Genomic DNA, 60,948 nt, shown 5'->3' on the forward strand with positions numbered 1-60,948 from the left:
CTGACCCGCCATCGTTCTCTCGTCACTTCCACGACCTTGCCAAAGGCCGCCAGCGCTGCCTTTATATCTTCGTCAGCCACCCAATACAGCAGCCAATGAAGGCGGAGGCGTACCTGTTGGTCTTGAGGGTCGACGATAACGCAGCGACGCCCCTTCACGTTGAACTCTTTCAACGCCAGCATCCTTTTCGTTGCCTCGTCACTCGAGAAGGTGCCCATACATGATTGAACTGGTAGGCTCCAAGGGGCCATGACCTCCTGCAGCAATCCAGTCGGGACGAGCGCATCTCGAAAGTCTTCGACCCTATAGCGCCTCGCTCGCACGTCGCCATACAAAAACACGATGGTTTTCACGACAGATCCTTTGGGCAGTGGAGGCAAAATAAACTGGTAGCTCGCTTCCTCGTTATCGTCGATAAGCCTGTTACCGCGGCCACTGGCCGCAAAAGCCGCTCCTTCGGAGCCCATGATTCACACGTCCGTACAGCTCGGCTGCCGGAAGCTGAATCCTCTGGCGCCTTAGACCACTCGGCCATCCTGACACTTATTTATTTATTGCCTGCTAACGATACAATACGAAAAACATGGAACGGCTCAATTCACAATTTTGAGTTCTGAAGAAAACCACAGCCATCAGCTCTGTATCAACAGAGCTGATGATACAAGCATCATTGATACACTGTCATTTCAACTATCGTCATTCAAACAACTTGCACATGATGGAAACACAAATATAGAAATTTTATGGCACGAATTTAGGTCCGTTGTGTCATACTGCATCAGTAACTACGTCCCTTTGAAAACTAAGAAAACTCATAAACATAACCCCTGGATAACTCGGACCGTTATTCATGCAAAAAGGAAAGTTCGCCGAATCAGAATACATAAAAAATCTCATCCCTCACAACGAACTGCTCAACAATTAACTTACGCCATGGACGATTTGAAAACAAAAATTAAGAAGGCCAAATCACACTATTTTACAAACACGCTTCATAACTTTATAAAGAATTCTCCCGAAAAATTCTGGCGTTATTTAAACCCTAAAAAATGAGACGAAAGAACGACATCTCCTGCGGATAACAAAAACGCTGCGACTTCTTTGAATAATTATTTCTGCTCTATTTTTACATCTGATAACGGAGAACTACCAGGAATAACCTCCGGCACTGGTGTGAAGATGGAACCATTAACTATAACAGAAACAGGAGTACTAAATCTTTTACTAAATCTCGACACAAAAAAAGGACCAGGGCCAGATAACATCCCTAACATATTCCTTCATCGATATGCCGAGTGGATGGCAAAACTCCTAATACTCCTTTTTAACAAATCATTATCCACCTGCACCCTTCCTACGGAATGGAAAACTGCCAAAATAACACCAATACACAAATCAGGAAATAAATCTGATCTTTCAAACTACAGGCCCATATCATTAACCAGTACAGTATACAAGATATTAGAACATGTTATTTTAAAACACGTGAGTGAGTGAAGTAACTTTATTTTGGTCCAGAGAAGACGCAGGGGAGACCCCGCGCCACCCGGCTAGTCCCACGTAGGGACCGCCAAGCCGGGCTTGACGGCCCGATCGCGGGCACTCTGGACTGCCAGGGTTTGGTCGCTGAGTTCGGGGCTGCCCAAGAGCGCAGCCCACCTATCCTCGCTGAAGGAGGAGCCGATGGCTTCACACCCCCACAACACATGGTCCAATGTTGCCCTTAGTCCACAGGCAGGGCAGTCCGCACTGGGGTATCTTTCGGGGTATATGGCATGAAAAACCGCGAGGTTAGGGTACGCACGGGCTTGTAAAAGTCGAAGGGTAACCGCCCGCGCCCTACATAAGGCGGGGTGCGGGAGGGGGAAGACCCGTCTTGACAGATAGTAGTGCGTGGTGATCTCGTTAAACGTAAGCAAGGGTTCACCGCGGGGCTGAGGGACTGCTGAGGCGGCGCGGTCAGTGAGTCCTCGCGCGGCCTCGTGTGCGCCCTCGTTAGGGTTAGAGGGAGAACCCTCAATCAACCCCAAGTGAGCGGGAAACCAAAATAGAGAATGCGGAGAGATACTTTTGGCGCTTTGGAGAATGCGGAGGGCCTGGGGGGAGACCATACCGGTTTGGTAGGCCTTAATGGCTGCCTTGGAATCACTATATATTGCCTCTCTGCGACCATCGAGCACAGCCAGCGCGATTGCAACCTGTTCGGCTACCACGGGCCTTGAAGTGCGTACCGTAGCGCAGCAAGTGAGCCTTGAATTGGAGTCTACGATGGAGACGGCGAATGCCTCTTGTTGGACATATGCCGCGGCATCCACGAAGCTTGCCTCAATGTGGTTATTGGGGACATGCTCGAGTAGAGCTCTACCCCTGGCCCGACGTCTGCCGACGTTGTTTGCGGGGTGCATATTGCGAGGCAGGGGCGCGATGTGCAGTTGAGACCTGATGTCGCTGGGAATCCGCATGGCGTCAGGGCACTGGTCGACAGGATTGAGGCCCATCTCGTCGAGTATCTTGCGGCCCGTCGGGGTGCCGGATAGCCTGAGCAGCTGTGAGTGCTCTTGTGCCTCGATAATCTCTTCGAGCGTGTTGTGGACTCCGAGCTTCAACAGGTTTTCGGTTTGGGTGCTTGCAGGCAAGCCGAGGGCAAGCTTAAAAACCTTTCTGATGAGTGAATTGAGCTTGTTCCTCTCAGCCACATGCCAATTATGCATGGCCGCCGAGTATGAAAGGTGGCAGAGAACAAAAGCATGTATAATGCGGATGAGATTTTCTTCCTTGATTCCCCGGTGCCTGTTGGCGATCCTCCGAATGAGGCCGAGAGCACTCTCCGTCTTGGCGGTGATCTTTCTGAGTGCGGTTCCATTGGAACCGTTAGAATCGATATACATCCCCAATATTCGGAGTGAGTCCACTCTAGGCACCGGAGACCCGTCACCAGTGAAAAACCGTATTTCGCTTTCGGACGCCGGTTTCCAATCACGATGGCCGCCACCTCTGGGTCTTTTCTTGTAGAGAAGTAGCTCAGATTTTGATGGAGAACATCTGAGCCCAGTGGGGCGGAGGAAGCGCTCGGTCGCATCGATGGCGCTCTGCATGGCGGCTTCAACTTGGCCGTCGCTCCCGCCGACGCACCAGATGGTGATATCATCTGCGTAGATAGTGTGGTTGATTCCTTGAATCTTCGCGAGCTCCTTAGAAAGCCCGATCATTGCGATGTTAAATAATGTTGGCGAGATGACTGAGCCCTGAGGCGTGCCGCGTGAACCGAGGGTGATCTCTTGCGAAAGGTATCCTTCGATCTTGAGCTTGGCAGTTCTCTGGCTAAGGAAGGATCGGACGAAGTCGTAGACCCTCTTCCCGAGCCCGAGGCCGGCAATAGACTGGAGAATGAACTCGTGTGAAATATTGTCGAATGCCTTCTGCAGGTCTAGTCCAAGGATGGTTCTGGTATCTCAGAAACACGTAAACGCATATCTAGACGTAAATGATATCCTAACCCCTTGTCAGCACGGCTTTCGTAAAGGCCTTTCTACTATTACGCAATTAATTGAATTAACACATGACATATCCAAGAGCATTGATAACCAGAAACAAATAGACCTCATATTTTTAGACTTTTCGAAGGCATTTGACCGCGTGTCACACACTAAACTTCTTGCAAAACTAGAACTAACTTTGGGAAGCGGCCCTATCCTTGATTGGATCAAAAACTATCTTAGTAATCGCACACAATTTGTTAAAATTAACAACGAGAGGTCCGCGACAACTAACGTTACATCAGGAGTACCCCAAGGAAGTGTCTTACCCCCACTATTATTCTTAATCTTTATTAATGACTTACCCGCATATGCTTCACAGAATATCAAACTTTTTGCAGATGACTGCGTTCTTTTCCAGGAAATTAACTGCCTTGATGACCATAGAACTTTAAATAACGCCATAACAGCAGTTTCCCAGTGGTGCAAGGACTGGCAGATGGACATAAATCTAAAAAAGTCTGTTCTATTATCTATAACCAGAAAAAAACATACATCAGCCTTCCAGTACACCCTTAACAACATTCCTCTTGTATCTGTTCATGAGCATAAGTACCTTGGTGTGACACTAACATCTGACTTCAGGTCGGATTCTCACGTTAACAATATCACATCAACCGCAATAAGACAGCTCTTCTTCATTAACAGACGCCTTAAACTAGCACCATCCGAAACAAAGTTACTCGCATATAAAACACTCATAAGACCGGTTCTAGAGTACGCCAACACCGTTTGGTTCCCGTTTACTAACAAACTGATCAAAAAACTTGAAATGGTACAGCGAAAAGCGCTGAGATACATATATAATAAACACTCCATCACAGACTCACCAACAGCATTACTGAAACGGGCAGAACTCCTAACCATGCATAACAGAGCTAAGCTTGCTAGACTAAAAATCATGTATCAATTAATACACAATCAACTTAAACTGCCTATTATGAAATACATATCAACGTCCTCGAATAGAATAACTCGCCATAAACACACACACACATTAAGCGAATTTCCATTCCACACTGATATTTTCAAATACTCTTTTTTTCCAAGGGCGACACGCGAATGGAATAATCTTAGCACAAGTACCACTGACAGCTCATCCTTAGATACGTTTGGTACCCTGATTGCGCATCAACTATACGCATGGGGAACCAGCGCTGGATAGGCGGCGCGTCGAAAAGAGTGCGTTGCACGCCGCCCTGGCGACGAAACGCGGCATATTCCAGCCACACAACCAGACGACACACACACATACGCAGCCGTATTATAATTCGTATGTTTCCGTTTTCGCGCCGCTTCAAGTGGACAGTTTTTGTAAAGAAGCTAGCGCCATCAAGTGAAGAAATGACGAAAGAAGCTTTTTAAGCTTTATATATTTTTCACAGTGCGTCGCGGCGAGCACGTGTGTTTCTTTAACGGTTGCGTCGTGTATCGATGCCATGCTTGCGTGGCTGCCTGCCTCGCAAATCTAGCAGTTATGGCTCCGGTCGTTGCGCTATGGTTTCGTAAGTATTAGTTGGCCCGAAGATATTCCATATTTCTCTGGCTAGACATAAAAAATTCTGATGTTACTTCGCCACAGCAGTCAATGGAGAAGAAAGCTTTATCGCATCAGCTGACTCGCGCAAGCAAAGGTTTGAGTGCTCCGCTGCTTGATCCGTAACAATCCTGGCTACATTTAGCACTAATTACATAAATTTGCCGGATGCATCTCAGCGCCGAGTCCTCATCCGCATGCGCATTTTTATAAGCACATAGGTGGCTTGGTCGCGCGTGCGCCGGCACTATGCGCATACAACTCGTATTACAAGGCAGCTAGCTTCCCTCCCACATAATTCTTGGCAATGAATGGATAATTTTTACCTTTCGTATCGTTCATTTGGTGCGGTGGCGTTGGAAGGGGTTTGGCGCTGGCATCGCGAAAGAAAAATGGTACATATGCCGGATGGTGCATGCTATTGCTCATTTTGTTTCCGACGAAATACCGACTGCAGATTCTGCTGTTTGGTACTGTCTGCCATGGCTGACCGTCTTCACTATCGAATAAACCAAGGATACACGCGAAATTTGATTTAGGAACCAGCCCGACACCACTTGACAGGGCGACAAGACGGGAGCTTACTCCGCTCGCCTGACTGCTTGGATCCAACGCCGCCTCCGTTCTTGTTCGTAGGGTTTAGATGGAAAGACGCAGAAGGATACATCCTCCCTCATCCCGACTTAGTTGTGGCACTTGTATACGCAACAGTATCGTCGGCGCCCTTTTGTTTTCCTTCGACTTAAAGGGCACGCAACGCAATTTTCGTCCGCGGGGGAGGCTGCATTGTGCACGTTCTGACCGCCAGGGCAGCGCTGCAGGCGCCGTGAAAACTCCAGCGCTGGTTCCCCATTGCAGCAATAATTCTTCACATTATTCACATTATTTACGTAGTTCCTTGTTGCCTTATTATTTTAACGGTGTTTGTGCTTGACTATAATTACGGCAATGATGCAATACATTTCTTTTCTTGTTGGCATTATTGTAACCTTGATTGTTGCGCGATTGTTATTACGTCAATACTGACCTTGTAACTGGTCTCTGTAACTGCAATTATCTTTGTCATAACCTCTCCATTCTATTTATTCTCTTGTATAATCCCATAATCAAATTGTTATATGCCCAAGTTTTTTATTGTATAAGATTTAGTAAGTAACACCTTATACCATGTTCCTATGTATAACATACAGCCCTTCCTGTTACAATCCCTGATGGGATTCACAGTATCAATAAATGAAAAATGAAAAAATAAGGCGATAAAAACACCGGCTGTATTACACAATATACAGCTTGGTTAAATGTATTTTGTTGTCGTGAGCTGGTCAAAGATCCGTAGCCACTCTGGGGGCTCGCATAAAGACCTATATGCGTCACGTATATACACAATATTTTCAACAAAATACTTGTTTGCTGGTCGTGCATCTTGGTCTGCATTTCTTACCACCATTCGCGTCGTCGAGAGACTGTGCATGCACAACAACATTATTAGGGCCATCCTCAAACTGTATACGTCCCGTGAGAAGAGCGCGCAGTGAGTGGCGCGTAACGCGCGGTATAAAAAAACGCAAAACATTGTGTCAGAAGTCGGATTCGAACCCATGCCCACATACGGGGACCAGAAGCCTCGTATAGCCCACATCGCTGGGTAAGGTTTCACTTGAGTCTGGCGCCTTAGACCACTCGGCCGTCCTGACACTTTTTTTTCTTTATTTTCCTTTTTACAAATGAAAAAAAGATCAAATACACGACATGCACATATGCTAAAAACACCAGCCACAGCTCGGCCAGTGTAAGGCGTTTAAAAGGGCTTCACAGAAGCCAATTGGTCTAGTACCGGTAGCCATTCCGGGGGTTCACATATAGTGCTCTGAACAAGGCGCGTGTGTATATAGTACTCTCAACAAAATAGTGTCTTGCTGAGTGAGCCTGTGTATGACCATGCCTGATATCCATTCTCGTCTTCCATACGCTATGCATGCAAAGCAGCATTAGCATATCACTTGGCACTTCCCCTGTTTCTGCACGTGGAAGAAACTGGATTCCAAAAGGGCTTATCGGCAACTCTTTTTTAAGTGTTCTTTGTAGGACGTCCCACAGAAATACGGCGTCATGGCAGTCAATAAAAATATGCTCAATTGTTTTAAGCTTATTACAGATTAAGCAGTTTACCGACCAAGGTACAAAAAGACGTTTACTTTGTAACCATGGCTTTACAGGGAGAGTGTCGGTATGTATTTGAAAAAAGAACGTTTTAACAGAGGGTCTCACTGGCATTTTTTTTTAACACGCTTTAGTACATCATGGTCAGGACCTAGCCTGTAGGCAGCTCGGTAAACCGGTAATGGTAAAAATACATCGAGAATATCAGATTACAAACGCTTTTTCGTGACATCACACAAGTATTCATATGAAAACCTTGCCTTGAGCAGGCGTACAGAAGTAACCACTTCACGCAAATAAGGACGGAGCGGTCCAGCTCCCAATGAAACAGATGATACGACAAAGTCAGATAGACAATCCTGCAATCGTGCTTGGATCACAGTTCTCAAAAACACATAAGTTTGGTCCCGCACAAAGAAGAATCTGCTCACCAGCTGCTTGAAAAATAGGTGTCAGAGCCTAGCCCACCATTTTTCACCTTATGAGGCAAATTGCACCGACTTGTGCGTTCCTATTGCGATCCCCAAATAAAGGTCGCAAACACTCCGTGTATTTTCTGAACCGAAGTTCTTGCCATGGTCATCACTTGCAACACGTAGAACACTTTTGCAATAAAAAAAATATTACAAACGGAAGCTCTTGCAAACATAGAAAAGTTATGGCCTCCCCATTTATCAGTAGTACTTTTGACGCGTTTATTTTCCTCAAACCAATATTCCTCGGCATTGCGGTAGGTATTTAGTGGGACACCGAGGTACTTTCCGGGGGAGACGGTCGAATTCATATTACAGTACACCGCGGGTGTGCTCTGCCAGTTGCCATGCCAAAATCCAAGGCATTTCGGCCAACTGATCGCGCTACCAGTTGCTGTGCAGAACGCCTTAGCAACACTGACAACTTCCTGCACGCTTCTTGCATCAGTGCAAAACACGGCTATGTCGTCCGCGTAGGCTATGACCTTAATTTCACTGCTCAAAAACGCGTAGCCTCGAATACATGGTGTTGCAAACAAACGTAAACAAAAAGGCTTCCAAGTATACCGCAAAAAGCAGAAGGGACAACGCACATCCTTGTTTCACGCTCGTCCGTACAGAATTGACATACTTAATTCTTTGTTGATCACTAATTTGGCTTTGCAATCGTGATGCACCATTTTTAACACCTTCAGTAATTACAGATCCAACATTTACGTGCTCCAGCAATGAAAACAGAACTTCATGTAACACTTTGTCGAACGCTTTATGTAAGTCTAGCTGAATCATAGCTACGCGATCATGCACTGCGTCACAACATTCCAGAGTACTTCTTTCTATGTGTATGTTTGTAAAAATTGTTCTACCTTTAATGTCACAGGTTTGATGCTGGCCAACAAGGGACTTAATAACGTTTTGGAGCCTTCTAGCTAACACCTTCATGTATATTTTATAATCTCTATTGGTCAAACTAATAGGACGGTAGGACTCAACTGAAAGTAATTTTGCAGGATCGTCAGTTTTGGAGATCATTAATACGTGCGCTGTCCTGAACGAGAGAGGCGCTTGCTTTTTTTCATAGCATTCAGCTATCACTCGGTGTATAGCCACTGCCATTTCTGCCTTTAAAAAATTGTATACGGCTGCACCCAGTCCATCTGGCCCAGGTGACTTCCCGTTATCTAAGTCATCGATTGCCGCTTCAATTTCACCCACGGTAATTTCAGATTCCATTGATTCTCTAACCGTGTCCTCTAACCTTGGCATAAGGGCCAGAAAGTGGGTTTTGAAGTACTCGGGGTCATAAATTCTTCCTCCTAAAAGTTCAGTATAAAATCCAACAAAAGCAAGTTTTATCTCTTCACTTTGTCGTGTAATTTTGTTGCGATATCGAATTTCATTTATCTCCTTATTTTGCAACGTGTTTCTTCACTAAGCACACGTTTAGTGGGCGTTTCGCCCAGCAACAACTTTTCAGTGCGCGCCCTTATCATTGCGCCGCGGTGCTTATCTTCGTCGATCAACTCGAGTTTTGCTTTCACCTCTCGTATTTCTTTTTTAAACGCTCCAGGCACTTCATGTTCTACCCCTGACATGTACACCAGCTCACTGTGTAACTGTTTCTCGTGTTGCCTTTCCTTGTGACGCAATACACATGCTCTATCGATGGCAGCAATTTTAATGTCGCATTTAAACTGCTCCCACACTGATATGAAACTGTTGGTTTCCGTATGCACGGCCATCCTGACGCTGTGTACATCCCGTGAGAAGAGCGCGCAGTGAGCGGCGCGCAACGCGCGGTATAAAAAACAACGCAAAATATTGTGTCAGAAGTGGGATTCGAACCCACGCCCACATACGTGGACCAGAATTCTCGTGTAACCCGCATCGCTGGGCAAGGTTTCCCTTGAGTCTGGCGCCTTAGACCACTCGGCCATCCTGACACTTTCTTTTCTTTATATCCTGTTTACATAATACAGAAAACAACAGAAGGATATCAAAAACTTTTGAAATTAATCAACTCATCAAACAGTGTAACCCAATCAGGTGTTTCTGGCTGGGCTCGGTAAAGCTCTCGCATATACGCTACATGTTCAATGAAATTTTTCCTTACAGGCCGAGCGTTAGTGTCGGCATGTGTTACCGACATTCGGGTTTTCCACATACTATGGAGGCTGAGTACCATTATCGTGTCGTAGGGAATGTCGCGGTGATTCTCAACTGGTAAATATCGGATTCCATGTGGTGTAATAGGTAAGTCCTTTTCGATAGTTCGCTGAAGGATGTCCCAGTGAAAAATGGGATCCCAGCATTCAATAAATACATGTTCTATTGTCTCTGGTTTTTGGCATAGTATGCAGTTGACTGTCCACGGTACAATCATTCCTTTATCTTGTAGCCACGTTTTTACAGGTAGAGTGTTTGTATGGAGCTTGAAGAAAAAGGATTTTACATGCGGTCGTATTGGCGTTCCTTTAATCCGTTTTAAGACGTCTTGTCCACTGCCTCCAGTGTATATGCTTCTGTACACTGGCAGAGGTAACGTAACATCCAGTAAATACTTGTCGAGCTTTTTCTTTTTTACCGTACTCAAGGGGCGTCTGCGTCAGCAGGCGTTTGGTGGCTTGCGACACCACGTACCCGAGCACACGAGGGTTGGACCCTCCCGCGTGTAGCCGTGCGCAGCTTAGCCGTGTCTGGGGAAAGGGGGATCCTGGGGGTTGAGCTGATGCTGGGTGTTTGGACCTTTAAGGCCCCTCAGTGGAGGCAACACACCCCTTTGGCATCTGCTTCACATAGACGGCACCCCCGGACTGACCCACCCGGGGGAAATCGGTAGTTGCCTTTTCCTATCTTTCTCTCTCTTAAACCTTCGTCTTTCTCTCTCACTTTCCACCTTTCCTGTCTTCTCACTTCGTTTACTTCCAATTCTCCAGGCAGCGAGGGTTAACCTGGTGTAGTTCATCCAACCTTGGATCTATTATATTGGGTCATAGTAGCTATGTACAGCTGGCGTCTGCGTTTCCTTCGGGTCTCGCAGCGTCCCTTTGTTGGGCTCGGTGGTGGGTGCTGGCATAGCTGCCGAAATGTAATAAGTTATTGATGGCTTTAAGCACCTTTCCCCGACTTCCTGATCGCCCTCTTTCGAAAAGAGGGCGCACCGAAGAAACTTTTCAATTCTCTGCCCAACGCAAGGAATCCTTCCCACGCTACCACGTCATACATAGTCAGTGCCCTGATAAGACAGTAAGAACACTTTCACCATTCCCCGTTGCGAAAGTCCTCACCGATGTCCTTGGTCCTGGATACAAGATTACTAAAATGGCTAGCGGCGACCTACTGCTTGAAGTACGTGACCAGCTCCAACGTGAAAAGATTTCAAATATATTCTGGCTTTTGGTGATGTCGAAGTCACAGTGGCGCCACATCGATCTATGAACACATCCAGAGGTGTGGTATCAGACACCGATCTTTTGAACCTGAGTGAAGAAGAACTACTCGAAGGATGGAAGGAACAAGAAGTTGTCAAAGTACAAAGAATAACGATCAAGCGCGACAACAAAGAAATCCCTACAAAACATCTCGTTCTCACGTTTGCTACAAGTGTTCTGCCAGAATCTCTCGATACAGGATACACAAAAACACGAGTAAGACCATACATTCCAAATCCACGTAGATGTTTCAAATATCAAAGATTTGGCCATAGCTCACAAAGCTGCCGAGGCCGTCTCACTTGCGCAAAATGTGCCCCGCAGGGGCGTCTGCGTGAGCAGGCGTTTGGTGCGTTGCGTCACCACGGACCCGAGCACACGAGGGTTGGCCCCTCCCGCGTGTAGCCGTGCGCGGCTTAGCCGTGTCCGGGGAAAGGGGGATCCTGGGGGTTGAGCCGATGCTGGGTGTTCGGACCTTTAAGGCCCCCCGGCGGAGGCAACACACCTCTTTGGCCTCTGCTTCACGTAGACGGCACCCCCGGACTGACCCACCCGGGGGAAATCGGCAGTCGCCTTTTCCTATCTCTCTCTCCCTCCAGCCTTCGTCTTTCTCTCACTTTCCGCCTTTCCTGTCTTCTCCTCTTTTCCATTTACTTCCTTTCTCCTGGCGGCAAGGGTTAACCCTGTGTGGCTATCCAACCTTGGGTACACCATATTCGGTTATAGTGACAGCGTACGACTGGCGTCGTGCAGACTTGTATGCAAGCTCTGCCGCGTCCCCTCGTTGGGCTCCATGGTGGGCGGTCGGCGCTGTTGCCGAATGTATACATTTTTCATGGAAACTTCTTTCCCCTCCCTTGCTGATCGCCCTCAGAAACGAGGGCGCACCGAAGATGTTTTCAAGTTTTTTGGACGCCAAACTCAGAATTTTCCCCGCTTCCACGTTATTCATTCCGAAAAGCCAAACAAAGCAGTGCGAAACATTTCACCATTCCTTGTTTCAAAGTCCCTGACTGATGTTTTTAGTCCAGGATACAAGGTGTCGAGGATGGCAAGCGGCGACCTCCTCTTGGAACTCCGCGATGTAAAACAATATGAAAAACTACCGCAACTAGTGTCATTTGGAGAAACCCCCATAACAGTTACCCCGCACCGTACTATGAACACCACCCGCGGCGTTGTGTCGGACGATGACATGCTAGAGCTCACTGAAGCTGAACTCTTGGAGGGCTTCAGTGAACAGAACGTCATAAATGTTAAGCGAATTAAGATCAGGCGAGACGGTAAAGAGATCAATACGAAACACCTGATACTCACTTTCGGTTCAAGTATCCTCCCCGAGTCAATCGAGGCCGGTTATATCAAACTTCGTGTTAGGCCATACGTGCCCAATCCTCTCAGATGCTTTAAGTGCCAAAGGTTCGGCCACAGTTCACAGAACTGTCGAGGCCGGCTGACATGTGCCAAGTGTAGTGACACTGAACATGCCTCCGAAACATGCCAGAAGACTCCACATTGTGTCAACTGTGATGGCGAGCACGCCGCATACTCGCGCGCCTGTTCGTCCTGGAAAAGAGAAAAAGAGATTGTGACAATCAAAGTCAAAGAAAATATATCTTTCAAGGAGGCACGTAGGCGGGTGTCATACCTGTCTAAGAGCAGCTTTGCCGAAGTGGCGCGTCAGGGGGCAGCGTCACAACGGCCTCCGGCGACTGTCCGACCCACACGCAGTGAGTCGGCAGTTACGCCATCTGCCCCCGCGGTGGTTGCAGCTAGCGCTGCTCCGCCAACCGAGGAAAAGGGGCCATCGACCCCGAAGGTGGGCGCAGCCGAGGCTGCCTCAACCTCCCAGGTCCCTTGCAGTGCTGGCAATGGCCGGCGCAGCCACATCCCCCAGGGAACCCCATCGACCTCCGGGCTGGTGGGCGCAGGGGTCTTGCCCTCCAAGGCGGGACCTTCCCTGGTAACTTCTCGCTCACAAGAGCATGTGTCCGGCGCCTCACAAGAGGCAATGGACACCACACCTACCCCCAAGGCGCCCCAGGCGCCTAAGGAGCGGCGAGGTTCCCTCGAACGCTTCAAAAAGAGCAAAACCCCGGTTACAGGGCCTCGAAAGGGCTCTGTAATCTAAGACATCCCTTCCATTTCCGTAAACACAGCACCAATTAAATTTAAAATATGGATACACAAATCATTCAATGGAATATCAGAGGCCTACTTAGGAATCTTGATGATTTGCAAGAACTCATCCACAAACATAATCCAAAAGTGCTGTGTTTACAGGAAACACACTTAAAATCTAAACACACAAACTTTCTCCGTACGTATGTTACGTTTCGCAAAGATCGCGATGATGCCGTCGCATCATCGGGTGGTGTTGCGATTCTTACTCATAGAAGTATTGCGTGTCAGCCTTTACAGCTACAAACACCCCTTGAAGCAGTGGCGGTTCGAGTTGTCCTACTAAACAAACTCATCACCATTTGCTCCCTTTACATACCCCCGCATTACCAACTGAACAAACATGAATTTCACTCCTTGATCGATCAATTGCCAGAACCTTATGCTGTTCTTGGCGATTTCAATGCGCACAGCTCCCTGTGGGGCGACTCTCGTATAGATGCGCGAGGTCGCCTTGTTGAACAGTTCCTGTTTTCTTCTGGAGCGTGCCTTCTCAACAAGAAAGAACCCACATATTACTCTCTTGCAAACCGATCCTTTTCGTCAATAGATCTTAGTATAGTCTCCCCGTCTGTGCTGCCTGAACTTGAATGGGAAGTTACCGACAACCCTTACGGTAGCGACCACTTCCCTATACTGCTAAGATCATATAAAGAAAACGAATATCCACCATACGCTCCTAGGTGGAAGATTGAGACAGCTGATTGGGAGAAATTTCGATCTCTAACTAGTATCTCATGGGCTGAGCTGTCTTCGTTAGGAATTGACGCTGCAGTCGAGTTTTTTACAGCATTCATAATAGATGTCGCATTTATATGCATATCAGAAGTAAAAGGCTTGGCCTGCAAACGGCGTGTCCCATGGTGGAACGACGATTGTAGGATCGCTCGTAAAAAACAGAACAGGGCGTGGGGGTTGCTACGCGCTTCTCCCACCGCAGAGAATCTAGTCAACTTTAAAAAAGTAAAATCCGAAGGCAGGCGAACCCGCCGACAGGCCAGACGAGAAAGTTGGCAGAAGTTTTTATCAAGTATTAACTCGTTTAGGGATGAGGCCAAAGCCTGGAACAGAGTAAATAGGATTAGAGGGCGGCAAACACATTCACTCCCCCTAGTAAACACACAGGGAGATACACTGCAAGATCAGGCCAACTCACTCGGAGAGCACTTTGAGAGCGTATCAAGCTCAAATCATTATACGCAATCCTTCCTAAAATACAAACAAATAGAAGAACGTAAGCCATTAACAAGAAAACGTCGAGAGAATGAGCCCTACAACCGTCCTTTCTGTATTGCCGAATTGAGAGCTGCCTTGAGCGCATGCAACAGCTCCGCACCAGGAGCTGATAGAATCATGTATGAAATGCTCAAACACTTACACAATGACACGCAGGTTACACTACTCACACTTTTCAACACCATTTGGGATGCAGGGTACCTTCCATCTGCATGGAAGGAAGCCATTGTGATCCCTGTTTTGAAACAAGGCAAGGACCCTTCCTCAGTGGCAAGTTACCGCCCGATAGCCCTCACAAGTTGCATTTGTAAGGTGTTCGAAAAAATGATAAATCGGCGACTCATCTTTTTCCTTGAACAGAGCAAAATTCTTGATCCTTATCAGTGCGGCTTCCGAGAAGGACGCTCCACAACTGACCACCTTGTACGTGTAGAAGCAAATATCCGGGATGCATTTGTACACAAACAATTCTTCTTATCCATATTCCTCGATATGGAGAAGGCGTACGATACGACCTGGCGTTACGGAATCTTAAGAGACTTGTCAGAAATGGGCATCCACGGTAATATGCATAATATAATAGAAAGCTATCTGTCAAATCGTACCTTCCGAGTAAAAGTCGGCAATGCACTTTCACGCCCTTTTACGCAAGAAACGGGTGTACCCCAAGGAGGCGTGCTCAGTTGCACGCTCTTTATAGTGAAGATGAACACGCTTCGTGCTTCATTACCACCCGCCATCTTTTATTCTGTCTACGTGGACGACATTCAAATAGCTTTTAAATCTTGTAACCTCGCAGTCTGCGAGAGACAAGTACAGCATGGCCTGAACAAAGTCTCAGTATGGGCAGACAAGAATGGATTTAAGATCAATCCTAACAAAAGCTCTTGCGTTCTTTTTACAAGAAAGAGAGGCCTGGTTCCGGATCCTTCCTTAGAACTGTGTGGACAACAAATACCTATCAGCAAAGAGCACAAATTCCTGGGTCTCATACTTGACTACAGACTCACTTTCGTCCCCCACATTAAATATCTAAAAGAAAAATGTCTCAAAACAATGAACATAGTCAAACTTCTATCTCAGACTACATGGGGTAGTGACAGGAAGTGCTTAATGAATCTCTATAAAAGCCTCATTCGATCGCGACTAGACTATGGCGCCGTTATTTATCACTCTGCCGCCCCGAGCGCGCTAAAGATGCTAGATCCTGTTCACCATCTAGGTATCCGGTTAGCCACTGGTGCTTTCAGAACGAGCCCGATTCAAAGCTTATACGCGGAATCAAATGAATGGTCCCTCCATCTACAGAGAACTTATATCAACCTTACATATTTCCTTAAAATACAATCCAATCAACAACATCCATGTTTTAACACTGTTAACGATATGACCTGCACTACCCTTTTCCATAATCGCCCCTCTGTAAGAAAGCCTTTCTCGCTACGAGTGAGGGAGCTTAGTGAAGAAATGCACGTCCCACTCCTTGAGCTTCGCCTAATGCATCCAGCCAAGCTGCTACCTGCTTGGGAGTGGCAGCTCATACAATGTGATATATCTTTCGTGGAAGTGACAAAGCATGCTCCAGAGATTGAAATCAAGATGTATTTCCGGGAACTCCAGCACAAATACTCCTGCACGGAGTTCTACACCGACGCATCAAAGTCACACGACGGGGTGTCCTATGCAGCCGTCGGTCCATCCTTCTCGGAATCCGACGTACTGCACCCGGAAACTAGTATCTTTACGGCTGAGGCCTACGCACTGCTCTCGGCCGTAAAGCATATAAACAAATCACAACTCCCGAAATCAGTTATATATACGGACTCCCTCAGTGTTGTGAAGGCCTTGATGTCTTTCTGTAATCACAAAAATCCAGTATTTGTTGAACTCTACTCCGCACTGTGCAAAGCATATATATCTAAGCAACATGTGATCATATGCTGGGTGCCTGGACATAGGGGCATCGAGGGAAACGTTCTAGCAGACCAGATGGCCACATCAATCTCATCGCATGCAGCTAACTCTACTGCTTCGGTCCCTGTCACAGACCTGAAACCTTTCTTAAGAAGGAAACTACGAAACCACTGGCAAAGCATGTGGGACGAAGAAATAAATAATAAACTGCATGTAATAAAGCCACAATTAGGTTTCTGGCCTCCTGTAACAAAATCCCGCAGGACAGATGTCCTATTCTGCCGTCTAAGAATAGGACACACTTTTGGCACGCACAACTTCTTACTCACGGGAAACGAGCCACCAACCTGTGGTAGATGCGGGGAGAGGCTGACCGTCCTCCACGTCCTACTGGAGTGTCGGGAAGCCGAACACGAAAGAAAAAAACACTTTCCCTTAGCATACAGGCACCACATCCCCCTTCATCCTGTTATGTTACTTGGTCCAGAACCACTCTTTGACACCAACGCCGTCTTAGGTTTTTTAGAAGATGTTGTGTTTCATGTTATTAGCCCCACACGTTCGTAGCACTTCCTCTCTTCAGAGGATGCTGCTGCGATAATTATTTTGAATAAGCACATGCCTCTAAGCCCTTGTGGTTCAAGGGCTCTGGCGAGGCTGTAGTGCTGTAAGAAATTCAACGTCTCGCATATTTTAAACAATGCATCATTCTTTTACGATGGATTTTAATCTTCACAGTCTTAGTCATTATTCATCGCCATAATTTTATAGTACATAGATTTTACGCATGTACAGCGACTATTTTTAGGCCACTTTACAGCCAAGTCACATCTTCCATAATACATCATTAACACTACCACCAGTCATGGCGCTCTTTGGCCAAACCTGGCCCTTGCGCCACAAAACAACACACATCATCATCATCATTGCGCAAAATGTGGTCAAGAGCACGCTTCCGACAACTGCACTGGCGCACTCCACTGTGTGAACTGCGACGGTGATCACGCCACATATTCCCGATCGTGTCCGACGTGGAAAAAAGAAAAGGATATTATTACACTGAAAGTTAAAGAGAATATATCGTTTCAAGAAGCGCGGAAACGTGTTTCATTCATTCATACCGCAGGCTATGTTGGTGCGGCGCGTAAGGGGGCAACGCTGCAGCAGACTCCGGCATCAGCCCGGCCCACAAAGAGTGTGGCCGAGGTTGTGCCACCAGCCCCCTCGGCGATAGCAGCCAACGCTGCCTCGCCGTCACAGAAAGAGGGCCCATCGACCTCAGGGTTGGTAGGCACGAAGGTCTCATCTGCCCAGGTGAAGCCTTCACGACAAACGTGCCGCTCACAAGAGCGGTCGTCCAGTGCCTCTCAAGAGGCAATGGACACTACTTCAAGCCAGACGGCGCAGCAAGCGCCCAAGGACCGCCGCCAGTCTCAGGACGGCGGCAAGAAAGACAAACTCCGCATTACAGGGCCTGGGAAGGCCCTGTAATCTAAATCAAGTTTCCTCTCCTAACACACAGCACACACACACACTATTAGCTATGGAGACACTAATATTACAATGGAACGTCAGGGGTCTCCTACATAACCTCGATGATGTCAAGGAACTCTTGCGTAAATATAATCCAAAGGTACTGTGTGTACAAGAGACCCATTTGAAACTTACACAGACAGGATTTCTACCCCAATTTAACATTTTTCGCAAGGACCGTGACGATGCTTTTGCTTCGTCCGGTGGTGTCGCGATTATAGTTGATAAGCATGTAGCATGCCAGGCCTTGGAACTCCGAACTTCTCTTGAGGCAGTTGCGGTTCGAGCCTTACTGTTAGGTAAACTCATTACAATCTCTTCTGTGTATATACCACCCCATTATCGACTCCAAAGAACAGAATTTCTTAGTCTAATCGATGAGCTGCCTGAGCCCTACGTACTCGTTGGAGATTTCAACGCGCACCATACTCTCTGGGGAGACTCTCGATGCGATGTCAAAGGCCGCTTAATAGAAAATTTCCTTGTTTCTTCAGGCGCATGCATATTAAATAAAAAGGAGCCGACATTCTATAGCACAACACATGGCACGTACTCTGCGATAGATTTAGCTATCTGCTCGGCTACACTTGTACCTTGCCTAGAATGGGAGGTAGTCGAAAACCCATATGGGAGTGATCATTTTCCCATCTGCCTCAAAGCTTTAGAACAAAATGAATTCCTGCCACACCCCCCTCAATGGAAAGTTGCATCCGCAGATTGGGAAAAATTTGAGGAAATCACCCAGATGCAGCGAAACACTTTTAAAGATTTTAGTGTGAACGATGCTATTGCTTATTTTACCGCTTTTATAATTGACGCTGCAATAGAGTGCATTCCAAAAACGAAGGGGACTGCAAAAAAGAGGCGCGTGCCGTGGTGGAATGAGCAATGCAAGAATGCGCGTAAGGAGCAAAACAAAGCCTGGCGTTTACTACGCCAATCTCCAACGGCAGAAAACCTAATCAACTTTAAGCACGTGAAATCCAAAGGCAGACGAACGTGTCGTATCGCTAAAAGAGAAAGCTGGGAAAAATACGTCACAAGCATAAATTCCTACACACAAGACGCAAAAGTCTGGAACAGGCTAAGAAAATTAATTACTCGACAAACCTACAACATGCCTTTGGTTGATGATGAAGGCCATAGCCTTCAAGAACAGGCGAACGCTCTGGGAGGACACTTCGAGCGAGTTTCTAGCTCTCCGAACTACTCGCAGTCATTCCAGCAACATAAACAGATAGCTGAAAGTAAGGCACTGAACCGTAAAGCTAGCGGAAGTGAACCGTACAATCATCCATTTAGCATTGCTGAGTTCAAAGCTTCCTTGAACGGCTGCACGAAATCGGCGCCAGGAGCCGACAGAGTCATGTACACAATGATAAAACGTCTTCACCCTGACGTTTTATCATTGTGTACATGACTCTGTCTGACACGTCTTCACCCTGACCCCCGCAGGGGCGTCTGCGCAAGCAGGCGTTTGGTGTGTTGCGACACCACGGACCCGAGCACACGAGGGTTGGACCCTCCCGCGTGTAGTCGTGCGCGGCTTAGCCGTGTCCGGGGAAAGGGGGATCCTGGGAGTTGAGTCAATGCCGGGTGCTTGGACCTTTACGGCCCCCCAGCGGCGGCAACACACTCCTTTGGCCTCTGCTTCGCGTAGACGGCACCTCCGGCCTGACCCGACCGGGGGAAATCGGCAGTCGCCTTTTCCTGTCCTCCCCTATATCTTTCACTTTCCTATCTCCTTTCTCACAACTCTCCTGTCTCCTCATCTCTTCTTGCGTTTTCCCTTTTTTCCTCGGTGGCTAGGGTTAACCTTGTGTGGCGAGCTGTCCTGAGTTCAGCCATATTTGGTTATAGTTGCGTTGTACAGCTGGCGTGGGGAGGACTTGCCTACATGTTCCTCTCCCGTCCCCTTGTAGGGCTCCATGGTGGGTGGCTGGCACCGCGGCCGAATAATACATTTTCCCATGGCACCTCCTCTTTCCAAACCAGATCGCCCTCAGAAAAGAGGGCGGACCGATGTCACTGCTGATTTTTTCCAAACAGCCAAAGAAGTCTTCCCTAAGTATCACGTGATACACAGTGAAAAGCTAGAAAAACCGGCTAGAAAAATATCCCCGTTCACAGTAGCAAGATGTCTGAAAGAAGCCATAGGCACCAACTATAAAGTAACAAAGCTCGCTAGCGGTGACTTACTGCTAGAAATCCAAAGCAAAGCTCAAGTATGCAAACTTGCTAACATCGTGTCGTTTGAAGACATCCCCGTCTTAATTTCAACCCACAGATCGCTGAACACAGTGCGTGGGGTGATTTCTGAAATTGACTTTTTGGATCTGTCCGAAGAAGAAATGCTAAATGGGCTTTCCGAACAAAATGTCAGCAACGTTCAGAGAATTAAAATAAGAAAAGACAACAAAGAGTTACCTACCAAGCATCTAATTTTGACTTTCACTTGCTGCACACTTCCAGAGACAATTGAAGTTGGGTATACGAAAGTTGCAGTTCGCCCATACATACCGAACCCTCGACGTTGCTTCAACTGTCAGAGATTTGGCCATGGCTCCCAGAGTTGCCGTGGTCGCAAAACCTGCGCGAAATGCGCATCCAAAGACCATGCTTCTGAAATATGCGAAGCAGCACCTCGCTGCGCGAACTGTGAAGGAGAGCATGCTGCATACTCCAGATCTTGTCCCTCATGGAAGAGAGAGAAAGAAATCATTACATTGAAAACAATTGAGAACATTTCATTCAAAGAGGCTAGAAACCGCATCCTAGTTAAAAGCAAGTTTTCACTGAAGCCGAAAATGAACTTCGCCGATGTGGTGCGACAGGGCGATCCACCACACCGGCCTCCGGCACCTGCCCAGACCACACATAGTGAGGCTGGGACGGAGCCATCCTCGCCCCCGGTAGTAGCAGCTCACGCTGCTCCACCAGCCGCAAAGCAGGCTATGCCGTCCGTCGAGTTGGCAAGCCTCAAGGCCTCTGCCCACGAGGAGAGGTCTGATAAAAGTGCCGACGTGCAGTCTGCACGACCCTCCAGCGCCTCTGATGAGGTAATGGAGACGAACCAAGGTGGTTCCGTGCCGTCAACGTCACAGGGACGGCGGAACTCCTTGGATACTGCGTATAAGGAAAACCCCCGAATCACGGGGCGAAAACCAATTAAACGTATCCCGACCCCACACACATAAATCAATATGGCGTTCCTAATACACTGGAATTGCAGAGGACTCCTAAATAATTTTAGTGATATAAAAGAGATAATCAATTCTTTCTCTCCTGTAGCAATGTGCCTAGAGGAAACGAACTTAGGTCCTAAGCAAACAAGTGTACTAAAAAAATACAAAGTCTTTCGCCGTGACCGAGAGCAAGCAAACAGGCTCTCAGGAGGGGTAGCCATCATTGTACAAAGTGGCATTGCAGCTCGTGAAGTCAAAATAAAAACTAAATTTGAAGCTGTGGCAGCCACTTTGCTCTCATACAAAACGATTACGGTGTGCTCTGTGTATTTAGAACCACACCTAAAAATAACCCTTCATGACTTAGAGGACCTGTTCCAACAATTACCAGAACCCTATCTGGTAGTTGGGGATTTTAATGCGCATTCCAGTTTTTGGGGAAGCGAGAAAACAGACGTAAGAGGACAAATTATAGAAGATTTTATTTTAAGCAATAATGTTTGTTTGTTGAATTCTGGCAAATCAACATACTGCTCCCCAAGCTCAGGAAAGATGAGCTGTATTGATTTATCTTTTAGTTCACCCTGTATTTTTAACGATTTTAAATGGGACATCATAGATAACCTATATGGAAGCGATCATCTACCAGTCATAATCACTCTTCCATCCTCACCTGCAATCATTCCAAACAAACCACGACGATGGAAGCTCCAAGCAGCTGACTGGACACTGTTTAGAGAAAAAGCCAATCTAGATGAAGTCTTTTCTGAAGACCTTAGTGTCGATGATCTAAATGAACAACTCACAACCTGTATTTTAGCCGCTGCCCCTTTAGCTATCCCCCAGACTTCAGGAGTGGTGAGACAAAATCACAAGGTGTGGTGGACTCGGGAATGCAAAGAAGCAAAGCGAAAACAAAATAAAGCCTGGGGTGTCCTTCGCCGATATCCCACTCAGGACAACCTCCTAATCTTTAAAAAGGCACGAGCTAAGGCACGATACGTCCGCCGTAATGCCGAAAAGTCGTCATGGCAAACATACGTTTCATCAATAAATAGCACAGTCACATCAAAACAAATGTGGGAGCAGGTACGTAAGCTCCATGGTAGCTACTCCCCATTTACAATTCCTATCCTGACAACCCCTGGCATCCAAACAAGTATAGAGGAACAGGCCAACATATTAGGAGAACATTTCGCTGCAGTCTCTAGTTCTTCACACTACACTGAGTCATTTTTAAAATATAAGAACGTGGCTGAAAAGCAAAGGCTTCCGATTAGTGGCAGCACAAATGAGTCGTATAATGGTTTAATCACTCATCAAGAAATCACTAGAGTACTGTCTGCCGGGAAACAAACTGCACCAGGGCCGGATGAAATTCATTATGAAATGCTAGCACATCTTTCCGAATCCGCTATAAATGCACTTCTGAATTTTTTTAATAAGATACTGTTACAAGGGAAAATACCGGAGGCCTGGAAAAAAGCTATTATTGTACCCTTTTTGAAAACCGGAAAGCCACCGACATCTCCCAGTAGTTATAGGCCAATAGCCCTTACCAGCTGTCTGGCGAAATCTTTCGAGAGCATTCTGAACATTAGATTGACGTTTATTCTAGACTCCCGTGAACTACTCGACATCCATCAGTGTGGTTTTAAAAAAACGTGCTCCACAACTGATCACCTCATTCGACTTGAAAACACAATTCGAGAGGCATTCATCCATAGACAACACTGCCTTGCCGTCTTTTTTGATCTAGACAAGGCTTATGATACTACCTGGAGGTATGGCATTCTCCGCGACCTAGTGGATCTGGGCATTCGTGGCAGGATGTTAAACTGCCTGCGTGACTTTTTGTCCAACCGTTCCTTCCATGTGCGCCTCGGTTCAACTCTCTCAAGGAAGTTCAGTCAGGAAAATGGGGTACCACAAGGGTGTATCTTAAGCACTACACTCTTTATTGTAAAAATGAATTCCCTAGCACAAATAATTCCGAAATCCATTATGTATTCAGTTTACGTTGATGATCTCCAGATAGCTTGCTCATCAGCAAGCATATCAACATGCGAGAGGCAAGTACAGTTAATAAACAAACTAGCAACATGGGCAGATAAAAATGGGTTCCAGTTTTCTCCACAGAAAACAGTGGCCGTTATGTTCTCGCTGAAACGAGGTTTACAGGCTGATCCCACCCTACACCTTAATGAAACCGAACTCCTAGTAAAAAACGAGCACAAATTTCTTGGCATTACATTTGACAAAAAGCTAACATTCCTACCTCACATAAACACGGTGAAAAACAAGGCTTCTAGAGCACTCAACATACTTAAAGTCCTTTCACGGAAACGCTGGGGCTCTGATAGGGCATGCCTTCTACAAATATACCGCTCCGTCATACGCTCCTCCTTAGACTATGGGTGCATAGTGTATGGCTCTGCCAGATCATCATATTTGAAACGATTGGACCCAGTACACAATTTAGGCTTACGCTTGTCAACTGGTGCCTACAGGACATCGCCCATAACCAGTTTGTATGTAGAAACTAACGAACCCCCACTTGCCGACAGAAGAAGCATGCTGACATGCTCGTATGTTCTAAAAATCCGTTCCTTGCCCAAACATATATGTTACCCAATAGTTAACAAATGCCCATCTAGAATATTATTCACAAACAAACCCCAGGCTATCAGACCACTCCTTCTCCGTTTTGAAGAGAAATTACAAGAGTTGCATGTAACGGACACACTGCCTGGTATTGCCCAGAAACCCGATCCACTACCACCATGGTATTGCTTGCCTTCTGTTTGTGACTTCTTGTTAACACGTTTTCAGAAAAAACTAACCCCGCAGGAACATATATTACAAGAATATTTAGCACTAAAAGAAAAATATGTGGAATATACAGCATTTTACACCGATGGTTCCAAAGCTGCACACTACGTGGGATGTGCTGTGATACAGAATAGCTGGGAAGAAATAGTACGGCTGCCGCAATGTGCATCAATTCTCACTGCAGAGAGTCATGCAATTTCCATGGCTGTGGAAAGATTACATGAAAACATTGAAAACAGCATCATTTATACAGACTCACTAAGCATACTTACAGCACTTCAGCCTAGGAATGCAGTTCTGCCAATAATCGGTGACATCCTACACAACATAACAGAAGCCGCGAGGCGGGGACAAAACATCAAATTTTGTTGGGTGCCGAGCCACGTAGGAATCTGTGGAAATGAGAAAGCAGACGAGAGTGCAGCGAAAGCTCGCAATAAGCAAATCAAAAACATAAGAATTCCTTACAGAGATTGCATGAAATTAGTGTGCCATAAACTGAAAGAAAAATGGCAGTCCGCATGGAACAATCAAACGAACAATAAGCTACGCCTTGTAAAACCCGTCATCGAAGAGTGGAAGTCATGTTCTCACCAAGAACGTTTTATTGAAGTTGTCTTATGTCGACTCCGCATTGGACACACGCACCTCACCCATAATTACTTGCTGACCAAAAAAGACAAGCCTGTTTGTGACAAATGTGGAGACGAACTTACAGTAACCGACATTTTGCTCTCCTGCAGGCAACTTGAGACATTGAGAAAAAAATATTTTACGCCATTTTACAGCGAACGCATTCCTTTTCATCCTTCATTGATTTTAAGCGAAGATGCACTGGTTGACACAATTCATGTATTTAGCTTTTTAAAAGAAACCGGTTTTCTTGAAAAATTGTAAAGCCTGACCTTGTTCTCTTTCACATCCAGTGACACACCTCGTCCACCTTCTCATGTCTGAGAAGAACGCTGAGGTGTTTATTTAATTTGTTGGAATCCTCGGGGTCCTCTATCAGAAAAGGACCTTTTGAGGCTACCCAGCTTTTCCCTACATTATACCTTGCTGTTGGCGCATGATGGCCTTAGTTGCTTATGCGCCATTAAACTCAACATCAACATCTTCACCCTGACACGCAGATGGCTCTGTTGTCTATTTTCAACACAATCTGGGAAACAGGAGACATTCCATTGGCATGGAAAGAGGCGATAGTAGTCCGTTTTGAAACAAGGTAAAGATCCGTCCTCTGTGGCAAGCTACCGGCCCATAGCACTCACAAGTTGTCTTTGTAAGCTCTTTGAGAAAATGATAAATCGCAGGCTCTTGCACTTCCTTGAATCAAACAAGCTCCTTGACCCATATCAGTGTGGTTTTAGGGAAGGCCGATCGACGAGAGACTACCTCGTTCGCATTGAAGCATATATTCGGGACGCTTTCATACACAAACAGTTCTTTCTGTATTCTTAGACATGGAAAAGGCTTACGACACCACGTGGCGGTATGGAATTCTACATGACTTATCATAGTTGGGAATCCGCGGAAAAATGCTTAATGTAATCGAAAGCTATTGGTCAAATCGCACATTCCGTGTCAGAATTGGTAATGTCCTCTCGAGACCATTTCTACAGGAAACTGGGGTACCGCAGGGTGGCGTGCTTAGCTGCACACTTTTTATCATAAAAATGAATTCTTTGCGCTCATCAATACCGCGTAGTATATTTTATTCAGTATATGTTGATGACGTTCAGATTGGATTTAAGTCATGTAATCTCGCTATCTGCGAGCCACAAGTACAGCTTTGTTTAAACAAGGTGTCTAAGTGGGCTGACGAAAATGGCTTTACGCTCTATGTCAGCAAGAGTACCTGTCTTCTTTTCACTCAAAAAACAGGTCTCATAGCAAATCCTGAAGTCGAACTTCAGGGACAGCACATACCTGTGAGCACAGAACACAAATTTTTAAGCGTTATTTTAGACACGAAATTACCCTTTATTTCACACCTGAAGTACCTCAGAAACAAATGCCTAAAAACCATGAACATTCTTAAAATTTTGTCACACACTACGTGGGGTAGCGATAAGAAATGCATCCTGAACCTTTACAAGAGCCTCATTCGAACACGCTTAGATTATGGGGCAATAGTTTATCATTCGGCTAGCCCTAGTGCATTGAAGATGCTGGATCCTGTCCATCACCAAGGTATCCGCCTTGCGACCGGTGCCTTCAGGACAAGTCCCGTGGAGAGTCTTTACGTTGAAGCTAATGAGTGGTCGCTTCATCTTCAGAGGTCGTACTCAAGTTTTATGTATTTTCTGAAGGTAAATGCAAACCGTGAGCATCCCTCTTACCCAAGTGTAAACAACATGACATCTGCAACTTTATTTAATAATCGACCGGCAGTTAGAGAACCATTCTCACTGCGTGTACGGAAACTCAGTCAAGAAATGGATGTTCCACTTTTTGAAAATCCTCTTATGGCTCCTGTCATGCTATGTCCGCCGTGGCAATGGCAGCTCATTGAGTGTGATACTTCGTTCGTTGAAATAACGAAGAACGCTCCCGAGGTACACATTGAAATGCACTTTCTTGAACTTCAGTCGAAGTACTCTTGCCAGGAATTTTACACAGATGCCTCAAAGTCGCATGCCGGCGTTTCGTATGCAGCCATCAGTCCATCATTTTCAGACTCCAACGTCCTGCACCCAGAAACAAGCATATTCACTGCTGAGGCATATGCTGTACTGACAGCAGTTAAACATATCAAGAGAATGAAATTGCGAAAGGCTATTATATTCACAGACTCCCTTAGTGTCGTAAAATCTTTAATGTCACTCCAGAAACGCAACAATCCTGTACTCAATGAGTTATATTCGCCCCTGTGCACAGCATATACATCTAATCAGCACGTCATAATATGTTGGGTACCTGGGCACAGAGACATTAAGGGAAACATGCTTGCAGATGAAATTGCCACATCCATTGCAACGAAAGCTGGCAGCTGTTCCGTAGGTATCCCTGCCTCAGACTTAAAGCCATTTCTGCGCAAAAAAAATTCGAAGGCATTGGCAACACAAGTGGGACACAGAAACCTCGAATAAACTCCATCTGATCGAGCCACAATTACGAAACTTCCCACCGATAACAAAAATACGGCGAATCGAGGTCATTTTCTGCCGCCTTCGGATAGGTCATGCGTTTGGCACGCACTCGTATCTCTTGACCGGTAGCGAACCTCCCATATGCTGTAGATGTGGCAAGACACTAACCGTCCTCCATGTCTTGCTGGAGTGTAGAGAAATGGAAACTGAAAGGAAAAAACACTTCCCTCTAGCCTACCGACAAAACATTCCTTTTCATCCTGCAATGTTGCTTGGTGCTGACCCATTTTTTCACAGAAAGTCAGTTTTTAACTTTCTGGAAGATGTTAATTCATTGCAAGTTATAGGCCGAAGAGATTCGTAGCACAGCATCGTACCACACGCTGCCGCTGCGATAGTAGCATTTTGTAGAGCACGTGCCTACAGGCCCTTGCACCTAAGGGCCTCTTGAGGCAATAGTGCTATTGGCATTTACATATTTTATTCCATCCCTCCATGAGAACATATCTTTTAAATTCATAGTACATCTAAAAAGTCACTGTGACAATTTTAATAGATATATATTAATTTTACTATTGTTTTAAGGCCCCTATACAGCCAGGTTCCATTATTATAGCCAACCACGACGCCATTGATCATTACTTGCATCACTGACTCCATTAAAACATTGCTTGGCGCTCTTTGGCCATGAGTGGCCCTTGCGCCATAAAACCCCACATATCATCATCATCAAGTATTCTATGGAAAACCTTACTTTAAGCATGCGAAAGGCTACAACAACCTCGCGCCAATAACCTTTTATACGGTGCATCGCAGTCTTATTTGTAGAGACGACGAATTCAGGTAGTGCATTGTGTAAACAAACTTGCATAACTGTACGCAGAAATGGGTCACACTGATCTCTTAAAAATATAAAACGCGACACAATTGGTCTGATAAACAGGTGCGACAGACCAAGACCACCTTTTCTGATGGACAAAAACAGATTAGTTCGACTCGTTCGTTCCAAACTTCCTCCCCAAATAAACACTGCAAAAACTATTAATTTTTTGTAGGTTAGTACGCGACATGAACAATACTTGCATAACATACCATAACTTCGCAACTAAGAATGCAAGTAGTTGCACGGGCAAACACGGGCACAAGTACACCTTGACTATTAATTAAACTCAAGCAGAAAGGTTCTAGGTAAATATCAAAAAGTAATGATGAGATTGCACATCCCTGCCTCGCACTGGAGAGAAGCTGGATTGGTTCACTTAACTTCTTGTTTATAATGATGCGTGTGCTGCACTCTGAGTAGGCCATTTTTACTCCTTCTAATATCAGTCCGCCGACATTAACGTATTCTAATATTGAAAATAGTACTTAATATGACACATTGTCAAACGCTTTCTCCAAATCTAGTTGCAACACTGCAACCCGACATGAGAGAGCATCACAGCACTCAAGAACACAGCGAGCTACATGTGTATTGGTGGAAATCGTTCAGCCCTTGATTCCACTTGTTTGATGCGGTCCCACTAGTCGCGTTACAACACTTTGAAGTCTCTTTGCTAACACTTTCGTGAATATTTTGTAATCACAGTTCGTGAGGCTTATTGGTCGATAAGACTTTACTGACAACAGTTTAACTGGATCCTCGCACTTAGGGATTAGCACTGTATGAGCGGTTCGGAATGATGGCGGCATTCGCTGTGTTGCATACATTTCCTTGCATACATTATAAATAATTGGCTGAGCTGACATTTGAAAGCCTTGTAAAAGGGCGCACCTAAACCATCAGGCCCGGGAGCCTTTCCTGCACCAAGTCCATCTATGGCGTCTTCAATTTCTCGCAATGTGATTGGAAATTCCAGGGTTGCTTTAATTTCATCATCTAGGCGTGGCATAAGATGAAGAAAATCTCGCTCAAACCCTTCTATTATTTTTTTCTTGTTCCCAAGCAGTTTACGATAATAATCTACGAATGCTCGCTCTATCATTGTGCGTCCGGACGTTTCCCCGTTTTGATATATTATTGCTTGTATTTCATTTTTTGTTGCGTATCTCTTTTCGTCACTTAGCGCCCGTTTAGTAGGCGTTTCACCATTCCACAATAGTTCCGCTCGCGCTCGTACCATCGCTCCCTTGTATCGTTCTTGGTCGATTAGTTCGAGCTTACTTTTTGTTTCCTTTATCTGCTTCATGCAAGATCCAGCGTTCTGACATTCTGTAGACATGAGAAATTCTAGTTCGCTGGTTAATTCTTTTTCTTGTTTTTTTCTTGCGGCGTAGCGCAGTTCCTTTTCCTATCGCTTTTATCTTAACATCAGTTTTGAGAGTTTCCCATGTTTCAATAAAGTGATTAGGTTGCGCTGTCATAGAGGAATTATTCATTTCACTTATGTCTCTGATAAAGCTTTCATCATCGGGCAATTTGGTATTAAACTTCCAGAGATCCCAATTTAATTTCGTTTCTTTTCGTTCTTGCCCTAACTCAAACGTCACTAGGCTATGATCAGAAAAGGATACATGTTTGATCTCGAAACTTTGACACAATTGCACGAGCTGCATTGCAATATAAGCTCGGTCAAATCGCGCATGACTTTCACCATGATAGTGCGTATATACGGAAACTTTGCCTGTCGATAACGGAATACCGACATCTTCCAATTCATAATCATTCACAAGTACGTTTAAAAACTGTGCGCTCGTATCTCTTCGTTTCATTTGTTTAACTCGGTCTTGTGCTCTGCACACACAGTTGAAATCCCCCATCAATATTAGGTATCGCTCGCACTTCAGGTATTCTTCTAGCTGTTGAAAAAAAAATTGTACGTGCACATTCATCATTTAGAGCATACACGCACAAAATGCCACTTAAAGCCAGAAAAAGAACAATCAAGTATGAAAACTCGGCCAGTTCCACATATAATAACTTGTTCCTCTACAATACGAGCACTGTTACGAATAAAGAGTGCGCAGCCTCCAGAAGTTCCAACCGCATGACACACGCAGACGTTATACATTGTTCTAAATGGTTGCACCATGCGGTCCGTCTGTTCCTGGCCTTCCACCTTTGTCTCTTGCGCGGCGACAATATCCAAATCATTTTCTTGAAAAAGCCGGCTTAATTGGTACTGGCGTCTCCTGCTCGCCAAACCGCGAACGTTTAAAGTGCCTTGACGAAGGGGCTTCTTAAGGTTAAGTGTCATGGTTAATCTGAAACAGGTGGACCGCATGGAGTTTATCTCGATCTTTTATGTTGCCACACGGTCGATTCTGTCCGGCTACGGGCAACGTCGCGTCCAGCCAACAGTTCTCGGCTCGATGCCGCTGTGGCTCTGTAGCTAGGTGACTTGACGCCATGGTAGGTGCTCGGTGTTCGTAAGTGGTGGAATCGCTGCTCTATGCGTTGATTCTCGTTGTTACGAGGGCTTATTTCCCTCAGTTTTCCGGCCAGGAGGGAGGCTGGGCTTCGGTTTGAAGCTTGGTCGTCTGCCCAATTGAAGGCCGGTCTTCAAGACTGTCTTGGTGGGCGGTTCTTCTCCGCTACTTGCACTGGGCTTGCCCATTTCGTTGCCTGCATCGTCGTGCGGTCTCTTGGTAGAAGCACCAGGCTCAAGTTCCATGGGCTGTGCGTCGGCTTCTGCTTCCTCACCCAACGCTGCTTCTACGGGTTTGACTTTGTCCGCCTCTTGTGTTTCCCCCGTCACAGGGACTCCGTTTGTCTGGGGTGTGGTGTTATCAGCGAAAAACACCTTTCCACGCGTCGGTAGGGGCAACTTTTTGATTTGAGCTCTTTGTGTCGGCCTGCTTTCGCTCACCAGCGGCTTCTTCGGCGTCTGCTTCATCCATTATGAGCTCTGCATCGGCGTCCTTCGTTGCTTTTCCGGTGATGCTCGCATATGTGGTCACGTAGTCTAGGTCCGTGTGGCCGAAGCGCCTACACTGGGAACAGCAACGCACACGGCAGTCACGTCGAATGTGGCCAGTGGTGTTGCAACGGAGGCATAATGGTGCTCGGTTCGGCACAACAACTAGGGCGAGTTCGCTTCCTACACGCAACTGGTGGGGTAGGTCGTCGATAGTGACTCCGGCTCACAGTTTCATGGCCACTAGGCGGGTTGTCGATGCTCTTTCCACGATGCTCTTTCCGTAACCTTTCCATATGGAGCCAAGGCCGCACGCACTTCATCATCGCTGACCCCGTAAAGAAGCCAGTGCAGCTTCATTCGTAAGCCTTGGTAACTACCAGGCACCGGCGTCTCTTCACTCGGAATTACCCTTTTGACAACATTTTCTTCGTTGCTTCAGCGCTCTTGAATGTCACGGCCCAAACGTGATTCATCCTGTACGCCCTCAAAGCGATAACGTCGGGAAGCGCTCCAAGATTTTCCAAGGCATCGCGAAAATCTTCCACTCGGTGTGGGCCCGCACGTAAATCCGCATGAAGGAAACTGGTATCCGTAACAACCTGACCTGTTGGCAGTTGAGGCAATACAACTTGGTAGTCCTGGTCGACCGAAGCAAAAGACCTGTTTCCATGGCTTGAAAGGGCCGCTGAATCCGCTCCTTGGGAGCCCATGTTACCCACGTCCGAACACAACGGTGGCCGGAAGTGGTATCACTCGGCCATTCTGACACTGTATACGTCCCGTGAGAAAATATTGTGTCAGAAATGGGATTCGAACCCACGCCCATATACGTGGACCAGAAGCCTCGTACAACCCGCATCGCTGGGTAAGGTTTCCTTTGAGTCTGGCGCCTTAGACCACTCGGCCATCCTGACTTTTATTTCCTTTATTGCCGGTCATTGGCCCGGATAAAAAATACACATTCACAAATAATCAAAAGGCACACTCACAATATGTTAAAAACGACCGCAGAACTTGTGCGGCTGCGCTTGTGCTAAAATTCCCTTATCGCCAATAATAATTATACACGTGGCAACCACTCTGGGATGCACTCCAGCAACTTTTGTTCCTCTACAAAGTTCCGTATGCTTTCTTTAAAATACTGGCGAGTCGCTCTTGCATCGAGATCGGTGTGCCTTACCGCCATTCTACATTTCCAAATTCTATGCAGGGCCATAAGCATGATCATATCGAATGGGGTACCATCATCACTTTCTATTGGCAAGTAGCGAATCCCATACGCATCTAGGGGGAAATCGTTTTTGATTGTGCACTGGAGCACATTCCAGAGGAAAACAGCATCCCAACAATGCAGAAAAACATGTTCAATTGTCTCCTCCTGCCTGCAAATTGTACAATGAGTGCCCCAAGGAACAAAGAAACCTCTTTCAGCCAGCCATGGTTTGACAGTCAGCGTTCCGGAGTGCAAATTAAAAAAGAACGTCTTAGCGCCTGACGGTACTAGCATCGCCTTAACGCGCTTCAGAACATTGTGCCCATGGCTAGCTCTGTAAAGAGACCGATATAAAGCCACGGGAAGAACAACATCACACAGGTCTTTGTACAGTTTTTTTTCCGGTTGACGTCACTCAAATATTGAAGTGAAAAACGCGCTGACAAAAACCTGCATGAAACCACAACTTCACGTAGAAAACCTAAACACCCCCTGGCAAACTGCCCGCTGAGACAACCATATCGGGCAAGTGTTTGCCCAGGCGAAGTTGGCAGACAGTGTATAAAAACGGTTTTTTTTTGCGTCCCCGAAGAAAAAAAAAAGCGATTGACTCCCTGTCTCAAAAACAAATGTGACAATCCAAGTCCTCCGTTTCGAACTCGAAGAAAAAAATTGGTGCGACTTGATCTCTCCCAAGGCGATGCCCACACGAACACTGCGAACACCCGGTGAATTTTTTGGATGTTTACCCTTGAGCAATGCAAGACTTGGAGGATGTACCAAAGTTTGCTCACTAAAAATATGTTGCAAACTGTGGCTCTGGAAAACATAGACCAATTCCAGCCATTTCATTTGTTTACTCTGTCCCGCAGTTTATCCACTTCAGTCATCCAGTACGACTCACTGTCTTTGTAGCACTGAAGGGGAACACCCAAGTATTTCACCGGAGTCGTAACGAAACTCACGTTGGAAAAAGTGTCTTGGGCTCCCCGTCAATCCCCGTGCCAGAATCCCAGGCGTTTACCCCAGTTTACCGCGCTGCCGCTTACAGCACAAAAACTTTTCACACATTTGACAGCCTGCGTTATACTGTCCGAATCAGTGCAAAACACAGCAATATCGTCTGCATAAGCCAACAGGCGGACTTCAACCTCGTGCAGTTTAAACCCGCGGACACAGTCATTCTCCATGACACTCAAACAAAAAGACTCAATATACGAGCAAAACAACAGCGGCGAGAGAGGGCAGCCCTGACGCACCGAACGCTTAACTTCGATTCGCGCTCCCACCACCTTGTTGACATTAAGCCGCGTCTAGCAGTTCCGGTACGCCATGGCAACCCCCTCTCTAATTATTCTACCCAAATTCACATAATTTAGAATGCACAAAAGAATGTCATGAGGCACCCGGTCGAACGCTTTCTCGAGATCAGTTTGGAGCATTGCCACTCGTGCAACCATGGCATCGCAACATTCGAGGATACTACGTGCTACGTGGATATTTGAGAAGATAGTTCGGCCTTTGATGCCACACGTTTGATGCGGCCCTACAAGCTTCGCTATGACAGTCTGCAACCTCTTTGCTAAGATTTTCATCATTATCTTATAGTCTCCGTTAGTGAGACAAATTGGGCGGTAAGAAGTTACTCTTCGCAATGCAACGGGATCTTCTGATTTGGGTATAAGAATAGTGTGGGAAGATGAGAAGGACTAATACTTACTAATAATACGGACTAATAATACGGGGGTAATACTTTGAGCTAGAATGCTTCGTTGTATACATCCGCTAAGGCTGGTGAGATCGCACCTTTGAAATATTTATAAAAGGCTGAGGTTAGACCATCAGGGCCAGGGGACTTCCCCGGATGCATACCTTCAAAAGCACTTTTCACTTCCTCTTCCGAAATACGTTCCTCCATTATTTCTTTCGTACTTTCGTCTAGCCTTGGCATCAAACAAAAAGTCCTTTTTAAAACGATCAATGTCGACTGCGCAGTCGGTGAATAAACCACTGTAGTGCTCGAAAAAAGCACGCTCGATATCTTCTGCTACGTCGCTGACTTTTCCGCAATATTCGGTTTCCGCTATCTGATTGCGGAGCGCATGCCATTTTTCTGAGCCTAACGCTCTTTTAGACGGTACTTCTCCCATTATCAGTCTTTCAGCCCTTGTCCGCACCAAAGCACCGCGGTATCTTTCGATATCGAACTGTTCTATGTTATGTTTCAGCGCGCGAATATCGTCCATGAACATGCCGGGCATCCTATATACATTCCTCACTGATCAATTTTTCTAAATTCCTGCGCATCTGTTTTTCTTCTGCTCCTTTTTCTCTGCGTATAGCGCTCGCACGCTCTAAAGCCTTGATTTTAGGCGCCTGCTTGAAGTTCTCCCATTTTTCCCCAGATGTCGTGTTACCAATAGCATTCATTTCTTCAACTTGCTTCATTACGTCCGCTGTAAAAATTTCGTCGCTTAGTAATTTCGAATTCAATTTCCATAGTTGCCACTCGAAGCCATTTTTCTTTTCTTTCGTGCCTGCTACTAAAAAGCTGACCAAACATTGATCACTGAATGAAAGTGCGCTCACATGGTACTCCTTACAAAGGGGTATCAAATCAAGGCTCACATACACTCTGTCAAGACGGGCGTGGCTGGCTGCCTGAAAGTGGGTGTACTGCGTAGTCCTCCCGCCACCGAGACATTCAGTCACGTCTTCCAAACCATCCTCCCTTATCATATCGCTTAGGGCAATGGTGCTTGCATCCTTGTACGGTCGAGCGCTAGTTTTATCACGGGCTGAAAGAACACAGTTAAAATCGCCGGCAGTAATGTGTGGGGGTTCCACTCTGCGTGCGGCTAGGGCTGAAGGCGAGCTCCGGATCTAGCCCCACGCAGTCGCTCCGTGGTACTCCCAACCCGTAGCGCGGGAATCGCGGCTACGCCGGGTTCGGACGAATAAGGCAACCAGCGGTGTCAACGGTAACAACGTTTGTTGCTATTAGCAATATCGAACACTCGCAGAGGGACGTCCTCTTAGTAAAAGTAGTAAAAGGCTTGCCTCGTTGTCTGGGTGGGTCAGACAAACGAGGTCACTCACGGTATGCGGCAGGTGCTGTCCAGGCGGTCCAAGGCGTCGGCGTCCCAAGAGAGCGAGTCTCCCCCGGTCGCGCGCTTTTATGCCTTTTTACCTTTTTGCGAGGGGAAGTCCTCCTCGCCCGCCGGATACGTTTCCCTTTTCCGTGAGCCGCGTAGGAGAAGAGGAATACGCGCGTCATCAGAGCGACGAAGAGAGGGAGGGCGCGTAGTGCCTCTCTCCCCTGTCTACGCCGGCACGACCCGTCGCCACGTGCGAACGGGTCGCCGCGGGTACGCGGGAAGAAATGGAGGCGAATGCTCCCCACAAATCAGGAGCCTATTACACTGGGTATACTGTTTTAGCTGATCGAAAAATCTGCGTCTTTCCTCAGCGACAGTCGGCGCGTACAAACAAATAACACGCCATTCCAATGACGATAATAAAAAATCGCAGACAATAAGCCGACCTGACGGGCATGACGTCACAGCTTCTATTTTTGCTCCAAGACTATGTCGGATGAACAAAGCGCACCCAGAAGAAGTTCCCACAGCATGGCTCACTATAGCACAGTATCGAGCTAAGAATTGACGCACCATGCCCCCGGTTTCGTCGTCGCCCTCGACTTTCGTCTCCTGCACTGCTAGAATGTCCAGGTCATGTTCGCTAACTAGTCGGTACAGTTGACTTTGCTTCCTCCTTGAGGCAAGCCCACGTACGTTTAAAGTGGTCACACGAAATTACCTATCCATAGACATCATTGCGAGGCGGTGAAAACCCGGGGGCATGACGCTCACCTCACTACTGCGCTTTTTTCCTGGGTGCCTTGTCACGATGCAGTCCTCAGAGCGGCAAAGGTGGCGTTTGCGCCGTCTTGCGCTCCGTCGAAGTGTTCGGCCGTAGCCGAAGGGGAAGACGCCGCACGGGAGTCGGTTTTCGCAGGCGGCTCGTCCGTTGCGACGGCGAGCCGCCTGAGCGAGTCGTCGAGCGAGCGAGTCGTCTGAGCGAGTCGTCGAGCCAATTCAGTGACGCCTTGCACCCTCCACTTCTCCCGCGTCACCTCCAACACTTTCCCGTAGGGTGTCAGGGCCACACGAATGTCTTCGTCGGTCACACCGTGCAGCAACCAGTGTAGCTTTAAGCGAACCTCCCGGTTATTTGGATCGATGAGCAAACATGGGCGATCCTTTACCTTCACGTTGACAGCGGTGAGCAATTTCTGAGCGGCGTCAGCACTCGTCATTGTTACAGCCCACACGTGGTTCATCTGATACGCCCCCAAACGTCGGGGAGCGCACCTAGATTGGCCAAAGTGTCCCGGTAGTCTTCGACACGGTAGGGCCCAGCCCTTGGGTCGCCGTGCATGAAAACGGTGTTTGCGACGATGCGTCCGCATGGCTGATTGGGCAGAATCACCTGATAATCTTCGGCAGTACAAGCAAAAAACCTGTTACCGCGGCCCGCATGCGCCGCCGAAACCGCTCCGTGGGAGCAAGCCATCCCGCGACCGTTTCGCTTGAAAGACGGAAGTGGAATGGGCCATCCTGACACTGTACACGGTCCCGTGAGAAAAGCGCGCAATGAACGGTGCGTAACGCGCGGTATCAAAAAAAAACGCAAAATATTGTGTCAGAAGTGGGATTCGAACCCACGCCCACTTACGTGGACCAGAAGCCTCGTACAACCAGCATCGCTGGGTAAGGTTACCCTTGAGTCTGGCGCCTTAGACCACTCGGCCATCCTGACACTGTACACGGTCCCGTGAGAAGAGCGCGCAGTGAACGGCGCGTAACGCGCGGTATTAAAAAAAAACGCTAAATATTGTGTCAGAAGTGGGATTCGAACCCACGCCCACATACGTGGACCAGAAGCCTCGTGCAACCCGCATCGCTGGGTAAGGTTTCCCTTGAGTCTGGCTCCTTAGACCACTCGGCCATCCTGACACTTTTTTTTCTTTATTGCCTGTTTTATAACAAATACACGATTCACAGCTATTCTCCGCTGCGATTACAAAACAAAAAAGACAGTTCAATGTGCGGGTGTACCTTGTCGTTTAATTTTGGTTTAAAAAGGCTGAATGTTTGCAAGCTGTTCAAATGCTGTTAACCACTCAGGTGGTTCGCTGAGCGCTTTAAACGCTTCGCGAATGTACAATACATTTTCAGCAAAATATTCTTTGGCCGGTTTTGCGTCAACATCCTCATTACGTACCGCCATTCGTGTTTTCCACACGCTGTGTATGCAGAGTAACATCACCATATCACATGGCACGCCTTCTGTCTCTTCAAACGGTAAAAAACGGATTCCAAAAGGTGTTAAAGGAAATTCTTTTTTTTAGTGTCCTTTGTAGAATGTCCCAAAGGAAGACTGAGTCCCTGCACTCCAGAAAAATATGCTCCATTGTCTCCGGTTTCTGACATATCTGGCAATTCACACTCCAGGGTACAAAGATCCCCTTCTCCTGCAGCCATGGCTTGACAGGAAGCGTGCCAGTGTGTAGCATGAAAAAAAAAAGTTTTTGTTGTTGCTCTTACAGGCATTTTCTTAACTCTTTTTAAGACATTCTGCTTACGCCCCAGTGCATATACTGCACGGTATATTGGTACTGGACACATGATATTAACTAAATCTCGGTATAATCGCTTTCTTGCGACTGTGTTCAGGTATTCCAAAGAAAAGTGCACTTTTAGAAAACGGAAAGAGCTTATCACTTCAAACAAAAAACCTCGGACAACCACTTGACGTATGCCATACGACGTCACAACATATTCTGGCAGTGCGTCACCTAATCGCGTCTGGATAACGCACCGCAAAAAACAATCGCTTTCGTCGCGCAAGAACATGAAGCGCGACACAACTTGTTTCAAAAATAAATGCGACAAACCCAACCCTCCTTTCTGCACAGCGTGAAACAGATTCAGACGACTCGTGCGCTCCCATCCTGATCCCCACACGAACATAGCAAAAACCCTGTGCAACTTTTGTACACACACTCGGGATATACATAAAACTTGCAACATATAAAACACTTTAGCGACAAGAAATAAATTGCAGACAGTGGCTCTCGTGAATATTGACAGATTCTTGCCTCCCCACTTCGTTGTTTGTGCTTTAGCCCGCTCAGTTTGTTCAGTCCATTGCGTCGTGGTATCGCGATAGTATTCCAAAGGAACACCAAGATAAATGGTTGGCGTATCTGTGAACGGTACTGGTTCTAACACTGCAGGCCGGCTGTCCCATTCACCTTGCCAGAAGCCTAAGCTTTTTGACCAGCTTATGGCACTCCCCGTTAGACTGCAAAACTTTCTTGCATCCTTGACTGCCTCCCGAATGCTCTCTTGATCAATGCAAAAAAGTGCGATGTCATCTGCGTAAGCTAGTATTTTTACTTCCTGAGTTAAAAGACGGTAGCCGCGAATGTTTTTGTTTTCTCGTACCTTCAAACAGAAAGGTTCAAGAAAAATCGCTAAAAGTAAGGGCGACAAAGGGCACCCCTGGCGCACACTGGATAATACTGGTATATTTTCGCTGAGTCTTTTATTGATTATTAGGTGAGCGGAACAGTTCTCATAAGTCATGGCTACTCCGTCCTGAATCACTTCGCCTACATTAATGTGTTTTAGGAGGGCAAGAAGTATGCTATGAGCAACCCTGTCAAAAGCTTTTTCTAGGTCTAACTGAACCATTGCTACACATTCGAGGTTCGCATCACAGCATTCCAATATACTCCTAGCGATGTGAATATTCGACAATATTGTTCTATTCCCGATACCGCATGTTTGGTGTGGGCCTACTATGGATTTAATAACTGCCTGCATCCTTTTTCCGAGCACCTTCATGTAGATTTTATAGTCCGAATTCGTAAGACTTATGGGCCTGTATCCAGCGACAGATTTCAGCTTTACCGTATCGGTGGTTTTCGGTATAAGCACAACATGACTTTTTCTGAATGATGGCGGCAAGTGCTTAGTTTCATGAGCTTCTGATATTACACAATGCAGTATCTCGCTTATTTCGGCCTTGAAAGTTTTATAGAAAGCTGCTCCTAGGCCGTCAGGTCCAGGCGCCTTTCCTTTACCCAAGTCTTCTATGGCTTCTGTAATTTCTTTCGCAGAGATCGGTCTCTCGAGTCCCTCTTTTATTTCGTCTTGTAATTTTGGCAGAAGTGTTAGAAAGGAGTTCACAAACTCTTCTGTTACGGGCACCTGCCTACCGAGCAACGCTCGGTAGTGTTCAACGAAAGCTTTTTCAATTACTTCTGGGTCTTTTGACATTGTGTTGTTAAAACAAATTTCTTTTATTATGTTTTTGGATGCGTAACCCTTTTCGTCACTGAGCGCGCGCTTAGTTGGCGCCTCTCCCAGCCACAGTCTCTCGTATCGTGCTCTTATCGCGGCTCCTTGGTAAATTTGAGCGTCCACCCTTTCAAGTTCGCGTTTAATTTCTCTAATCTGTTTCGAAAACAATCCCGGTATTGTGCACTCCGCGTTTAGAAAATAATCGAGCATGCTTTGCAGTTCTTTCTCTCTTTGTTTAGCTTTATGACGCATCACACAAGCCCTCTCGATCGCACTCATTTTCACTTCAATTTTAAACTGCTCCCACAGCTCAGCCCAATTTGTTGTAGCATCTATTTGCATTACGTCAATTTTTCCTTTTACCGTTTTGACAAACCATTCATCACTTAAGATCGTTTCGTTCATTTTCCACAGTTCCCAGTAAAAGTGAGACCCTCTATGTTTCGTGCCCAATGTACACATTACTAGGCTGTGATCACTGAAGCTCACGTGCTTTACTGCGTAGCTAGTGACCGTTCGCGCAAGGTTTGCTGATACGTACAAACGATCTAGTCGAGCGTGACTCTGCCCTTGGAAATGAGTAAAAACAACACTGTTACCGCTTAATATGCTTCCAACGTCTACTAAATCATAGTCTGCCACGATTGCGCAGAGTTGATGCGCACTTGTATCCCGTATTATTTTACTGGGCACCCTATCTTCGGACATGCAAACACAATTGAAGTCACCAAGAAGAACATTTCTTTCACACGTCAGGTGTGACTCAACAAAGTTAAAAAAAATTCCTATCACTAATTTTGTTTGGAGCGTACACACAGACAATTCGCCAATCAATATTATTGAAAGAGAAATCACATAGGACCAGTCGCCCATCTTGGGCCGACATTACACTCTGCGCAACAATACCTATTGAATTACGCAAAAATAAAAGAAAGCCACCGGCCTTACCTACTCCATGACAAACACAAGTGTTGTAACGGGATTTAAAAACCTGAACATTTTGTCCGTTTGCTCTTCGCTTTCAATTTTAGTTTCTTGAACAGCAAGAATATCTATGTCGTTTTCCAGCATCAGGCGACTTAATTGTGCTTGTCGCCGTCTAGCCGTTAACCCTCGTACGTTAAGCGTGCCAATACGTATTGCTATTCCATGATTATTTGCCATTGAAAGAGAAGAGCAAGCACAAACTACAATACATTTCGGAAATCAAAGACCGCCAAACTTACAAAAAACAAAACCCTGCTCCATCATAAGCTCCGTCTCATACGGCGAAGGCATGACGTTACCAAATGCGCTACTCATCATTCACTTAAAGGTTCCGCAGCACCTAGTCCTTACTGAGCCTTCTACCGAACAGCACCCCGCTACCGCGGGGGAACTGTCGGCGTTGTCCGCTTATCTGGTGGGACAGTCGGCGTCTGTCGCCCGTCTGGTGGGACGGTCGGCGTCTGCCGACCACCTGGCGGATTGGTCGGCGTCTGGCGCCCCTCAGGTGGATGTTCTCGCGTCGGCCTCCTCTCGAGCCGAACGTTCGGCTTGGGCTTGAGTGTAGACCGCCAGAAAGAGGAAGCCATCGTGGGTGGCCCTTCGCTGCTGACACCGTCGTCTTGCTCAAGCCTGACATCTTGATCGGATATTTCGCGAGGTCTCTTTGAAACGGCGCTGGCCTGGTCCATTTTCTCGTCGGATTCTTCGATGAAGGCAGCGCCAGAGTTGCCCTGTCGCAGACCGTGCCCTCGGCAGCCTCCGCGCCCCCCTCACTTTCACGCACCGTAAAATTTTCTGCAGACGGTTCCCTTTGCACTTCATTCTTGGCCACTGCCTCGCTACTGCCCTTTCTGGGTTGGCACTTGACGCCTGCCATGACCACTGGCTTCTCTTCCGTGCCTCGTGGGTCTCCGCCCGCTCCAGCAGTCTCTTCCGCGTCCGCTTGATCCATCAAGTGCTCGTCTAACGCGTCGCTCCGGCCAGACCCGGTCACGTTAGCGTAGCTTCTCACGCACTGGGTCTCGTCGTGGCCGAAACGACGACAGAGTCCACAGCGTGGCACACGGCACTCGCGCCGTACATGGCCGGTGCCGCGGCATCGGAGGCAGAGCGGAGCTCTGCCTGGAACGATCACGAGCGCATGGTCCTCTGATACTCGTAGCTGATGCGGGATGTCTTCCATGGTCATACCAGCCTTCAGCCGTAACGATACCAGACGGGTGTGAGAACCTTTGTCGCCGCACCCTGGTACTAGCCACCGCTCCCTGGAAATTTCGGTCACCGTTCCGAACGGCGCCAAGGCTGCTCTGACGTCCTCGTCGGGAGTCGTGTGAAGCGGCCAGAACAGCTTCATTCTAATATCCTGTTTGCAAGGGTCAATGGCGACGCAGCGGTGTTCTTTGACACTAAAAGCCTTCGCTGACAGCAGCTTCTTTTTTCCGACTTCGTCCTTGAATGTTATAGCCCAGACATGGTTCATCTGGTAGGCCCCGAGGGCCACCACCTCCGGCAACAGCTTATGACGGTCAAGCGCATCGCGAAAATGTTCGACTCGATAGGGCCTGGCCTTCAAATCACCGTGCAAAAACACGGTATTACACAGGGTCATACCTGATGGCAGATGCGGCAAAACAAGCTGGTAATCCTGTGAAGACGTTTCCGTAAGCCTGATACCGCGGCCCGGCTGGGCCGCATGAACCGCCCCTACGGAGCACAACATTCCGTGACCGTCCGCTGTGGTGGCCGGAAATGGAATCCCGGCCATCCTGACACTGTACACGGTCCCGTGAGAAGAGCGCGCAGTGAACGGCGCGTAACGCGCGGTATAAAAAAAAACGCAAAATATTGTGTCAGAAGTGGGATTCGAACCCACGCCCACATACGTGGACCAGAAGCCTCGTGCAACCCGCATTGCTGGGTAAGGTTTCCCTTGAGTCTGGCGCCTTAGACCACTCGGCCATCTTGACACTTTTTTTTTAATTTATTACCGGTTTTTCGCAGAACGTGCAGTTTCAACACATTACAGTATTACACTTGCAATACAAACAAAAAAGAAAGAAAACAGTAACACCGTGCAACAAAAGCCGTCTGTCCCTATTGGACAGACGTTGTCAACTTAAAATTCCTTCATGGCTGTCAGAGGTTCTAGCCTCCACAGCCATTTCGGAACACATTGTTGCATTTTCTGTATTTCTATATATCGTGACATACATTCTCTGAAATAAACGCGAGCGGGCCTAGCGTCAGGATCACAATAGTACCCTGCCATACGAGCCCGCCATATACAGTGGAGAGCGTTTAACATAATAAAACCATACGGAACCCCCTCATCATCCTTAATTGTCAGATACCTTATCCCTTGGGGGTCCACCGGTAACTCCTTTTTCAGGGTTCGCTTTAAGACGTCCCAGAAAAAAAAGCCCTCCCAACATTCCAAGAAAACGTGATCTATGGTTTCCTGCTTTTTGCAGATCAAGCAATGGGTTCCCCATGGTACGATACATCCCCGCTCTTCCATGAAAGTCTTCACGGAGAGCGTTCCGGTGTGAAGCTTAAAAAAAGGTTTTTACCCCTGGTGGCACCTCCATGCGTTTTACCCGTTTAAGTACATCAAGTCCTGGCCCTCCACTGTAAATGGCTCTGTATAACGGCACTGGGAAAACCATGTCGCACACATCCTTATACAATCTTTTCCTTTTCACTTCGCACAGGTAATCCATTGAAAATCGAACAGAAAGAAATCTTACGCTGTCGACCACTTCCTTAAAGTAGCCACGAAGTGATCCGGTAACGCTTGCCGTACTAACAACATGTGCCGGCAAAGCGCCGCTCAACCTGAGCTGGCATACAGTGCGCAGAAAAGGTTGGCGCACATCGCGAAAAAACAAGAATCGGTTTACAAGTTGTCTAACAAAAAGGTGAACCAAACCCACACCCCCGTCCTTCACTTTTCTAAACAAATTTGTTCGGCTGCACCTTTCCCATGTTGATCCCCAGACGAAAACAGCAAACACTCTGTGCAGTCTTTGCACATTTGCTCTCGAACAATACAACGCTTGCATGACATAATATAACTTTGTGACAAAAAACATATTACATACTGTCGCCCTTGCAAAAATAGACAGCTTCGCACCCTTCCATCTGTCCGCCTTTTCTTTCATTTCATCGACTTGGCTCCTCCAATATTCATCGCTACTATTGTAGCTATTGAGAGGAACACCCAGATACCTCGTCGGCGTTTTGACCCAGTTGAGGTTCGCGAAGTTGTCCGGTGCAGACACCCATTTCCCGTGCCACAGGCCTAGGGATTTGCCCCAATTTATTCTACTACCCGTGACATCACAGAAATGTTTCACTACCGATACTGTTTCTGTTACACTTGGTTTGTCTGTGCAACACACTGCAATGTCATCTGCGTATGCGAGCAACTTCACCTCTGTCGCTGCTAATCTGAAACCACGTATTTTGTTATTTCCGTTTATGACTACGCACATTGCTTCTATATAGAGTGCAAATAAAAGCGGACTGAGGGGACAGCCTTGGCGTACTGCACGCATGATGTTAATGGGGGCCCCCAGAGACTTATTGACAATTAGTCTTGTTGTGCAATTCTGGTACGCCAAGGCCACGCCCTCACTGATTATGGAACCGACATTAACATGATCCAAGATGGCAAACAAAATAACGTGAGCGACACAATCGAACGCTTTCTCCAAATCGAGCTGAAGAACTGCAACGCCACCATCGGTGACGTCACAGCATTCGAGCACGCACCGCATCTGATGGATGTTAGAAAAAACGGACCGCCCCTTGATGCCGCACGTTTGGTGGTCTCCGACAATTTCCTTGATGACGCCTTGAAGTCTCGCAGCTAAAATCTTCATAAAGATCTTGTAATCAATGTTTGTTAGTGATATAGGTCTATAGGATGCCACGAATCTGAGTTTGTCTGTTTGATCGCTCTTAGGGATTAGTATTGTGTGCGCTTTTCCAAAAGATGGGGGCAATAATTTCTTCTCATACGCTTCATTAAACACATCTGCTAACAATGGGGCCAGTTCTCTTTTGAAAGCCTTATATAACCCCGCACAGAGTCCATCAGGCCCAGGCGACTTGCCCGAGTTCAAATCGCCGATTGCCTTTTCAACTTCGTGCTCGGTAATGTTGCCTTCCAATCGTTCTTTAGCGTCATCTGCCAGCCTCGGCATCCGCTGAAGAAAATCGGCTTTGAAACTCTCTACATTCGCTGGCTGAAATGCAAAGAGCGACTGGTAGTACTGAAAGAAGGCTCGTCCTATGCTTTCGTTGTCGTCGACAACAACCCCGTTCATTAAAATCTTATCGACATGGTTTCGCCGTCCGTGCGCCTTCTCGAGACCAAGCGCCCTTTTTGTGGGCGTCTCCCCCGCCGCTAATGCGTCTGCTCGTGCTCGCACGATGGCACCTTGATAGCGTTCTTTATCGAACTGTTCCAGCTTTTCCTTGACGCTCCGCACATCGTCTTTGTACAGACCAGGCTCTCTGCACTCAAGAGTTATCAGCTGCTGAAGTAGTGTTCGCAAACCCTTTTCTTTATATTCCCTCTCAAATTTGAGGCAGCTTGATCTTTCGAAGGCTTTCATTTTACCTTCTTGTTTAAACCATTCCCATTTTTCAGCTATTGTTTCAGCTGCATCTTCGCGTATTTCATTAATGGCATCCCGTACTGCCTTTACAAAAGATTCATCATTTAATAACAAAGCATTCATTTTCCACATCTCCCAATTAAACTCATGTTTGCGTTTCCCTATACCGACATTACATATTACGAGACAATGATCTGAGAACGATACGGGCACTACAGAAAAACCGTGGCAGCTTGGAATTGTATCCAGCGAAATGTAGATTCGGTCCAACCGCGCATGGCTACTGCCCTGAAAACGAGTAAAAGTCACGTCACGCCCCCCTTCCAGACACTCAAAAACGTCATCGAGTTCATTTTCACTGATTAGTTTTGACAAGACTTCACTGCTTCTGTCACGCACACCGGCATTATTGGCTCTGTCTCTAGCGCTCATTACACAATTGAAGGCTCCTAACAGCATGACGCGCTCATCGCATCGAACATGCTGCGAAAGGTTCGAAAAGAAATGGGCACGCTCTTCCACAGAATTGGGTGCATATACGCATATGATGCGGAACTGAAATTCGCACAAAACAATATCGCAAAAAACAATCCTTCCAGACTGACAAGAAAAGGTACTTTGAATTTCCAGTCCAGGCAGTTTCTTCACAAAAAGAATGCACCCCCCGGCCGTGCCTAACGCATGGCTTACCACCGCAAAATACCTAGTCGTGAATCGTCGCACCATGCTCCCGGTCTCCTCCTCCCCGTCAACCTCAGTTTCCTGGACGGCTAGTACGTCGACATCGTGGTCAGTGATCAACCGTAGGACCTGACTTTGCCTACGACTAGCCGCCAACCCTCTCACGTTTAAAGTGGCAATTTTAAGGGACGGTATCTGAGCCATGTTGAGCTAAAGAGAAAAGTAGGCCCGGAGCATGGTGCTTACCGTTCACGACTAGCCCTCGGCTAGCCGCCTCCGGGACCTCCCGGTTTCCCGGCGTTGTTTGTGGCCGGCACTTTGTCCGCAGGCTTTCGCTCAGGTGGGACATTCGGCTTCGGTTTCAAGCTCGTCCGCCTCCCAAGTGGTGTCTTTGTCGGCGGCCCTTCGCTGGTGCTGGTCCCACTGTCGTTGCGGTCCTTAGTCTGGTCATGGGGGCGCTTGACTGGGGCACCAGGAGTCGAAGTCCGGTCGCCGTCAAGGACGGCCCCGTCCTGCTGCATCGCCGTCGTGCCGTTGTCGAGCGGGTCTTCACTCCTGCTCCGCGTAGACGGGCCCATAGCGGTCGCGACCTGTGCCGTCCCACTCGGCTCCAGGGTAGGCTCAGCCACCTTGCTGTCTACGGCCGAACTCGTCGTCCCACTGGCTGTCGCTGTAGAGACCGCGTCTAGCGTTCCTTTAGCAGCGTCCTCCGCTTCGGCCACGTCCATGACGTGCTCTGCCGCAACGTCGCAAGTTACTGGGCCTGTTACGGTGGCATAAGATCTTACGCAGTCAGCGTCGACGTGGCCGAAACGTCTGCACCGGGAACAGCGGGGGACTCTGCACTCACGGCGGACGTGTCCCGTGCCGTGGCAGCGCAGGCACTGCATCGGTCGACCGGGCACAACGACCAAGGCCAACTCTCCGCTGACGCGTATCTGATGTGGCAGGTCCTCTACTTTCATGCCGCTTTTCAATTTGAGAATGACGGTCCTGGTGGTTGAGGTCTTCGTCGCCATGCCTTCGACGCGCCATCGCTCCCGGCTCACCTCCTCCACCTTGCCGAAGGCCGCGAATGCCGTCCGAACGTCCTCGTCGGCAACGCCGTACAGCAGCCAGTGAAGCCGTAGCTTCACCTGCTGATCCTGCGGGTCAACGATGACGCACCGCCGTCCCTTAACTTGAAGTTCCTTAAGGTCCAGCATCCTTCTTGTGGCAGTCGCATCGTTGAAGGTCACTGCCCAGACGTGGTTGATCTGGTACGCCCCTATGCATACCACATCAGACAGCAGGCCCGTCGGCAAAAGGGCGTCCTTGAAATCTTCCACCTTGTACGGTCTCGCACGTATATCACCGTGCAAAAAGACGGTATTAATCACTACTTGACCTTTCGGCAGTTGCGGCAAAATAAAGGCATGCTCCTTATCATCGTTTAGCCTGGTTCCGCGGCCAGAAGTGGCCGCTGTCGCTGCTCCACTGGAGCCCATGATTCTGCTGACCGTTCAGCTCGGCTGCCGGAAGCAGAATGACGGCGATCCTGACACTGTACACGGTCCCGTGAGAAGAGCGCGCAGTGAACGGCGCGTAAAGCGCGGTATATAAAAAAACGCAAAATATTGTGTCAGAAGTGGGATTCGAACCCACGCCCACATACGTGGACCAGAAGCCTCGTACAACCCGCATCGCTGGGTAAGGTTTCCCTTGAGTCTGGCGCCTTAGACCACTCGGCCATCCTGACACTGTACACAGTCCCGTGAGAATAGCGCGCAGTGAACGGCGCGTAAGGCGCGGTATATAAAAACACGCAAAATATTGTGTCAGAAGTTGGATTCGAACCCACGCCCACATACGTGGACCAGAAGCCTCGTGCAACCCGCATCGCTGGGTAAGGTTTCCCTTGAGTCTGGCGCCTTAGACCACTCGGCCATCCTGACACTGTACACGGTCCCGTGAGAAGAGCGCGCAGTGAACGGCGCGTAAAGCGCGGTATATAAAAAAACGCAAAATATTGTGTCAGAAGTGGGATTCGAACCCACGCCCACATACGTGGACCAGAAGCCTCGTACAACCCGCATCGCTGGGTAAGGTTTCCCTTGAGTCTGGCGCCTTAGACCACTCGGCCATCCTGACACTTTTTTTTATTGCCTGTTTGCAGCACAAACCAAGAACACATTCAAATGTTAAAACATGTCAACCACACTTTGGCTAACATTATATACTAAAATCTCTTCAGCTTGATCAGTTCATCAAGAATAGCCACCCACTCGGGAGGCTCACTCTGGGCACGATATATTTCCCGAATATACGCGACACTTTCGATGAAGTTTATTCTCGCCGGACGGGTATCGACATCCGAGTGTCGCACTGCCATTCTCGCTTTCCACAGACTGTGGAGGCCAAGGGGCATAGACCTATCGTACGGAACTCCTCCTTCGTGATTGGTTGGCAAATATCGAATACCAAGAGGTGTAATCGGCAGTTCTTTTTTAAGAGTACGTTGTAAGACATCCCAATGAAATATTGGATCCCAGGAATCGATGAAAACGTGTTCAATGGTCTCTGGCTTTTTACAAAGTAAGCAGTTTACTGTCCATGGCACATATATTCCTTTTTCGTCTAACCATGTTTTTACGGGTAGCGTGTTTGTGTGTAGCCTAAAGAAAAACGTTTTTTGAGAGGGTCTAACTGGCATTTTTTTCACCCGTTTCAGTACATCATCTCCTTGGCCTCCCCAGTTTACAGACCTGTACAATGGTATTGGCAACATTGCGTCAACTAAGTCTTTATACAGTGTTTTTGTTGTAACAGAGCACAGATATTCCATGGAAAAACCGCACACGCAACATACGAAGTGAATCAACCACTTCGCGCAGATATCCGGGTAGTACTTCCTCCCTTCACATCACTGGTCGTTACAACATAGTGCGGCAGTGCTTTTCCCCAATGAACTTGAATTACTGTGCGTAGAAAATCATTTCTCTGATCCCGAAAAATTTGTCTGATAAACAAATGCGACAGACCTAGCCCACCACTTCGAGCTGAACGAAACAAATTGGTTCTGCTTATCCTCTCCCAACTAGAAGCCCATATGAATACGGCAAAAACACGATGCAATTTTTGCACACTTGAACGACACTTTGATAACACCTGCATATAAGATACCACACTTTCGCTACAAAAAAGAGATTGCACACAGAAGCGCGTCCAAACATTGACAAATCTCGGCCAAGCCAACCCTTTGATTTTTCACGCATTCTATCAGCTTCATCGGACCAGTACTGTGCGGTATCATTATAGTGCTCGAGCGGCACACCCAAGTACTTAGTTGGCGTTGTTGACCACCGGATGTTTGCAAAGTGAGCTGGTATAATGTCCCAATGACCGTGCCATATACCGATGTTTTTTTTTTTTGCCAATTGATCTGGGATCCAGATTGTTCACAGTACTTCTTTACAAGACGTACAACTTCAAGAACGCTATCACGATCCTCGCAGAAGACTGCGATGTCATCAGCGTATGCCAGTACCTTGACTTCAGAAAGCTGTAGCCGAAAACCTCGGACATTGTCATTGCAGAAAGGCTCGAGGTACAATGCAAAAAGCAATGGACTTAGTGGACACCCTTGTCTAAGGGAAGATCTGAGTAACAGCTTCTCGCTGAGGGACTTATTAATTATAATCTGTGTCGTGCATTGGTCGTAGGCCATTTTGACGCCATCTAATTACTTTCCCTACATATTCCAAAACAAGAAGAAGAGCATCGTGGGACACACGGTCGAAGGCTTTCGCCAGGTCGAGTTGCAACAAAGCAACGCGTCTAGCGAAGACGTCGCAACACTCTAGAACACTTCGCGCTACGTGGCTGTTTGTAGTAATAGTGCGGCCTTTTATGTCGCAAGTTTGATGCGGACCGACAAGATTTGTAATGACTGTTTGAAGTCTCTTTGCCAGTACCTTCATGAGTATTTTATAATCGGTATTTGTAAGGCTAATTGGCCTGTATGCCCCAACCGATAAAAGCGCCTTGTGGTCATCTGTTTTCGGTATTAAAACCATGTGTGCACTTCTGAAAGAAGGTGGCAGTCGCTTATATTTATGTGCCTCAGAGTATACATGCTCCAACACTTGAGCAAGCCCAGGTGCAAATGCCTTATAAAAGGCGGCTCCTAAGCCATCGGGACCCGGTGATTTGCCTGCAGAAGTTCTTCGATCGCGTGTTTTATTTCTCGGACGCTTATCGGTTCCTCGAGACTGGCTTTTACGTCATCATCAACGCGCGGCATAAAATTCACGAAACTTGCTACAAATTCAGCTCCCACGTGGATTGGGACGCCGAACAACTTGCGGTAGTGTTCAGTAAAGGCCTGTTCAATCATATTCGAGTCGGAAGTAACCTCATCCCGATAATTAATCTGTCTTATTTCATTTTTCCTTGCGTACCTCCTTTCATCGGCAATGGCGCGTTTGTTCGGCGTTCCATCAACCCACAGTCTTTCCGTCCGTGCCCGAATAACTGCTGCTCTATATTTTTCCGTGTCAATAGCTTCCATCGCGTTTTTAAGTGTTCTGGTTTCATCCCTAAATATTCCAGGTTCCGCACTGTCCATAAAAATAAGAAAATTTAGTTCCTTCTGGAGCTCATTTTCTTTCATTTTTTCATTGTGTCTTCAAACAGTTCCTACTTCAATCGCAACCATTTTCACGCGAACCTTGAAGTCTTCCCTTACTTCTGCCCAAGGTACACTCTCATTACTCCACATGCTTTGAATTTCGTGCTTTACATCGTTTATAAATTTGTCATCACTTAGGGGTTTTTCGTTGAATTTCCAAAGTGCCCAATCGAACCGCGGCTTTTTTGGCTTGGCACCGAGTGCAAACCACACTATACTGTGATCGCTAAAGGACACCGGCTTCACGACATAGTTATCGCATAGAGGCACAAGATCTAACGAGATGTAAGCTCTGTCAAGTCGTGCTCGGCTATATCGTTGATGGTGTGTAAATTGCGGCTGCAAAGTACTGGCCAAAAGGCGACCAACGTCTTCTAGGTAGTAGTCATTTACTAAGGTGTTCAATATCACTGCACTCTTGTCCTGCGGGAATTTACGTTTAGCACGATCTTCTGCATGACACACACAATTAAAGTCACCAAGCAAGATGATGTACTTGTCACAACGAAGGTACTCTTCTAGATTCGAGAAAAAACGACATCTTTCATTGATATCATTTGGCGCATACACACATATAATCCTCCATTGTGATCCATTAAAAGAAAAATCAAGTACAATAAAACGCCCACTTTCGCTCACAGTAACCATATCTTCATTTATACCAATACCCCTTCGAACCAAGACAGCGCATCCACCAGACGTGCCGATAGCGTGACATGTGCATATGTTATAATATGTTCTGAAAGGTGTTACCATTTTGTTTGTTTGCTCCTCGCTTTCAACTTTCGTCTCTTGTATAGCTATAATATCGAGTTCATTTTCAACGCATAGTCGGCTCAGCTGGTACTGCCTCCGTCTTGAAGCGAGTCCGCGTACATTAATAGTAGCAACTCGTATTCCCCTCTTCAAATCCATTGTTAATAAGCGGGAAAGGTAGGCATAAAAGAAAACCGTATATGATAGGGGTGTGCGAATATTGAAATTTTCGAATACGAATCGAATACGAATAAGGCAAAAAACTGTCTTCGAATATCGAATCGAATATCGAATATGTACGTACGTAGTATTAAAAAGTTGCAAAATATGGTAACAATAGCTTTATAACGCTTGTTAAAAATATTGCATTTTACAACGCTGCTACAGGTTAAAAAGACACTCATTACAGATAATGCGCACAGGTAATGACAGGTAATGCTCTCAGTCAAGTAATGCACTTTTTAGTGATTATCATGTAGGAAAACTAACTGCTCAACATGTTCAGAAAGTAAACACGCTGTATGCACTGTGACAACAATTCAAACGGTAGAAAAGACTTTCACTTGGAACTGAGGTGGCAGCGATGGCGAAGTACTTGTGGACGAGTACGTGAAGCGGCCAATGGACTGCTACCACTCACAAGGATCCTTGCCCCTTTCGAGAAGATGCTTTTCCGTATAGTGTGTAACTTCCCTCTGAGAGGCAGATACCAAATGTGCGTTCTCCTTGTTCATCACTAGAGCGTCAAAAGCTTTCCATACAGTGGACACCAGGACACGACGCTGGCATGGCAGTGTCCTCACTGGGCGAGCTGCGCGGAGCTCCCTTGTTGCAATGCCAGATAATCTAACCAGACGCCCGATGAACTTAAAGCTTGGATCAAGAAACAGGTTGACCACTTCGTCAAATTCTCACTCAGCGAAACGAGTCTTGACAGATTTTGCGAGATTGTTAGCAAACGCTGAGTTGCCTTTGCAATCATCGAGGCAATGCAGCATTCGAAAAATAATTGGAATGTGACAGGACAATGAGGGGTACTTTCCAGCACTTACGATCACAGTTGCGTCAAATAAGGTCTTCGATGCCTTCTAAAACTCCACTGCATCTCTTCACTTTGCAGAGTTAAAGGTATCTAAGCTCGTGTCCGAAAAGGTGAGTTCAAGTCTGATAGACTCTTAGATTTCAAGGACCCCTGAGAGGATGAGGTACTGACTGTTCCATCTTGTGTCAACATCCTACACAACATAGAGCACGTCTTTGTTCAGCTACGTCTGCAGAGCGATCAGTCTTTTGTGTGCACTAGGGCTATGCTTGCAGTTCCCTACAATCGCTTTAGCCTTCTTGCAGAGTGTGTTGATTGTCGGAGTACACGACATTTCATTGCTGATCACTAGGTGCAGAGTGTGCGCAAAGCAGGCTCGCTGGAGCTAAGGCAGTCTCCTGGCAGCCGCTCGGATATTGCGACCGCTTGGATATTGCGGCCGCTGTTCGTCACGATGTACTTCACGCAGTCGATTGGTATCTCCCAGTCGGTGCATAGCTGCTCCAATGACGCAGGTATGTTCACAGCCGTGTGACTCTCCGGCATGTGTCGCGTGTTCAAAGTCAACTTCTTCATGTCGAACTTCACCGCAGGAAAATGACACGTGAGGCTTACAAACCCCTCGTTGGCACGCGACGTCCAGATATCGCTCGTAATAGCGAGAGTGCTTGTTCCATGTTCAAGTACTTTTAGCAGCTCGTGTCGTACCTTTGCTGTTGTGTCGTTGTACATGCGCTGGACGAGCACACGCGACAATTTTGTTCGAGGTGGCTGACTGTAGCACGACTCTAGAGCTGCTTCCACCAGTGCTTTGAACTGATGTGGCAGAAATGGTGAAGAAATGAATGGCTGCCACATTCTGGTGAAGTGCGTTTTCTTTCTCCGGAAACAATGACTGCTGTCTCTGCTGAAGTATGTCATCCAGTGTCGGTTGATTCTTCAATGAAGGACTTGCAGTGGCCTCTTTTTGGTACTCTTCCATCACCAAAGGGTGCTGCTTCATCTGATTTTGAATAGTAGTGGTCATTCCCGCTGGTATTTCAAGAGTATGTTCGCACGACTTGCACCGAGCTGTCGACGGCGAGAGCTTTGTGTAGTACCGCCAAAGGAGACTTCTTCCGGCTTTCTTTTCTTGCTTGCTCGGTGGCTCGTCACCTGCAGTTGATGCCATTCTTAGAGAATACACCTGATCGAGGGCTGTATCAGCACTTAGATAGTTGCAAATAGCGCAGTGGCGAAGTTAGCGTGTTTTGCGTTTGTCTCGAGAAGCAGCGCAGCAGGTAGCAGAGAGCCGCGATTACATGAGAAAAGCGGGAACACAAGGCGGGAGTCGTCGAGGGCGATGCAACGTTCTCCTCGGACATATTTATTTCTTTTTAATTTCCAAACATCTAAAGATTGTCCAGGTAACGCTTTGGGGGTACATATTTCATCGCATGTAGTTACAGAGCCCTAAAGGACATCATATATGGTTATGAAAGAGCCATAGAATAAAGGTTGGTAAAAATAAACTGAAACTGATCGTGTCTCACGGGCGTCATGCAGATAGACTGAATCAGAGCATACAAATAATGAGCCGGTCATGCGAAGTTCTCAGTGAATAAACATGTTCTGAGGAGAACGCGGAGCAAGCATATAATTCGTTACTTGTTCAATTATTCCGCCTGTCAGAATATTCGCCGTTTCTACCGTTATTGGGCCATCTTCGAATATTCGGGAATTTCCGAATATGCATTTCTCGAATCGAATACGCTTCCAATAAGGAAAATATTCGATTCATATTCGAAATTTCGAATATTCGCACACCCCTAGTATATGGGCTTGCTCACAGGTCGCGTAGGCGTTCCTGGCACACCTACCACTCCGGCAGTCGTTTGCCCCTGCGGTTTCGGTGGTTGTGTCACTGTGACCTCCGCCTCGTTGGCGCTCCCGGCAGAGGCTTCCTCGGCATCCACTTCGTCCATAAGAAGTTCAGCGCTTTCATCTGCAGCCGTCGGCCCCGTCACGTTTGCGTATGTCCTCACGCACTGCGACTCGTCATGGCCGTGACGGCGACAACGGGCACAGCGCGGGACGCGGCAGTCGCGCCGGATGTGTCCTGTGTTGCGGCAACGAAGGCAGAGCGGTTCCAGGAATCACCACGAGAGCTTCCTCACCAGCTCTCCGTAACAGATGAGGCACGTCGTACGCCCCCAAGCCCTTCCTCGGCATCAGGGTAACCAGGCGCGTTGAAGAACCTTTATCCTGAAGGCCATGCACCCGCCACCGCTCTCTTGCCACATCCGTGACTCGGCCGTAAGGCGCCAGGGCTTTACGAATGTCGTCGTCCGGCACGTTGTGTAACATCCAGTGTAGCTTGAGGTTCATTGCTTGATTTCCAGGGTCGACGACGATGCATGGTCTATCCTTCACCTTCAAGTCCTTTGCCCGCAGCAGTTCTTTCACTCGGTCACTACTTTTGAAAGTCACGGCCCACACATGACTCATTCGATACGCCCTAGGGCGACAACGTCAGACAGCAACTTCATGCTCGACAGCATGTCACGGAAGTTTTCCGCCGGTATGGCCTTGCACGCATATCAGCATGCAAAAATAAAGTATTCGTAACAAGTCGCCCTGTTGGTAGTTGAGGCAGCAGCACCTGATAATCAGGATCCTCGTTGACAAAAAACCTAGAACCGCGGCCCTGCTGGGCCGCTGATGCCGCTCCGACGGAGCTCATGACAGCCACGTCCGTACACTACAGTGGCCGGAAGTGGAATCGGCCATCCTGACATTGTACACGGTCTCGTGAGAAGAGCGCGCAGTGAACGGCGCGTAACGCGCGGTATAAAAAAAACGCAAAATATTGTGTCAGAAGTGGGATTCGGACCCACGCCCACATACGTGGACCAGAAGCCTCGTACAACCCGCATCGCTGGGTAAGGTTTCCTTTGAGTCTGGCGCCTTAGACCACTCGGCCATCCTGACACTTTTTTTTTCTTTATTGCCAGTTCTCAACGTTTTCACATACTCGTACATCTTTTGAGCAACACAATCAAAACCAACAAAATAAATAAAATATATGTGAAAAAATAAACATCCTGTAATAAAGCGGCCAGCACAACTTGGCTGACTTTGTCTATTAAAATTCTTTGAGGGATTCCAGCGTTTCTATCCTCGGTAGCCACTCAGGTACAACACATTCTCCTTTTTTAACTTCAATAAAGCGTGACATGTGTTCACGGAAATGCAGGCGCGCAGGCCGTGCGTATGGGTCACAATAGAAGCCCTCTATTCAGGCTCGCCATATACAGTAAAGGCCTGTGAGCATGATGAGGTCAAAAGGGACCCCGTCCTCATTATCTAACGGCAGAAAGCTGATCCCGTGCGGATCCAACGGAGAATCTTTCTTTATGGTTCCTTGGAGGACATCCCAAAAGAACACCCCCTCCCAACAATGCAAGAACACTTGGTCTACTGTTTCTGGCTTTTTGCAAATCAGACAGTTGGAACCCCACGGCATGTAAAAACCGCGTTCCTCCAAAAACGTTCTCACTGTCAGAGTGCCCGTATGAAGCTTGAAGAAAAAAAGATTTAACTCCTGGCTGCACGTCCATTCTTTTTACGCGTTTTAAAACATTGTTACTTTGACCTCTACTGTATATAGTTCTGTACATCGGCACTGGAAAAATAACATCACACAGGTCACTGTACAGTTTCTTTCTATTCACACTGAACAGATAGTCATTCGAAAACTGTACAGACAAAAAACGGACACTCGCTACCATCTCTTTAAAGAAACCGAATACAGTACCAGGCATTATTTGACTGCTGATAACAAACTCTGGTAACGCATTACAAAGTCTCACTTGACACACCGCTCTTAAGAACGGGTCGTTTACGTCACGAAAGAAAAAAATATCTATTTACAAGCTGTCGGACGAAAAGGTGTGCCAGACCCAGGCCCCCATATTTCACTCGCCGAAAAAGATTCGTGCGGCTGCAGCGCTCCTAGCTGGACGCCCAAATAAAGACAGCAAAAACTCGATGCAACTTCTGCACACACACTCGCGAACAATGCAACACTTGCATATTATACCATGATTTACAAACAAAACATAAATTGCACACTGTCGCTCTGGCGAAAATTGAGAGATGTTCACCTTTCCACCTCTCCGCCTTTTCTCGTGTTTCTTTCACGTTTTCTAACCATAAATCATCAGTTTTCTTATAATCTTCAAGTTGAACGCCGAGGTACTTTACTGGTGTTTCAACCCATTTCACGTTAGCAAATCTGTTGGGGGCTGACGGCCACTCGCCACGCCAGAACCCCAGGCACTTTCTCCAATTCACAAGGCTCCCCGTCACTTCCCCAAACCTTCTTACTACCGCAACAGTCTCCAGGAGACTCTCCTTTTCCGTACAGCACACAGCTATATAATCAGCATACGCCAAGAGCTTTACCTCCGACGCCTGTAATCGGAAACCATGAACGCGGTCATTTTCAATAATTGCTATGCATAACGTTTCAATATAAATACAAAATAAGAGCGGACTTGCTAGGCACCCTTGACGCACACTCCGCTGGACCTCAATGGGGCCCCCCAATCTGTTGTTGACTATGAGGCGCGTTTTGCAGTTTCGATACGCTATGGATATACCGTCCGTGATGATTGAGCCTAAATTAACATGTTCAAGTATGGCAAACAAAATGACATGAGGTACACACTCAAAAAATGCCTTTTCTAGGTCAAGCTGAAGGATTGCGACAGCCGACCGACAGGCATCACAACACTCAAGCACACACCTCATAGAATGAATATTAGTAAAAATAGAGCGACCCTTAATACCACAGGTTTGATGGGATCCTACAATCTGCGTTATAACTGTCTGAAGTCTGCCAGCCAATATTTTCATAAATATTTTATAATCACAGTTAGTTAATGAAATTGGTCTGTATGAGGTCACAAGTCTTAGCTTATCCTTTTGTTCTGTTTTTGGAATGAGCACAGTGTGTGCTTGGGAGAATGAAAGGGGCATCGTTCCCAACTCAACTGCCTCATCAAAGACATCTTTCAACTCAGAGGAAAGGTCATGTTAGAATGCTTTGTAAAATGCCGCGCTCAGACCATCCGGCCCGGTCGACTTGCCAGGGTTAAGATCATCTATCGCCTTTTCTATTTCTGCTATTGATATCGGTCCTTCGAGAGCTGCTTTTCTTTCTTCTGGCAGCCGCGGCATGCGTTCCAAGAATGTTGTTTCAGAACCTTTCACATCTACTGGTTTATGGGCAAATAGCCCTTCATAGAATGAGAAAAAACGCTTGGCTTATGACACCGTTTTCTTCTATCACATCGATGTGCTTGCGGCGAGCATGGGCCTTTTCGATCCCCAGCGCTCGCTTTGTAGGCGTCTCCCCGGCAGCCCAAGCCTCGCCTCTGGCCCGCACGAGCGCTCCCCGATAGCGTTCTTCGTCTATTACTGCCCCGCAGGGGCGTCTGCGTAAGCAGGCGTTTGGTGTGTTGCGACACCACGTACCCAAGCACACGAGGGTTGGACCCTCCCGCGTGTAGCCGTGCGCGGCTTAGCCGTGTCCGAGGAAATGGGGATCCTGGGGGTTGAGCCGATGCCGGGTGCTCGGACCGTTAAGGCCCCCCGGCGGAGGCAACACACCTCTTTGGCCTCTGCTTCACGTAGACGGCACCCCCGGACTGACCCACCCGGGGGAAATCGGCAGTCGCTTTTTCCTGTCTCATCCTCTCGAATCTTCGTCTTTATCTCTTACTTTTTGACCTTTCCTGTCTTCTCCTCTCTTCCATTTACTTCATTCTCCTCGGCGGCAAGGGTTAACCTTGTGTGGGATAGCCAACCTTGGTTATAACAGATTTGGTTATAGTAGTGTCGTACAGCTGGCGCATGTAGGCCGTCTTTTCACGGTCCTGCAGCGTCCCCTTGTTGGGCTCCATGGTGGGTGGCTGGCGGCGCTGCCGAATTTTCACATATATCTATGGCAAGTTCTTTTCCAACGCTTCCTGATCGCCCTCATAAACGAGGGCGCACCGAAGAAGTTTTCAAATTTTTTGGCCGAAATCATGACAATTTCCCAAGATTTCACGTTGTACATTCCGAGAAAAAAGGAAAAGCAGCGAGAATGATCTCACCTTTTCTTGTTGCGAAGACCCTTAGTGAAGCTTTTGGCCCAGGTTACAAAGTCTCTAAGTTGGCAAGTGGCGACCTCCTGTTAGAACTGCGTGATGAGACACAGTACGAGAAACTCTCTAATCTAGTATCTTTCGGGACTCTTCCAGTGACAGTCACACCACACCGCACAATGAACACCACCCGCGGAGTCGTTTCCGATGCCGATCTGATGGAACTGACTGAAGCCGAACTACTGGAGGGCTGGAGGGACCAAATGTGACTAATGTCAAGAGAATAAAGATCAGACGCGATGGTAAGGAGCTTGAGACAAAGCACCTAATTCTAACTTTTGCATCAAGTATGCTACCTGAGACGATTGAGGCTGGCTACATAAAGATCCGTGTCAGACCGTACATTCCCAATCCTCTCCGATGCTTTAAGTGTCAAAGATTTGGCCACAGTTCACAGAACTGCCGAGGCCGCCAGACTTGCGCAAAATGTAGTGCCCAAGAACACCCATCTGAAAATTGCGAGAATGCTCCACACTGCGTGAACTGCGATGGGGAACACGCCGCGTACTCGCGGTCCTGTCCGTCATGGAAAAAGAAAAAGAAATAGTCACAATCAAAGTTAAGGAAAATATAACGTTCAAAGAGGCACGCAGGCGGGTAGCATACCTGCCAAAGAAAAGCTTTGCCGAAGTGGCGCGTCAGGGGGCAGCGTCACAACGGCCTCCGGCGACTGTCCGACCCACACGCAGTGAGTCGGCAGTTACGCCATCTGCCCCCACGGTGGTTGCAGCTAGCGCTGCTCCGCCAACCGAGGAAAAGGGGCCATCGACCCCGAAGGTGGGCGCAGCCGAGGCTGCCTCAACCTCCCAGGTCCCTTCCAGCGCTGGCAATGGCCGGCGCAGCCAAATTCCCCAGGGAACCCCATCGACCTCCGGGCTGGTGGGCGCAGGGTCTTGCCCTCCAAGGCGGGACCTTCCCTGGTAACTTCTCGCTCACAAGAGCATGTGTCCGGCGCCTCACAAGAGGCAATGGACACTACAACTATCCCCAAGGCGCCCCAGGCGCCTAAGGAGCGGCGAGGTTCCCTCGAACGCTTCAAAAAGAGCAAAACCCCGGTTGCAGGGCCTCGAAAGGGCTCTGTAATCTAAGACATCCCTTCTGTTTCCGTAAACACAGCACCAATTAAATTTAAAATATGGATACACAAATCATTAAATGGAATGTCAGAGGTCTACTTAGTAATCTTGATGATGTTCAAGAACTTATCCATAAACACAATCCAAAAGTGCTGTGTTTACAGGAAACACACTTAAAATCCAAACACACAAACTTTCTCCGTACGTATGTTACGTTTCGCAAAGATCGCGATGATGCCGTCGCATCATCGGGTGGTGTGGCGATTCTCACTCATAAAAGCATAGCATGTCAATTTTTACAGCTACGTACGCCCCTTGAGGCAGTGGCGGTGCGAGCTGGTCTGCTAAACAAACTCATCACTATTTGCTCGCTTTATATACCCCCACATTACAAATTAACTAAACATGAATTTCAATCTTTTATAGATGATTTGCCAGAACCTTATCTGCTTCTTGGCGACTTCAATGCACACAACTACCTGTGTGGCGACCCTCGTATAGATGCGCGAGGACGTCTTGTTGAACAGTTCCTTTTCTCTTCTGGTGCTTGTCTACTGAATAAGAAGGAAGCGACATACTATTCTCTTGCAAACAGAACATTTTCTTCAATAGATCTTAGCCTATTCTCCCCGTCACTACTGTTGGAACTTGAATGGGAAGTTAACGACAATCCTTACGGGAGCGACCACTTCCCTATACTACTAAGAACATATAAAGAAAACGAATGTCTACCACAGGCTCCTAGGTGGAAAATCGATACAGCCGACTGGGAGAAATTCCGAACCTTAACTAGCATATCATGGGATGACATGTCCTCGTTAGAAATAGATGCTGCTGTGGATTACTTTACAGCTTTCATTATAGATGCCGCATCTAAATGCATACGTGAAGTAAGTGGCTCAGCATGCAAACGGCATGTCCCGTGGTGGAACGATGAATGTAGAGTCGCACGTAGGAATCAAAACAAAGCGTGGGCGTTGCTACGCGATTCGCCCACTGCAGAGAATCTTGTTAACTTTAAGAAAGTCAAGTCTCAAGGGAGGAGAACCCGCCGAGAGGCCAGAAGAGATAGTTGGCAAAAGTTTCTATCGAACATCAACTCGTTTACAGATGAGGCGAAAGTCTGGAACCGCGTAAATAGAATTAGAGGGAGACAAACACATTCACTCCCTCTGGTGAACACACAGGGTGATACGCTGCAACATCAGGCAGACTCACTTGGGGAGCACTTTGAGAGTGTGTCAAGTTCAAAACATTATTCGAAATCCTTCCTGAAATATAAGCAAATAGAAGAATGTAAACCACTCAAAAGAAAATGTCTACAGAATGAATCGTACAACTGCCCTTTCAGTATTGCCGAGT

The 60,948-nt window shown here is 47.2% G+C and overlaps 9 non-coding genes across 9 annotated transcripts; all 9 read right to left on the reverse strand.

The window, feature by feature from the left end:
* Window positions 1-9,530: 9,530 nt before the first annotated feature.
* TRNAL-CAA (transfer RNA leucine (anticodon CAA)) lies at window positions 9,531-9,649 on the reverse strand. Its single transcript has 2 exons — window positions 9,612-9,649; window positions 9,531-9,576 (listed from the first exon to the last, which is right to left on the reverse strand). It is a non-coding gene; the product is annotated as a tRNA-Leu (tRNA).
* A 22,116-nt stretch (window positions 9,650-31,765) lies between these two features.
* On the reverse strand, window positions 31,766-31,884 carry TRNAL-CAA (transfer RNA leucine (anticodon CAA)). Its single transcript has 2 exons — window positions 31,847-31,884; window positions 31,766-31,811 (listed from the first exon to the last, which is right to left on the reverse strand). It is a non-coding gene; the product is annotated as a tRNA-Leu (tRNA).
* A 5,001-nt stretch (window positions 31,885-36,885) lies between these two features.
* Window positions 36,886-37,004, reverse strand: TRNAL-CAA (transfer RNA leucine (anticodon CAA)). Its single transcript has 2 exons — window positions 36,967-37,004; window positions 36,886-36,931 (listed from the first exon to the last, which is right to left on the reverse strand). It is a non-coding gene; the product is annotated as a tRNA-Leu (tRNA).
* Window positions 37,005-37,082: 78 nt separating this feature from the next.
* On the reverse strand, window positions 37,083-37,201 carry TRNAL-CAA (transfer RNA leucine (anticodon CAA)). The gene is made up of 2 exons: window positions 37,164-37,201; window positions 37,083-37,128 (listed from the first exon to the last, which is right to left on the reverse strand). It is a non-coding gene; the product is annotated as a tRNA-Leu (tRNA).
* Window positions 37,202-42,391: 5,190 nt separating this feature from the next.
* Window positions 42,392-42,510, reverse strand: TRNAL-CAA (transfer RNA leucine (anticodon CAA)). The gene is made up of 2 exons: window positions 42,473-42,510; window positions 42,392-42,437 (listed from the first exon to the last, which is right to left on the reverse strand). It is a non-coding gene; the product is annotated as a tRNA-Leu (tRNA).
* Window positions 42,511-47,468: 4,958 nt separating this feature from the next.
* TRNAL-CAA (transfer RNA leucine (anticodon CAA)) lies at window positions 47,469-47,587 on the reverse strand. The gene is made up of 2 exons: window positions 47,550-47,587; window positions 47,469-47,514 (listed from the first exon to the last, which is right to left on the reverse strand). It is a non-coding gene; the product is annotated as a tRNA-Leu (tRNA).
* A 77-nt stretch (window positions 47,588-47,664) lies between these two features.
* Window positions 47,665-47,783, reverse strand: TRNAL-CAA (transfer RNA leucine (anticodon CAA)). Its single transcript has 2 exons — window positions 47,746-47,783; window positions 47,665-47,710 (listed from the first exon to the last, which is right to left on the reverse strand). It is a non-coding gene; the product is annotated as a tRNA-Leu (tRNA).
* Window positions 47,784-47,860: 77 nt separating this feature from the next.
* On the reverse strand, window positions 47,861-47,979 carry TRNAL-CAA (transfer RNA leucine (anticodon CAA)). The gene is made up of 2 exons: window positions 47,942-47,979; window positions 47,861-47,906 (listed from the first exon to the last, which is right to left on the reverse strand). It is a non-coding gene; the product is annotated as a tRNA-Leu (tRNA).
* A 7,188-nt stretch (window positions 47,980-55,167) lies between these two features.
* On the reverse strand, window positions 55,168-55,286 carry TRNAL-CAA (transfer RNA leucine (anticodon CAA)). Its single transcript has 2 exons — window positions 55,249-55,286; window positions 55,168-55,213 (listed from the first exon to the last, which is right to left on the reverse strand). It is a non-coding gene; the product is annotated as a tRNA-Leu (tRNA).
* Between the last annotated feature and the right edge of the window lie 5,662 nt (window positions 55,287-60,948).

The sequence above is a fragment of the Dermacentor albipictus genome, chromosome 3 (assembly GCF_038994185.2).
Source record: "Dermacentor albipictus isolate Rhodes 1998 colony chromosome 3, USDA_Dalb.pri_finalv2, whole genome shotgun sequence".
NCBI classification, from domain to species: Eukaryota; Metazoa; Arthropoda; class Arachnida; order Ixodida; family Ixodidae; genus Dermacentor; species Dermacentor albipictus.